Source organism: Sprattus sprattus, assembly GCF_963457725.1.
Source record: "Sprattus sprattus genome assembly, chromosome: 10".
Taxonomy (NCBI): Eukaryota; Metazoa; Chordata; class Actinopteri; order Clupeiformes; family Clupeidae; genus Sprattus; species Sprattus sprattus.
Genome location: NC_137908.1, coordinates 19106470 through 19177658, shown reverse-complemented (window position 1 = coordinate 19177658; position 71189 = coordinate 19106470). Strand labels below are relative to the sequence as shown.

The window sequence follows — 71189 nt, the reverse complement described above, 5'->3', positions numbered from 1 at the left end:
TTAAACCCTGCTGCAAATAAGAGGAAACCTTCTTCTTCTTCTTATAGGTTTTTAATGGCGGTTGGCAACCAACTGTAATGGTGCATTTATCGCCACCAACTGGACAGGAGTGTGGCTCAGGGGTACTTGATTACAAAATCAATAAAACAAACAAACAAAACAAACAAACAAAACCAAAATAACAAAACAAAATAAAGATGAAATAAAACCTAAATTCTTGTTATCAATCCTGTTCTCTTTAAGAACTTGACCAAATAATTGAAATTGATATGCCCCGAATTAATCTGCAAAATCTCCTTCAAACTCAGACCCACTTCATACTCCGTCAGCTTCAGCCTCAACCTCTCTCTGTCTTCCTGGTACTCAATACAATGGACAAGTACATGTTCCACAGACTCAACCCCTCCACAAAACATACATTTTCCATCCTCATGCTTTCCAATCAAGACCAATGAACTGTTAAGTCTTGTGTGCCCATACCTTAGTCTGGAGAACATATCTTCCTCTCCCTTACTTCTATTTGTACTGCGTGCTTTCCCCACTAGGTTTTGGATTTCATACAAATGCCTCCCAGTTTTCCCACTGCTCCACATGTTTTGCCACTTTTCTTTAACCAACACTTTCACCATACTTTTAATCTCTGCCTTGCTGTATTTGATTTCAAGGTCTATACTGGACCTTGTAGCTGCTTTTTTAGCATATCCATCTGCTAGTTCGTTACCTTCCACCCCCACATGTGCTGGTACCCATACAAAGGATACACATATCCCTGATTTTACCTGACTATTAACCAGTTGCACAATTTCCCAAATCAAGTCCTGTCTTGATTCGGACTGCGATGAATAAATACTATTCAGTGCTGAGCTGGAGTCCGATGCAACCACTGCTCTATTTGGCCTATTGCTTTCTACCCAAATTAACGCCAGCCATATGGCCACTAACTCGGCTGTATATACGGCTAAATCATCATTTATTCGCTTGTATTCCATTAATTTCAATTTTGGAATTACATACGCAACCCCTACCCTCCTGTCAGTACTCTTTGATGCATCAGTGTATAAAATTATGTCTTCTCCATATTTTGCCGTCATGTAGCTATGAACTCTGTTCCTATCAACTCCATTTCCCTGTTGTTTTTCTTCTAATAGTCCTAAGTCTACATACAATTCACTAACACTCCATGGTGGCATAGCTGGTAGAGGAACTGTAGGACTTACTGCTAATGACGCTAAACTTGCTTCACTCACCTTGTCCTTTATTGTCCATCCATAGCTTCTTATTTGACCCCTACCTCTCTCTTGGCATGGCTCCAATACTGGTTGACTCAAATGATTTTCTCTGTGTCCCCTCAAATTTGCCCAATATACAAGGGCCAATTGATCTCTCCTTAAGTGAAGAGGAATTTCCCCCATCTCTACCTGAACAGCAGACACCGGTGTGGTTTTGACTGCACCACTACATATTCTTAATGCCTGATTTTGAATTACATCTAATTTGTTTAATAAAGTTTTAGCTGCCGATCCATATATTATACTTCCATAATCAAACATTGATCTAATCAACCCTGTATATATTGCACTTAATGCACTAGCCCCCCATACCACACCACATAGACACCTCATTACATTTAACACCCTTTTACACTTGTCAATCATTTTCTGGATGTGTATTGACCAGGTTAGTCCTTTATCCAACCATATTCCCAGGTATTTAAAAGAATCCACTCTTTCCAATTCCTTTCCTGAAAGTTTGATCTTTACATCCATTCCTTTTTTCTTTCTAGAAAAAAACACTTTTTTAGTTTTATCAATTGAAATCCTAAAACCCCACTTAATTGCCCATATTCCTACTAAATCAATTGCTTGTTGGATCTTATTCGCAACAAATTTCAGATTCCTTCCCCTTTTCCACATTGCTCCGTCATCCGCAAATAACGCCACCTCAACAAAATGTTCCACATCCTTAAATATTTCATTTATCATAATTGAAAATAACAACGGACTAACAATGCTTCCTTGTGGGATGCCATTTTCCACTTGATACCTCTCACTTACCTCTCCATTTATTTTCACCATTATTATCCTTTCAGTTAGAAATTCTTTTACCCACCTGAACATTCTTCCGTTAATTCCCATTTGGTTTAACTTCATCAACAACCCTTCCCTCCACATCATGTCGTATGCCTTTTCTATGTCAAAAAATACTGCTATCACTGACTCTTTATTCACCTGAGCTAAGAGGAAACCTCCGTTGATGGAGAAAACATAAACTAAACGGACATGACGTAGAGATGACGTCTCCACACATCCTGAGTGTTGCAGCGCTGGCAGCTGAGAGCTAATGTGGAAATTGCTCAGAAGACAGTTTTGAACAATTTAAGTGTGATAGCAACACTTTTGTGGAATATATCAGTCTTGTTTGATAAAGGAGATATTGATTATTCATTGCTGGTAAGTGTCAATGGAGTACAGTCACGCTTCTGCGCATAAATTGAAAAAAAAATCCTGTTTAGTTGGCTAGATATCCTAGCTTCTGGTGGCTACTTCAGCTAACTACAGCTAGCATGACAACAACTAAATATGTTCATAACATCGCGGGGAAACCTGCCAGCTTAGTAGCATTGGGTTGTGTGCAGTTACACAAATGCCTATCAGAGGGGGTTGTAAGTGGCATGTAAGTTGAGGTTACATTAGTTCCATAGAAATTCAGTGGGCTTTGATTTTATGTTAAAAACGTTAGCTGTTTTCATGTATTCAATATTGCGACCGTCTCACCTTTCTGTCTGCTTTGTAATGCCAGCTAACGGCATGTTAGCCAGTTACCACTAGCTGCCTTGCCCATGGCAAGGTCCTTAGCTATAACATTATAATTGAGATAGACGAAGCCAAGCTTGTTAGTATTAGCTACTAAGCTAACTATAATTAAATAAATGCTATGGGAAATTGCCTACTTTCCTACTTAAAAGTTGACCTGAGAGCTAGGTAACTGGCCACAACTGGCTGTTAACTTAACTAAAAAAAGGCTGTCTTGTCATTGTCAGCCCGTCTTATCAATAAATTCGCTAGGAGCAACGTTAGCTAATTCTGCAATCTGTCAGACCTTAAACGTACTCCTAAAACAATTGTTGATGACAACAAATGCGTTGAAACGCTAATATGAAATATCCACCGCAGAATAAAAGAATTCAACTCCTGCTTCACTAGCGATGTGGCCATCGAGTGAGCAGAATTAGCAGTGTAACTAGTTTGCGAGTTAATTGGTCTGTAACCTTGTTGACTCAGAATGTAACGTTAGCATGAATGCAAAGTCAGCACGTCGTTAATGAAACGTAGCAGGAATTTAAAATAACGTTACAAAGCGAAACACGATAAGCCTTGTTTGACATTATTGTGTGAAATTTATGTCATGATGTATTGGAAATGTTTTTTATTTGATAAGACAAATCTATGTATCTATGTTTCCACTAATTTGAGTTTAACGTGTTTTTCAGATCAAGTTCCCGAGAAGAGACACAATTTCAACGGGTTTTTTGAATAACATTTTACCATTGAGTGCTCACTTGCCAAGAAAATAATGTCCCGGGGTTAAAAATGGGAGGCAGCGGCTCCAAATCCAAAGGCTATTGGCCCTTCTCTGGTCCTGGTGGCATCGATGAACAAGCCAAAGAGGGAAATGAAGTTGAACAGTCACTGTCACGTCCGCGAAGTTTCAGGAGTGCAACACCCTTCGTGTTTACCAGACGAAGGTAAATATAGCCACAGAGCTAGTAGAAGACGCCAAATGCTAAATAAAAACAAGACACATGGCTGCATTCAGTACCCCTGATTTAAACGTGCACAGTGGATCTTCACTGTCATGTGTTGCACAAACTTGTATTTGTAAAGGTCTTCTCTCATGGACAGCTTGATATAATTATTGTTTATGTGTCATTGATGGTTGATTGATTAATGGCTGTGTTTACCCAGCTCACTTTACTATGATGAGGATGGAGACTTGGCCCACGAGTTTTATGAGGAAACTGTGGTGACAAAAAATGGTCGGAAAAAGGCCAAGTTGAAGCGGATCCATAAGAACCTTATACCTCAGGTTTGGGACCATTCTGTTTGGCTTTATGAAGTGATGTTTTCAGGAAGGTCTGGGTTTTTGACCCCAACATTGAGACTGAAAATTAGTTCTTTTGAGCCCTATATCTAAAGTGCAAGGGTTCTATTTTTAAATCTACATACATGCTTTCTAGTGACCCTGTCGGTTTAGCACATGACCTCACTCTTCATTTATACCCCCTTATACTGTTTCTTTTTTATGATTATCTACTAACTGCTCTGTCCTCTTCTTATTTTTCAAAGGGATTAATCAAGCTGGATCACCCTTCCATCCATGTAGATTTTCCAGTAGTACTCTGTGAGGGTTGACAAAGGAGCAAACATGCTACAGACCATGTAGATTTCACCAATATCCCCTATCCTCTTTACTGAATCCCCACCCCCACTGTGCAGTGATCTTTCAGAGAAGAAGGACGACTCCTCTGCTTGATGTGGCTGGCTAACCTGGGGCATGCAGAACTCCCTGCATGTGGACTGACATGGGAGAAAGCTAAAGCTCTGGTATTCTGCTCATGGAGACCGAGGATCTGTGAACACTGATGGACTGGCTCCCCTCTCCCTGCCGTATCTTATATACATATTGTTAGGCGGTGCGATTGTGTGTGTGATTGTTAGACAAAAGAGAGGAAATTATGTTGCATTTATCCTCTTGGGAGGAACGCTGTGCTGAACACACTTTATCATTTTTGTCTTGCTCTATTGAATGTTCTGGAATGCAACATTTTTTGGGGGGAAAACCCTAAGAATGTATGGAAACTGTTTTCCCCCTGTGTCTAAGGTATGTATGGCCATTTCCATGGTAAGAGTTCTGTGCAAGGGATAGTTCCTGCCAAAGTTTCTAGTGTCAGCCTCTTAGGCGACTAGCTATGGAGTTTACTTTGGTCGGGGCTAAATAACTTTGGTCAGAATGCCTAAACTCTCAGCTGAATATCAGATGTCCTTCTAGTTATGCACTTTTTTAACTTTTTAAATCGTGCATGTTTTCTCCCATGAACTCCTGGTAACATCCTTTGGATTTTCTGGCAGAATAGACAATCAGTGGCAGGAGATGCTGTGCGCATGATAGCAGGAAGTCTTTTTTCCCTCTTCCCCTGGCAGCCACACACACACATGTGAACAGAAGTCACCATGAGACTACATGAGCAATGTCACTGCTCTGTTGATATCTATGTAATTTGGCAGAATTCACTGTTTTATTTATTGTACCAGTTTAATTTTGTGTTGCATTTAATTTGTAAAAAGAAAAAGAACCCTTAATTAATACATGTTTCAGTAAGTGTCCACATTTTTGCAGTAGGGGAGGGGGGGGGACGGGCCTCTAATTGCATGTTTCTTGGGTACAGGAAGGCATTAAAATCTGCAGGATCATTATATCAAGAAGTGTGATGTCATGCTGGCAATTTCCACCCATTATGGTCCGATATCAAGGTCCACAAGACCAGACCGAGAGCAATCTGGACCACACGTACTCCATTTCTATTTTATAAATGCAAGAACTTGTGTTGAGGAACAAACATCTTGTACACGTGCTATTTTAGGCCAGGCAAGAATATTCAGTTGAAATACATTAATTTGGAGGAACTGTATTTAAACAAGGGTTAAAAAGGTTAATTTTGTAACCCCTTGCAGTAACTTCTAAGACCACTAGGGGTCCCCATACCATCCTACCTTTTTTTTTGTGTATTATGGCCTCACAGATCACATAACGGTTGTCATCCACTTACCTGTGAAATTATTCTAAATACCAATATGGCATCTAAGTTCTGAAAACAAACTTTTGAAAACATACTATCCTCTCCCATTTTGACATTCAATTCTTATTTGTCTTTTTAACTGCCTTCACTGTAACCCCACTCCATATTTGCCAAGGGACTAAAGTGATTGGCCTATTTACTATTAGGCTGGCTCCTTTAACCCAATTTTGCTGGCTGACCAAGCAAAAAGAAGCAAGAATAGTGTGTCTGCAAATTTCAAAACACAAATCGGAACATTCAGGGAGCCCTAACCTTGGCCAGTTTTTTGAAGGTGAGAATTGTTGAAGCTCACAGTTGGTGATAGTCTGGGTGACCCAATGTCCATTTTTCTGCACTTCCATTTGTCTTTTACAAACTTGTTAACTGCCCATTCCCCCTTGGCTCCTACCCACTGGATTTCCTCTATTAAACGGCAGGGGTTAGGGGATATATGCTCCCTTGAGGCACGAAGAGGACGATGAGTGTTTCTAATCTACTAATCTCAACCAGATGGGTCTATGCTTATTTGTGTGGAATGTTTCGACACTCACACTGAATGCACTTGTAGCCCCTGAAAAAAAAGAGGTGGAATTGAGATAAAGTTGTAATCAAATGTGTTTATTGCACCTGGTGAAGAGACAGTATGGCTTTCACAATGCAATCACTTTTATGCTATCACAATACAGGAGTAAGAATATACAAGAGATTATTTTTGGGAACAGCAAGCTACAAGGATTTCAGATCAAGTTAACAAATGTAAATGTATTGAAAACCACACAACAGGCCAAAATAATTTCATCCCTAAAAAAGAACATCTTATGGAATATGGTAGCATATTGAGGAACTTATTCCATTCACATTTGGACATTCCATGAGAAGATGGCAGAGCTATGTGATGTATTGAAAAAACTATTGCATTGTTATGAAAGCAGCACACTGTGATAATTGGGTCTAATCAAAGGGTGTTTGTCTGATGACTTGCAGAGGGTCTGCTGTCATTTCTAGTACCCTACTATTTGTCTTTGAACTCTACGCAGACTAGGCACATTGTGGTCTTGTTTTTATTAAGGCAGAGAGCAGATGTAGCTGTAATATAGTGGTAGAACCATTAAGAAACTTGCAGCCATTAAATACCTTCACCTTAGTCATTTATAATATTAATTTGAAGCATTTCTGCCTGACTCATCACATAAAGACTCATACCAGAATACATGATAACAGGATTCCATAAATGTTGATAGACAGGGAAAGAAACAGTGAAGAGAGTTTGACCTTGGTCTTTCATGCCCTTGAACACAGAGCTATGTTGCTCCAGAGCCGATATGCTGCAGTCTGATGTTGACCTGTTCCAGCAGCCCTTGAAATGTTCCTGTTGTTGGTGGAGGATCTTCCTGTTCCCCCACTGATGTGATAGTCCGGATGTACATAGGGGGCATGAAGTGTTAGTGACCCCAAGAGAGGATGTCACTGACGTCCAGACTCTTGTGTAAAAAAACATCCCTCTCGTCATGGAACACTCTGTGTTGTCGTCTGAAGAGGTCTGTTAATTTTTGGTGTTTTTCTTTGTGTGCCTTTGTGTGTGTTTGCGCGCATGAACGTTGGGGACGTATTATCCATCATCCATGGGAAAGATTCTTTTTTTTCTAACTCTGTTATTGCCTGGCTCAAAGGATTGAGGTATACTGACACATAAGCCTCTCCTTTATTGCTTTCTCCTGGTGTTTGTTCTCTGGGCCGCTGAAAAACAACATGTTCCCCCCAGCCGCACAGCATTGTCTGCTTAGTCATGGAGAAAGGTGAAGCTGAGGGCGAAGGTCGTGTTCTATGTGCACAGCGCTCTCTCCCTCTGGGATGCTCTCGTACAGCATCATAGGGAGGGGCCGGGGGGTCAAATGAAAGGGTTGCAGTACAATTGCTGAGGATGGCATTTTGTGCAGTTATCATTCTCAGTGAGTGGACAGAGATTCCTTTATACTACAGATCATGTGGATACGAAATACAGTTTGTGTCCTATTTCTGTATTGTGGGCCAAAAAAAATCAAGAAGCATCGAGTCCTCTAGTCTTTCAGTGTCCCTATTGTGTACAAATTTAGGAAAGCAATTTAGATTTTAGTGTCCTGGGTAAAAAGTATTTTTTCCTTCACTTGGTCAGTCATGTTCCATGATGTAATTTTACATATCCTGTGCTTAAAGACGTCTGTCCTAAACAGCCCTCAACATAAGCTTGCTGGCCATAACAACACAATGTGTTTTAGTGTACCTTTAACTGAAGTTTCTGCTATAACATAAGCCATGACAAATGTATTCATTGGGTATAACTCACAGACATACAAACATAAATCGCATACACATAGGGAGAACATGTTCAAAACAAACCACTCCTTGTGAACATGTTCTCCCTATATGTATGTGATTAATGATGTCTGTCTGTGAGTTGCACAAGTGCATAAGTGTATTAGCTGCTGGATAACCTAAATTTCCCTCAGGATTAATAAAGTTACATCTATCTATTTATCTATCTATCTATCTATCTATCTATCTATCTATCTATCTATCTATCTATCTATCTAACATCTTTCAAAGAATGCCACCTTTTGAGCTGACAATGTTCCTGTGTTTGTCTGGAATCAGTGCAAGTGTTACTACTATCAGTGCCATTGGTACTAGTGATACACTTATACAAACCCTCATTCACCCTAAACTGAACCACGGATTGAACTGATGCCCGTGGTCCATACCAGTGGCCACCTCAGGCATGTTGCCAGCCTGGTGTGTGTGTTTTGTGCCGTACAATAGGAGCCTGGGAGGCCTTGGGGATGTTAAAGACACAAAGCATAGAGCTCTCTGTCCTCGTCAAGTCAATAAGGAAAACAACACTTTTCACTTAACCCCAGACAAACACAAGAGACCTCACAGCACACTCGTAGTCATACTCCTCAGACTGTTAAGTAGATGGGTGATCCCTGTCAGTCTGCTGTTTTAATGGCTTAGCGTCTGGTGTCTACAGTGTCCTAGGTTTTCCTTGTCAGCTCTTACATGGCTCAGCGTTTCCACAAAGAACAACCCACATGACTGAAAGTTAGCATGACAGGAAGGTTGTGCTGATGGGAGGTAACAGAGGTGTGGACTCTCTAAGGCACTGATAAGTGTGGACACATGGCTTTTACAGAGAGCAGTAGCGATAGGTGAGGGGGCTATGAGCAGAGCCTCCTGAGAGAAATCACCACTTTTACTTGCTGAAGACAATACCCCACAGGACAGGACAGGACAGGACAGGACACGTCCTTGTTTTGGTGAGTGTGTGGCATGTTATTATGTATTTATGAACCAGCTTATTCTGAAAACCATTTTCCTTATATATATGTTTTCCCAAAGTTCTCTTGTGGGCCAAATAACATTGACATTGTACTTTCTGTATGTGAGTATTAATGCAAAGGATGTTTCAGTATTTAACAGGCCATTTCTTGCCGTTTGCTGTTTAATGCTTTGTGGCTTTAATTGGTATAAACTGATATTATTAGAAACAACTCACTACAGTCACTGCTTTTGTTATATTTTTTACTTTCTGTTGGACATAATAATGCAGTGTACTTTTACAGAATGTTCACATGTCATCTGAAAACTACGGAGCCCCTTAGGTGACATTGGATAAAAAAATGATAATGCATGGCCACAAGATAATAATGCGTGGCCACAAGATAGTTAATGCGTGGCCACAAGTTAGTTAATGTGTGGCCACGAAATAATAATGCGTGGCCACGAGATAATTATTGCAGTCATTTACATCCAATTCAGTCATTTAGCAGAAGCTTTTCAAAGGAGAGAACTTCCAACAAAGGAGAGAACATTCATTTTCATGCAGAGACTGTTGATTGATAACATGGACAAGTTTGAATTGATTTCATTTTATTTTAATTTAAAATCACTATTATTGACATTGTAGTGGACACTATGGCCACAATTCACCATACCGTCTCTTTCTGTGTTTTAGGGACGCTGTCTCTTTAAGGACGCGCTGCTGGTTTGTTGTTATCATGTGCAGCGTTACATGGCATTAGTATCAGTTTGTTGGAGTATGATTAAATAAACGACACGCTGTTGCATAGTCAACGTGAAACTCTCTCTACTTCGTTTATTGCAATCTCCACAACATTACACTTGCCGTGACAATATGACAAAACTATTGGATAAAAAAGCAGACTATAATTTCCTTTATTCATTATAGCATCACTACATCACTGACAGCTCGATAACCATCCCGCTACTGAAACTGAATTATCTTGTGGCCACTCGTTATGATCTCGAGGCCACGCATTAACTAAGTCGAGGCCACGCATTAACTATCTTGTGGCATTAACTATCTTGTGGCCACGCATTATTTTCTCGTGGCCACGAGTTTGTATTGTGTGGCCACGCATTATATTTTTTTTTATATCTGATGTCACCTAAGGGGCTCCGTAGAAAATCTTAAAGAAACCACATATTCATTACAATGCAAACTAGGCACAAGTCTTTCAGTTATATTTTAAAGTAATTTTCTTCCAAACATTTCCTTGTTAAACAGCTGTTCCTACTTGCGAATTTGCACACAAACATGAAACACACATAATTGTCGCAACAAAAATACTTTCCAGAATATACAGAAATTACCGGTTTCCGCCTTCTCTAAAAACCTAAACACTTTGAAGTTTCATGATCATTTGTACCTTTGTCACCATCAAGTAAATACGCTGCTTTGAATTAGAAACAGGCCATGTGTTTTATAAAAGCGAATCTCATTTTCAAAGACTTCAAAGACGACCTCTGTTCCTTAAGCTGTGGGTGGCATGTTTGTCCTGGCATGTGGCCTCCCTCTCTACTGGCCATAAAGCCAATGATTGTCACCACAACAGTCACCTGAATGGCCTGTGGAATTTCACACTGGTGTTTCTGAACATTTCCATTAAAGGCACCCAGTGCAACTTTCAAGGCTTGAGACTCGAAAAATAAACAGTCAATTTCTAGTCTTTTTTACATGTAGTAGTTTCATTAACTCCATACCATTACATATCGACATTCAAGGAGCAAAGATGAGACGTCATTGTGTGGTGAGAACTGATAGAACATCGTAAACAACAACATTTGCCGGTGGGGAGAGGCCATTTTTCCATTGACTGGAATGCTGCTTTAATTATTGGTGGCACCAATAAATAAAGATTTGGGGAAAAAATGGCGGCGATTATTGTTGTTTACGATTGTCTATCAGTTCTCACCACACAACGACGTCTCATCTTTGCTCCTTGAATGTCGATATGTAATGGTATGGAGTTATTGAAACTTACTACGTGTAAAAAAGACTAGAAATTGAATGTTTATTTTTAAGCCTCGAAAGTTGCAATGGGTGCCTTTAGCACTCATAATAGTGAGGTGTATGGCGCAACCTCTCTCAGTGATGTCAAGGGCAGATACTCAAGAGCACATAAGGAGACTAAATTAATATTTATTGACTAAATTAATGTTTGAGTGTGTGTTCAGAGGGGGTGGGAGAGACCAGGTTTGGGGAAGCTACTGAAAGAATAGCTCTGCAAGCTACCAGTCACTTCACTCTGGAAGAAGTTGCAGAAATGCCCGCCCTTTTGTACGTGATAGAAAAAGATGGCATGGCTGGTCGAAGGGGGCTCAGTAACTGTACAGAAGCAATGATACATTAAAAAAATATTCCTTATATGGTCCAAAATTGTTTGTATTTTCAGTAGTTAACTTCACAAAAATGGCAACCAAAAAAGGCTATTTAACTACTTGAATCATTATGCAAGTATGAATGTAGTTGAACTACCAGCAAGCTACAGCAAATATACACTGGTAAAGACTTTTTCTCAAAGGAAGAAGCTCCCTCTTTTTTTGGCTGAGCTGACAGAAGTACCAGGTGCACTCATAACTAAGTCAACAATAGAGATGAAAGATTAATAAGGAAATGAGTAGCCAGAAATGTCAGCTGACCATTTGAGTCACAGCACTTTTGACACTTTCTTTTACAAATTAGTTACATCCTGTGTATAACGTGTGGACTAGCTTACGCAGGCTTTACTCAAATGTTTAAAATGTCATCTATGTTGATGTTCAGTTCTTCAGTCACACATAAAAATAATGCTCGGGCATTTCAGCATATTTACAGGCCTTTGGCCGGACATTTCACAAAAAACGTTCGTCTGTAAAACAGGAAATAAAACACAACATCGTGTTGGGAAATGACCAGGCACGCTATCCAAAATATGGTTAATGTTCCGCTCTACATTTGCCATAAATGAAATACGACCTCAGTAGTTGTAGTAGCAGAGTGGGCTCCGCTGAGTCCACGTTAGATGAGTACTCGCTCCTCCCGAGCAGTGAAATCGGTGGAAGATACAAACTCTGTGACAAATGGGGGAGATGACCACTGCGCGAAAAATAGTAAATCAATAAAGTATGTTGTAACGCACTACCGCCATTAGAAACGTTACCTTAACGTACGAAAACTTACCGCATCACTTCTAATACGTGCCAGTGAAAATCTATTTGTTTAGTAAAATTAGTAACAATACAAATACAAGACTCACCCCTTTTTCAAATGGGCCGCCCTAAGGGCAAGATTCTATCATATTGATACAGTGTAGAGAAGGTTCCCTTCAAATGTTTAGTCAGCTATTCAGTTCGCAATGGGTAAGGGACGATACGTGCGAAGAATCAACAGTCAAAATCGTAATTTGACGTTGAGGTGAACTTAGAAAAATGTCGATCCGCATCCAAGAGAGTTCATCACTTCAAAAGGACAAGTTTTTCGAGGAATGGAATATGGGTGTTATTTTGTGATCGATGTGGATCCACAGTGGAAGCCGGTGTCCGGAGTTGGACTATTTCCCAGGTCAGGTTTTTTTTGACGAAGAACTGAATTATGGATCATGAATTTGGCTTCGGAATTAAGTCTATTTTCCGACTTTAAAATCCTGAAGTAGCCAAAATGAAACAGTGCGGTGAATTCTGAGAAAGTTATTCGCGTGGTAACTTGGAGCGCATGGTGTCTGTTGCTTTCAGGCGACTAGCACACACCAGTGTTTACCTTTGTGTCCGCTGGACAGTTTCACTGAAACGCAGGCTTTGTTTGACCTCACCTGGGGGTGCATTTGTGCTAACTTTTTACACTTCTATCTGCTGTAGTAGACCTTTTTTTTAAAATCAAGAAATGATTGTAGGCCCATTCAGAGTTTCCTTTGTGTTGCAGAGGTTACCTCACTAGTGACGTTTCACAGCTAAATATGTTTTATGTGTCATAAGGTTTATGTGTCATGACCGATATTCTGAGGTGTTAACTATTTGTACCAGTAGGTTTTATACTTGCTTTACACAATGCCCCTTTCTCAAGACTTCAAATAGACGTTGTATGCTTTTTTGTAACAGTTTTACAGATTGCTGTATGCCATGCAAAGCTTTATTTGTTAAGATGTCATGTAATGAAGTAAAACAATCTAACAAGCATATATTTTCTTTGCAGGGCATAGATAGTGGCTTTCAGGGGAGGGGTGGTGGTCATGCCTCACTTACTTGGGTTCCTGTCTGGCCAGGAGCTGGGGCTCAAGCTTCTGGTCTTGATTTCTCTCTGGCATTTTCTGTGTTCAGAAGAACTGAAGGCAACAAGATGGCCTCTCTACTCCCAGAAGCCTTTGATCTTGGCCTGGAATGCCCCCACTGAGGACTGCACCCCTCGACATGGAGTCCGCTTCCAGCTAAACCAGTTTGACATTGTAGCATCGCCCAATGAGGCCTTCGTCCGACAGAACCTAACCATCTTCTACAAAGACCGCCTGGGTATGTATCCATACTATGAGCGTGATCGGGTGGCAATAAATGGTGGCGTCCCACAGAGTGCCAGTCTTACTCAGCACTTGGAGAAGATGCCGGATGATGTAGGCTACTACATTCGTGACCGCACGGCAAAGGGTCTTGCTGTCATTGACTGGGAGGAGTGGCGTCCTCTGTGGATCCGTAACTGGGATGCCAAGGATGTGTACCGGAACCACTCACGACGCCTGGTGGCCCGGAAGAACCCAACTTGGACACCGGACCGGGTGGCTAAAGTGGCACAGCAGGAATTTGAGTTGTCAGCCCAAAAGTTTATGCTGGAGACCTTGCGAACTGCCAAGAGCTTGCGGCCGGGGCAGCTGTGGGGCTTCTATCTCTTTCCTGACTGCTACAACCATGACTACCGCAGCGGACTGGAGAACTACATGGGCCGCTGTCCAGATGTGGAGATGGCACGCAATGAGCTGCTGCGCTGGCTGTGGACAGAGAGCACTGCACTCTTTCCCTCCATCTACATGGCTACAGCACTCAGCTCCACCCTTTCCGGACGCCAGTTTGTCCGCAACCGAGTGAAGGAAGGCATGCGGCTGGCGTCAACGGGTAATGGGACAGCAAGGCCTGTCTTTGTGTACACACGACCCACCTATGCCAATGAGCTGACGCTGCTAACAGAGGTGAGAAGGGAACACTTGCGGAAACAATAGGTTAAACACCATTACAGGATTTAATGTACTAGGAAGGTAAACTATTTAAAGAATGTCTCAAGGTTATTGTCTTTGGAGGTCAGGCTTAATAAGAAGTAACTTGTTTGGCTCTGTGGAGCTGATACAGACATTCCCGAGAAAAGCTCTTGCAAAAGAGAAGCCATCATTAAATCCTCTTCAGTATATCAATAACATATGTATATCAATAACTATGCAAGCCTTAAGGGATTTTTATACTCAAATGGATCCATAGGTTTTTGATTTGGCCTCCTGAAAATCTGCAGCTGTTTTACCAATTGCTTAACGCCTGTGCTGATTCATGGGACTGGTATGGCAGTGTACAGTCCATGAAGCCTCTCGTCGTCATTGTGGTCACTGTGGTCACTGTGGTCACTGTTCTTGTGGAACACCAGATTCAGTTGATGCCATTGCAAGTTGCTGGAGATAAAAGTGCAAAAGTGCACATGACCAAAATGATGTCACCATCTCTCACTAAGAAGGCCCATGAGATTCCTCCTCCCCGTCCTCTGTAAACCAGAAAGCATATGGGGTAATTTAGGGTTCACAAGTGAGATTTGTAGTGAAGACTAAGCTATTTTCTGTCCTGCAAATAACTCTGGAATTGTGCTCCTAAGCAGTGACCTTTCAGCCGTAAAACTGTGAGGGGCAAGATGCTGATGTTCTGGAATTATTCATATTTCAGAAGCTGGGTGTTGTGGCATATTTTTCCTGGCAGTGGTGAGAGGAAGTTCCCTATGGAACACCAAGAGCAAACAGCAAGGAACAGACTGACATGTCAGGGCTAAATATAGAATATATGCTCTCACACAGACATACCTTGCATGTTGCAGTAACAAAGAGACTGTGTTTTCAGTCTTAATCAGGAGTTGCTGGTTTTGAGAATAAATATCATGTCCATTGATGACTTCCTGTATTATTTGTATACACTTTCCTACTAAATCAAACATTTTGGTATGGTATAAAAGTTGTAAAGAACCAACCAGTTGCTTAGTTTAACCTTAATAGTTAATTGGAAATATAAAAGGTGAGGGGGCTGTTGTTGGTGGAAGTTAAGACTCCCTGCTGAGAACAATGTAGAATTCTGAGCACAGCAGTGAGGAGGAAGACCCCCCCCCCCCCCCCCCCCCCCTTTGTTCAGTTGTTTAAGTGTCCCTCCAGCTGGACCTCCATGGGTTTGGCATAAGTCTCTTAGGGAGGAAATGCAGAGTGAAATGGGGTGAAAAGAATGAGTGAAGCCGTAGGATGTGTAGATTGGGGAGGAAGGAAAAAGTGACTCCACATTTTCAGTGGTGAAATTTCAGAAAACAGCTGTGCCAATTTAGTGCACTGATCATGCAGAATGCTAACCCACAGACAGATTGGCCTTACTCAACAGATGCCTGATGTAATACAATATATCTTCTCCAACCCCCATACCACTTTTTAAAACACACCTTTTCTTATTTGTAAAAGGGGTGAGCTGGTATTAGATATAGGAAAACATTGCATAAATGTCAATGCCCAATGAATAACACATACATATAAGAAAAACATGTGGTTACCACAGTTATATTAGAGAGCTTAACAGACACCCATACACATCACGGTGTGAACCATAAGTGGTGACAGAAGACAAAGGTGAACAGAAAAAATCAACTTCAGTTCATTGCAAGGTTGAACTGGTGACAAACATCACTTTACCTAAACAAGACTAAATTAAACATGAACTCTGCATCCCTGCCTCCTGACACATCATAGAATCTGACAAAATGTTGATGAATTACTCCAGTAACTTCAACATATCGCATGATTATGAACAGTTGTGCTTTGCATGAAATATCGGCGTCTCGTCAATCAGGCAAGTGGAAAAACAATGCAGCGTCCATCACCTCTTTAATCTCTTAAATACATTAGTAGTAGCAACCTCCTTAATCAGATCAGTGTGAGTCGTCTTTGACATGATACAAAAAATTGGCAGTGGGTTTTGATAGTTTTTTCAGGACTCATTGATAAAATTTGTTTTACATGTAGCCTTACAGCTTTGAGCAAACATCGGCTGAAGTACTATGGATAATGCAGTTTTATGCAAGGCCCTGTTTGGCATGTTTACAGCCAAGATCACTCTCAGCAGACGAATGGAATCAGTTAGTGTAGCTTAGAGGGCTTCTCCAGATATGAGTGTCTGTAAGAGTTACTCGTGTGAAATGTGAAAGTGTAAATAAGATAGGAAATAATGATGGAGCTAGAGAAAGGCCCAGAAGAGGGGTTGAGGAGACGAATCTGCTCAGCTGTGAAGATAAATTAGATATTGCCAAGCAACTAGTACGTCACTGTTGACACTCCCATCTGACAGCCCCTCACACTGTGGGTTTGAGTTGTATGTGAGTGTAAAAAGGGAAATGCCTTGTGGTGACTTGCTGTGAAATGCATGCTGTGTGTGAGAGTTATGTATTATATATGTGTAAAATCAACAGGTAATTACTGTGTTCTTTTCAGTGTGTGTGTGTGCTCTAAATTTGAGTCTCTAAGATTAATTTCAATGCATGAGTGTAACATCCCAAGGTTTGGCTCAGTGAGTAATTCATAAATTATGTGTAATCTGCTATCCAAAATGCAGAATGGGATGTTCAGACAATGATGGAGAGAATGATACGATGAGGACATTTTTTCCATATCCGCTATGAGAGGATGAGGTGTGTCACTGGTCTGGTTCAGAATTACTGGGGTGTGAACAAGAATGTTGACTCTTTCCTGGGTGAGTCAAAATTCTTAGAAGATCTGGATTACATTTTGTGTGTGTGTGTGTGTGTCTTTGTTTCAGAATGACCTGGTCTCCACTGTTGGGGAGAGTGTATCTTTGGGGGCAGCAGGAGTTATCCTCTGGGGTGATGCTACCTACGCCAGCAGCAACGTAAGAGTCTTAAGGGTGGGAAGGGGGTGTTGGGGGTTAAAAATGTTCTATAAACCACAAGGCTACTTTCAATAAAGATAGTGTGTGTGTGGGTGTGTGGTGTGTGGTGTGTGTGTGTGTGGTTGCATCATGCCGTTTCTTAGTAGCCTTTAGGCCTCCTCTAGGTGTGGTACTACTGTGGCGCTTCCACGTCCTCCTTCAATGCTCACAAGCATCTCTCAGCTCTCACACGCATCTCTCAGCTCTCACACGCATCTCTCAGCTCTCAAACGCATCTCTCAGCTTTCACACGCATCTCTCAGCTCTCACACGCATCTCTCAGCTCTCACACGCATCTCTCAGCTCTCACACGCATCTCTCAGCTTTCACACGCATCTCTCAGCTCTCACACGCATCTCTCACACGCATCTCTCAGCTGTCACACGCATCTCTCAGCTTTCACACGTTCTCTCTCAGCTCTCACACGCATCTCTAAGCTCTCACACACATCACTCAGCTTTCACACGTTCTCTCTCAGCTCTCACACGCATCTCTAAGCTCTCACACACATCACTCAGCTTTCACACGTTCTCTCTCAGCTCTCACACGTTCTCTCTCAGCTCTCACACGTTCTCTCTCAGCTCTCATACGTTCTCTCTCAGCTCTCCCACGCATCTCTCAGCTCTCACACGTGTGTGTGTGTGTGTGTGTGTGTGTGTGTGTGTGTGTGTGTGTGTGTGTGTGTGTGTGTGTGTGTGTGTGTGTGTGTGTGTGTGTGTGTGTGTGTGTGTGTGTGTGTGTGTGTGTGTGTGTGTGTGTGTGGTTGCATCATGCCGTTTCTTAGTAGCCTTTAGGCCTCCTCTAGGTGTGGTACTACTGTGGCGCTTCCACGTCCTCCTTCAACGCTCACAAGCATCTCTCAGCTCTCACACGCATCTCTCAGCTCTCACACGCATCTCTCAGCTTTCACACGCATCTCTCAGCTCTCACACGCATCTCTCAGCTTTCACACGCATCTCTCAGCTCTCACACGCATCTCTCACACGCATCTCTCAGCTTTCACATGCATCTCTCAGCTCTCACACGTTCTCTCTCAGCTCTCACACGCATCTGTCATCTCTCACACGCATCTGTCATCTCTCACACGCATCTCTAAGCTCTCACACGCATCTCTCAGCTCTCACACGCATCTCTAAGCTCTCACACGCATCTCTCAGCTCTCACACGCATCACTCAGCACATTCTCTCTCAGCTCTCACACGCATCTCTCAGCTCTTACACGCATCTCTCACACATTCTCTCTCAGCTCTCACACGCATCTCTCAGCTCTTACACGCATCTCTCACACGCATCTCTCAGCTCTTACACGCATCTCTCACACGCATCTCTCAACTCTCACACGCATCACTCAGCACATTCTCTCTCAGCTCTCACACGCATCTCTCAGCTCTCACACGCATCACTCAGCTCTCACACGCATCACTCAGCTTTCACACGCATCTCTCAGCTCTCACACGCATCTCTCAACTCTCACACGCATCTCTCAGCTCTCACACGCATCTCTCAACTCTCACACGCATCTCTCAGCTCTTACACGCATCTCTCAGCTCTCACACGCATCTCTCAACTCTCACACGCATCTCTCAGCTCTCACACGCATCTCTCAGCTCTCACACGCATCTCTCAGCTCTTACATGCATCTCTCACACGCATCTCTCAACTCTCACACGCATCTCTCAGCTCTTACACGCATCTCTCACACATTCTCTCTCAGCTCTCACACGCATCTCTCAACTCTCACACGCATCTCTCAGCTCTTACACGCATCTCTCACACATTCTCTCTCAGCTCTCACACGCATCTCTCAGCTCTCACACGCATCTCTCAGCTCTTACACGCATCTCTCACACGCATCTCTCAACTCTCACACGCATCTCTCAGCTCTTACACGCATCTCTCACACATTCTCTCTCAGCTCTCACACGCATCTCTCAACTCTCACACGCATCTCTCAACTCTCACACGCATCTCTCAGCTCTCACACGCATCTCTCAGCTCTTACACGCATCTCTCACACGCATCTCTCAACTCTCACACGCATCTCTCAGCTCTTACACGCATCTCTCACACGTTCTCTCTCAGCTCTCACACGCATCTCTCAGCTCTCACACGCATCACTCAGCTTTCACACGCATCTCTCAGCTCTCACACGCATCTCTCAGCTCTCACACGCATCTCTCAGCTCTCACACGTTCTCTCTCAGCTCTCACACGCATCACTCAGCTCTCACACGCATCACTCAGCACATTCTCTCTCAGCTCTCACACGCATCTCTAAGCTCTCACACGCATCTCTAAGCTCTCACACGCATCTCTCAGCTCTTACACGCATCACTCAGCACGTTCTCTCTCAGCTCTCACACGCATCACTCAGCTCTCACACGCATCACTCAGCTCTCACACGCATCACTCAGCTCTCACACGCATCACTCAGCACATTCTCTCTCAGCTCTCACACGCATCACTCAGCTCTCACACGCATCACTCAGCTCTCACACGCATCACTCAGCTCTCACACGCATCACTCAGCTCTCACACGCATCACTCAGCTCTCACATGCATCTCTCAGCTCTCACACGCATCTCTCAACTCTCACACGCATCTCTCAGCTCTCACACGTTCTCTCTCACACGCATCTCTCAGCTCTCACACGTTCTCTCTCACACGCATCTCTCAGCTCTTACACGCATCTCTCAGCTCTCACACGTTCTCTCTCACACGCATCTCTCAGCTCTCACACGTTCTCTCTCACACGCATCTCTCAGCTCTCACACGTTCTCTCTCACACGCATCACTCAGCTCTCACACGCATCACTCAGCTCTCACATGCATCTCTCAGCTCTCACACGCATCACTCAGCTCTCACACGCATCTCTCAGCTCTCACACGCATCTCTCAGCTCTCACGCGCATCTCTCAGCTCTCACACGCATCTCTCAGCTCTCACACGCATCTCTTGGATGAGACACTCTCATCCTGTGATTTTTTTTTATTCAGTTTTATTGAGCTTCAAAAAAAAATTTGAATCTTAAAAATGTAGAGGCCTGTCACTTCATAGCTGGTAACTGGCATGCCCCAAACTGTTAATTACGCATGTTACTGAAGTGAGGCAATGTTCTCTGAATGTCATCACTCCACTTATGCCTGGAGTCAAGGGCGTGTGCAAGTCTCGCAACTCTTCACTTTGACAGCAAAGACGTCATAGCCCTCAGAATTACTACAACTTCTCTTAAATCTTACAGGATTTGCAGATAGTCTTGATAATGTATTGGCAATCATGAAAAAAATAGTTCTGTTTCATTTAAATTTAAGTGGTTGGGATTTTCACATAATATGTTGTTGATTTTGAGCAAATCAATCTTCCTCCCTCTCTCTCTCTCTCTCTCTCTGTAGGCCAGCTGTTCCAAGCTGAATGCATACTTGCGTGGGCCATTAGGCCGCTACCTGCTGAACGTTTCCACGGCAGCAGAGCAGTGCAGCAGGGCGTTGTGTGGCTGGCGTGGCCGCTGCCTGCGCAGGAATGCAGAGACGGACACCTACCTGCATCTCAGCCCACTGACCCACAGCATCCAGGAGCAGGGTGGCCGGCTGGTCGTGCGGGGCCAGCTCGGAGCGCAGGACCTGCAGAGGCTGCGAGAGGACTTCCAGTGCCAGTGCTACACTGGGCACCGAGGAGAGGACTGCTCTCATAAGGAGCCCGGGCGTAACAGAGCCTCCTCAGTCTGGCGTGTCTGGCTTCCCAGTCTCATACTCCCACTCTTACTGCTGGCACTGCTGCATTAAGGCCTGGAGCTAAGTTTGGGTGGAAATGTGAAGAAAGACAGTCCTTCTAACTCTCTGTGATCGGGAGGAAAATTAATTTCACTCAGGCCAGGACAAGTGGGTCCCTTTTATGAAGTCCGAGGGAGAAAGCCATAGTGCGCCCAACAACACCTGTGACTGGCGAGTCATTCAGAACCAAAGAATGCCAGATCCTCCAGAAGATGGATATACCTTGAGAAAATTCTCTGCTGTTTGTTTGTGTGTGTGTGTGTGTGTGTTAGAAATGATTAAGAGTACTTTATAGTCACCTTAGTACCTTTACACACTTTGGTGAATTAATTGTGTGTGTTTGTTTCAGGATGTTTTTCTTAAGGTAAAAAAAAAATCCTTTTTTGGAGGATATTCATCATTCCCCTCATTTTCCTCTTTGGGGGATCTTTAACTTTTCCCTGAATTCCCTGTTAAAGGGATCTTCATATTTTACCTCATTTGCCTCATATTCAGATGAGCTACACAGTGAGCCAAATTCAGCCATGTACCCATGAAACCTCTTCACAGAGGCAGCCAAGTGCGCAGGAGCCAAAACCTCAACATAACCCAAAGGACCTACGCAAGAGTGCGGCTTCCATCCAAAGGTGGCAGAGTTCAGTTTCCTACTTTTTGTTCTCTGAATGAAATGTTTGGCTAATAGTTTAGACTGTGCAGTGCACAGTAGACTGTTGAGGGGACAATGCTATATGTTGTTTTTTTGTGTTAATAAATAATAATGTTTAAACTCTGAAACTACTTCTGAGCAGAGCAGAACTCTTTGTGCAACTTTCCATGTTTATCTCTCAGTGGAGAGCATCTGCAGCAGGAATACACTTTTAATTCGTCCTCAGATCACTCATCTTTACAGCATCGCAGTGTCTTTATTATGAAAGACTTTGATCAAAAGGTGATACATTTGGAAAACAAACACAGATGTGGTCCAATGCAGGATAAATCTGTGTATGCTGAATACTGTGTTTCATTATAGTAGTTGATATAAAATTCACATCTACAATTACAGATATCTAATATATATGTTCAGTGCTGTGTTAACTTGCCTTCAGGTTCATCATAATTTAGTTTGGTGCCTCGATAATCACAATAACACGTACCTTGATTACACAGAGATAACTCTGATAAGTGCGTTTAAACTAAAAAGGTTATGCCGGTATCCTGCATTTATATTTTGCAGCTTTGAGAAACACCTCAAATATTTTCCAGATTTAAGATCATTGACATAGTAAAACAAAATTGTATGTCACACCAGTGACTGCTTAGCTGTAGTACAGGATGAGGAATATCGCCCAGACATAAATATGCATACACCTTGAATTTAAGATAACATTTTTACTTAACATTCCATTTAAACACGGTTAAGTCCATGTGCAATTACAACTTTCTGTACAAGTTCAACACAAGTCATAACCTCTGTTTCAATTGGTCATGAACACAGAATATTAATTTTGTGTTTTTTTTTATTAATAAACTTGAAATGTACAGGGCTTCAGCACACTTTTCTTTTTCTTTTTAATTATACTAATCATGCTGCTTGGTTTTTATTACCTTCCAATGGAAGAGTTATTTTTTTGTAGACTTGGCTTTGTTGAATTGATCAGATATGATTGTGTTGATATTTTACTACCAGCATTGCTTTTGTGTCGTTGCCAAGCAGCAAAATGTATTCTGTTTTCACCTTGGAGCCTTCTCTAATGTGTTGGAATAGAACAAAATAAATGTTTATCTTGATGGTATTTACAGTTAGGTCTACTTTCCATCCTTGGGGGGCAGGTAAAAATGAGTTGATGTATATTTCAGTGATAAGTGTTAGTCAAGTTAGCAGTCAGATTTACATTTTGAAGTATTTGCATTAATTCATAACCTTGGATCAAAGTGACTCGTATTTCAGCAATCTACATGGACTTCCTCCTATAATACGGCAAGTCACAAGTGCCTACCTCACCTGAGCTGACCTCAACCTAATTTGTTTCATGCCATCCAGTAGTAGGTGTCTCATAGTTATATAGTTTCCCTCCATTATCCAGGCAGGAGCAAGAGAGAATGTCTAAATCCAAGGCAAATTAGTGAAAGTGAATACAATCTGTGGCGTCAGACACTATGGAATGGCATGCAAAGTATTTATTTGTAAATAAATGTCTTGTCATTAGGCATAAACTCAGGATAGTTGCATGCCGTTTTTCTGACTCAGAGGGTCATACAAATCCTGTATGGGGGGGGGGAGCGATCAGAGTGTGCCAAAAGCAATATTCTTGTGTTTCAAGTACAGAGAAAGCCTTGTTTCATAACTCAAACCAGACTCTGAGTCTCTCTAAGATTCTTGGATCTCTTCAGCTCACCCCCCTCTGATAACGACCCCCCAGTAGTGGACAACCGTTTCCCCTACTGACAGCAAATGGCTGATAACTATACACAAAGAAACACTAGTATGAACAAATGCACTGTACTATGTTTTTAAAATGTACATGTTTCTTTGAGGGTCACTGGGGTTTTCTAAGTAGCCAGATTAAATTAACTTTTGTGGTAAAATCACCTCTTGGCCGATTACTACTGTCCTGTTTACATGAAGCTTATAGCTAGGCTTTTTAAAACCACACCATTGTATAAAAGTGTATAGTTACCATACAACAGCTAGGCATATGAGTCTGTACAAAAAAGTTACCTGAATATTAATAGCAAGTCATATTGTTTATTGTATACAACTGTATCTTATCCAACGCAGGCAGTGTTGTTGCCTTCCGGAACCATTTGAATGACAACGTTTTCAACACGGCGTCTTTATACTGTAGTCGAACATTAGCCTTGGAATGTTTTGATGCTAGCCATCAAGCAGAGGATAACGTAGGCTCACAGAAGCCAAATGGACGTCCTCTTCAGATGAGATACTGTTTGCTTTTGATGGATTGACGTCTGAATCCTCATAACAGGATTGTAAGATCATGTTTTGCAGATCATTTCTGTTGCATTACAATAGGTTGACAAACCTGCGCAATTGTAACTGTAAACGAGAAATGACCAGACATATTCTGCTGTTCCCTCAAGTCTGCATAGCTAGCTAGTTAGCGAGTGACGATTGTCAAAGATAATACACTTTACTGTTACAGCCCTACAACCTGAGGCAAACAAAATAACATATGTTACGTTAATCAGTTGGTATCTAGTAGTCCTCATTCTTTGTACATAGCACTAACGTTAATACTTATAATGGCGTAAACGGCATCACTGCATACAGTTGGCGAGGAGCGAAGATGCTTTGAGGGTAACGTTAGTCAATTTGATGTGAAATTATTTACGTTAAAGAACTAAAAAATGAAGCATAACTTAATCTCTCAGAGTCACTTAACTAACTTTGTTGTGTCACAGTTCATATGCAAAGATAATGTTTGTTGTCAAATTTGTCTTTCAGGTCAGCATCTGTCACGATGAGTTTTTTACGCAACCGCCTTGTCATATTGGGGCTAGTATTATTGGCTACTGTTCTGCTGTATCTTCTTCTGCCGGCCATACGCCAGGGAAGCATGGAACCGTCTCTGGACGTCCAAAGGATGGGTCTGTCAGTAGCCACTCCGCCTCCGTCATCACCCATCAATATTACTATACGGACTAGGCAGCTACCAGGGGACCCTCCGTTATTTTTCCGAGAAGCTCTACCAGTCGATGCAGCTGGAAGACAAATCTTACCCAAGTGAGATTAATTCAGGCTTGTCAGTACATGAACTACTGAGAGATGCAAAACAGTCAGTCTCACACAATCTAACTTAGTCAAGAGACTATGTAAGTATGTACAGCTGAGCCTACTAATAAGAACTGTCTGCCATTTCAGGCTTCAGATTGTGTTGCTGCATGGTCAGGCCTTCACCTCAAAAACCTGGGAGGAGTTGGGGACTCTGAGTCTCCTTGCTACTAATGGATACCACACCTTGGCTTTGGACCTGCCAGGTACAATGAGCTTTTAAGTTGTGGTGCTTAAGATAGTGAACATAACAGATGATAATGGCAAAAAATTGAAAGCTTGTCTAAAAATATAGCCCCTTGGCATATCCTCGTTTTACAACATACATGTATACAGTGCTGTTTTACTTCAGTGCTTATGCTAATATGTAAGTACAAAAAGAATGTTTACCCTTGTCTCTTTTACACTTACTTTGTAACATGGTTTAACACGGTAGTGCCATGTTCTCCTGGACATGGTCAGTATTTAGTTGCAGGTTGTAACCCTAATCTGAATAGTATAGCAGTGTTGTAACTGACCTCTTGAGGAATCTAACATTTGTTTCTGTTGTTTCTTCAGGATTTGGAAATTCTCCAGACTCGGAGACAGTGAAGACAGACCAAAGCCGCGTTGAGCTACTGCGAATGTTCTTGGAGTCACTTGGGGTGCGCACTCCAGTTCTGATCAGCCCCTCTATGAGTGGGCACTACTCAATGCCCTTTCTCATGAAGCACAGCACACAGTTGCATGGGTTTGTGCCCATTGCTCCAGTTGGCACTCGCAGCTATACCCCGCAACAGTATCAAGCCATCCAGGTGAGCTCTGTAGGTGGTGGGGATTGTTGGTTTGGGTTTTGCCTTTATTTGAATTTGTGAGGCCCTCAAGTATTCTGAAAAACGGATCCAGAATGCCAATCATAGGGGTGTGGGGGACAACACATTATTTCAGCTCATAGCCTCAAATGTTCTTTTAAAAGGAATGTTTATTTATTTGTCCACATTAATGTGTTCATGGTGCAATAAGTAGAATTAATGTCAGTGATGATTGCAATGCTACTATATCAATGATAACGGTGACCTTGTACTTCACTGTGTATTTCACTAGACATCAACGCTGATCGTTTTTGGGGAGCTGGACACTAACCTGGGGGCTCAGTCCCATAAGAACCTGCTGCAGTTGCCCAACCACACAGTGGCCAAGCTGCAAGGGGCAAGGCACGCCTGCTACATGGACAAGCCCCACGAGTTTCACCTGGCCTTGCTTGATTTCCTTAACAAACTAGACTGAGATGGTGATAGAGCAATGTTTGAAAGCAGAAGAGTAACAGGTGGAGAGACTGAAGAAGAAAAATGGGTGGGGGTGATCCCATGGGCCTTGGAGGATGAAGAAGGGGGGGGATTTTCATTTAGATTTGACACCCTGAACACTTCTCTCGGTGTTGTGGGGGACATATTTATGCTCTAATGTTCCATCATTCTAGAATCACTGTGCTCCACTGAAGCAGCAGTCATAAATCCTGTTGTGTTACATAGATTAGTCCCATGTTGCAATATTTTATTCATTTATTGAACAGTTTAGTGTAATTTCAGAATGCTGGAATGTGAAGTTAATTCTGAAACTTTTATCATCCTCATCAATATTAAGGGGGTGTAGTATTTAAGAAGAATTGACCATCAGAGGTTGTTCTGCTTAATGCAGTGATGTCTTTCATCAAACAGAGAATGCAGAACTGTAAAGAATGTTAAAGAATGTGTCACAGCGAGACCAAGTTTTGCGTTTGAAGCACAATAGTGTTTAATAGTGTCCTCAAACAAGTTGTCTAGCAGTATTGACAGAGATGGGAGGGTACCCCATACTGTTCTGCAATATATTTTAACAGAATATTTATTGAAACAATGCAAGCTGCACTGGACATCTGTTACTAACTGTACTTAGATCTTAATTGACCATATTATTGCCTGGTTTATTTAAAAGCTTTATTTATTATCCACAACACTTACCACATTACAGGAGAAGTGTATTTTTTGAGGGTGCAGCTTTTTGTAATTGCAAATATGACGTTCAATGGTGGAAAAAACAATGTTGAAAAAATGTACAGATGTACAAATGTTATTGTAAAATGTGTTTTCATTACCATCGCTTGTCATCCGAGTTTTGAAAGACTAAAGGTAAGGGAGTCGATCAAATAAAACCCTCCTAATTTAGTCTTGCATCGTACTTGTGATTGTACTAGTGCAATAATATATATTTGGCCTACCTAGGATGTCATGTAGTGCTAAGGCCTCTGGTGTTGTTGGATTTTCATACACACTACATATTTACAGAGTCGACAATGATTAACATCGATGAGTCGTACATCGACTACATGCCCTGTTATATTCATCGGGTTAAGTAAAATCGAAGTTTGTACAGTGTCAGTCTGGTTCGGTAAGTAACGTTAAAACTGCTGCGGGGGCGGTATTTTCTTTTAACATCACTGCCATTGAGTCGTGTAATAGTTTATAACGGTGATGAGTTAAGAGTAGTATAATTTCAATTTCTTTGCCAAACGACCCCCACATGGAGAGTGGGGAAGTTGGTTAATTTAGCTGTTGTTAGCTATGTGCGCTAGGATAGCTCGCTAATGTTATGAGCTACACGTAGATAGACTAGTCTAATTGAGTCCACACAGAAACTTAACTGCATTATCCTAAATACATGTCAGTTAGCTAGCTCTTATTGGCCTTGTGGCGCCAGTTTCCTGACAACATTTAAGATGTGTGCAAGTGCAATTTTACCTTTGTAGAGAGATAACGTTAGGTTAATCGGATCAGGAAGCTAATCACAGTTTTTATATCAGTGCGAATACAAGACATCTGTCACAGGCATGTACCATACCTGGCACATACAACGATTGTATCTTTTAAGGTGGTGGAGTGAGTATGTTACCCGATAAAGATGGGCCAAGCAACATGGGCGGTGGGACCCAGGGCACTGAAGGAAGAGAAGACCCTTCTGTGACACTCTTTCGGGAATACCTGCGACTTAGGACAGTCCATCCGAATCCCGACTATGGTAGTTAATTAACCTGCCCATATTTCTCCTATTTTGAAAGAAACATTGAAATGGCATTGAAATCAGCATCCGTCTTGTAGATTTCAGAACCCAGATAAATGCTTCTGGAATGAATTAATGAAATGATATCCAAGTGATAAACAGAATTGGTGCCCAAATAATTGTGGCATTGTCTCTAGCAGAGGACTTCAAATTAAATATTTAACGAGGTTGTTAACTGGATGTTAAAAAAGATTTCGTAAGCTACAATCTGCTTGTGAAAGTGAACTCTGATCTTGCACTCATGACTCCTGACTGTTTATTATCTTTGAAGGATTGCGGTAATGATTATGGACTTGGCTAGCAGGCAGGCAGACTATCTAGGCTGTCAGAATAAGCAGCCTGCTATTGTTGTATCTGCAGTGACCATTCAAATATGTCAACATACTTCTTTGTCAATTGCCTGCTTGCAGATGGAGCCTTAAGATTTCTTGATCGCATAGCCAATGAGCTTGGCGTTCCCATGAAAAAAGTAGAGGTATTACTTATCTACAATACATCTGTAATACTGCATGCATTTCCCCCCGACACTTTTCATACACAACAGTGCCTTTTAAGTATTCTCTTTCCTTTCACATCTCTTACTTTGTCCATCTCTGCATGCCTCTCACTACCCTTCCATGGTCTGTTATCTCTTAATCTGTTATCTGTCTGACATGGCTTATTCAGGTGTGTCCTGGCAGAGTGGTTGCCATCATGACATGGGTGGGCACCAATCCTGCCCTGAGGTCCATCCTGCTGAACTCTCACACAGATGTTGTCCCCGTTTATCAGGTATCACATTTTGGCCTTTTTTTCTCTCCTCTGGTATTAAAGATGGATCCCTACCACCTACCCCAGCCCCCCTAAAGTCTGTGATTTCTACACCACAATTTTCAGGAGCATTGGAAATATGACGCGTTTGCTGCTGTCAAGGACACAGAGGGCAACATATATGCAAGAGGGACACAGGATATGAAGTCTGTCACTATACAGTGAGTTACAAACTTTGCTCTCCCAGTGGGAATTCCATAAATATCTGGGATTCTGCTCTGAATCTTTTTTTAGAACCATACTTCTTCTTACGAAGATGAAGTGAGCCATCTGCTGGTTCAGCAGACATGTATGGCTTCATTTCTGTCCTTCTGTCTGAAATTTCACCAGTTACTGTTGGTACACTGTCTCAGGTACATTGAAGCCATCCGGAGACTGAAAGCTGAAGGGAAGAGGTTTGCTCGTACCATTCATTTGATGTTTGTCCCAGGTGAGCAAGAGAGTCATTCTGGTTCCATCCTTGTTGGACTGCACCTCCATATTCATACAGTGACAAACTTGTGCAGTCATTTATACAGCAACAGCTTATGCAGTAATGCAGCATAGGCTATAATGCTGGGTAAATATTCTGTAACCCTATGGATATGATGTGCCTACTTGCATGATTGTATTAGCAGCTGTGCTGTAATTCGTTACCAAATCTACTGAATTTCAGACGAGGAGGTAGGAGGCCACAAAGGAATGGAGACTTTCGTGAAGCACCCAGAGTTTCAGCAGCTGAACATTGGCTTTGCACTTGATGAAGGTATAACTCAAAGTTCTCATTCAGTTGCAGCACTCAGACACCCAACGCATGGTAATGATTGTTTTATTGGTATACGATTGAGCGTGCAGCAGTGACATTTCTGATGCAAGACCCATTTCTAAATAACTACTACTTTAAAGTCTTGGTCCTTCATGGAAACTTCTGATTCAGGTATTTTAATCATTAACAGTCCAGTGGTTAGTAGCTATTCTGACACATTTAGCATGTTTACAATCAGGATAAAATAGATACTAAAAATAGATCCTGCACATCAGATTAACAGATCTATTCTTCAAGGAAACCTGTGTTGAGTTGTGTCTATAGGCTAATATCTGTCCTGCCTTTTCTTGATCCTAGCTCATTTTGTTGCATGTTTGCATGACTGTTTATGTACTTGCAGGTCTGGCTAACCCTGAAGAAGCCTTTACTGTATTTTATGGGGAAAGGAGCCCATGGTGTATGTACAGTATTGGATTTAACACTGTTTTTTTTAACACTATTGCCTTACACTATTACCCTTTTCTGGGACTACATTTATATGCCTCTCTAACTTTGTTTGTTTGTGGACTGTTACATTTGTTTTTATGTCTTGCTTGGTCAGGGATCACTGTTAACTGCCCGGGCAGTCCTGGCCACGGTTCCAGATTTGTGGAGAACACTGCCGCAGAGAAGCTGGTGAGTCTGCATTCTGGACTTCATAGACTGTAGCTATAGGTGAAACTGAAGTCTGAATCTAGGTAAGATGTAGACAGCTAAGGACTTATGTGCTCTTTCCTCCATAGAAAAGTTGGAATATTTTGAATGATGTGTTATGGGCAAATAAAGTTAGTCTTGTAGTTGGTCTTTGTGTGCAAAATCAGTGGGAGGAACATTAACATCTGTTTTATCTTCCAATAGAACAGCAGTAACACCAAGTCTAATCCAAATGACCAAATCTTTGACTGAACAATGGTTACATGTTATCTTTGAATTACCAATGGTTACATGTAGTTGTTTTTCGACATTAAACAACTAAGATAAAAACACTGGAACTATTGTTGTACTCTTGACACGTGTATTGAATATTTGTGCACTATTCTCAGCGCAAGATCATCAACTCCTTCCTGGACTTCAGAGAGCAGGAGAAGCAAAGGTAAGACACCAGGCTTACATCATGATCATGCATTTATTCACAAGCATGATTTGTATATGTATATAAAATATATATTATTATTTGTTTAAAATTAGTTGTGGATTTTCTTTAATACCATTTAGTGTAATGAGTGCCATCTAACTTGACCTGAAGAATGTGACTGTGTGCGATGGGTGTAACAGGTTGGACATCAGTGAGTGCTTCACATTGGGAGATGTTACCACGGTTAACATGACCATGGTGAATGGAGGAGTTGCCTACAATGTGATACCTGCTGAGATGGACGTCAGCTTTGACATGAGGATTCCACCAACAGTCAACCTTCAGGTATGTGTGTACACAACAGAAAGATCTTTTGTAACAATGATCTCTGATCTAACGTAAAGCTTGCCCACACCTTAACTGTATAGTGAAATGCTAATATAGGGTTAAAATGTAGATCACTTCTTAAAATGCAAATATATTGATATGTCTTTTATGTAGATCAGATGTAACTGTTCAGAAGACATTGTCTGTGTAGTTCACACAAATAATTGCTCCAAAATATTGCTATATGGTCTTCCACAGGAATTTGAAGAAAAGATTAAACAGTGGTGTCAGGATGCTGGTGAAGGGATCACATATAAATTTGCCCAGGTTAGTAAACTGACCTAACTGTCTTGCACATGTGTGCTATATCCTGTTGGCAATTTGCCAGGCTGGTATACTCAATGGAAAAAGGTTGTAGCCACATTGATTTAACAGAAGAATCTGTACATTCATTTTAGGTGCAAACTAGTTATTTTGATTCAGAGTTTTCTGCCCCCTCTTTTGTTGTCATTTGATTGTGCCATGACTTGTTCAGAGTAGGGATTTAGTAATGGAAAAAGTCGAAAAAGCAATCTGACCACCAATCAAATTGTAAGGGCGGGCTTTATACGATGATGGACAGATGATCAACCAACGCTTGAGTTGAATTAACCGGTAGATTCGAACTCCGACCAAGATGGCCGCGTCTCGGGTGCTTAGTGGGGAATATTTTATGTGAATTAAGCTATCTACACGACTTTTTAATGTCTACATTGACTCGGTTAGTTGTGTATGTGCAACGCGAATGTTGCAGAGTATTGTTTGTCTTAACTAAAGCTCTCTAGACCATTATTGTTAGGTCATTGCTAACGCGTACACCAAAAACCCATTGAAACAACCTGTAGCTTCTAGCCTTGCTGCTAATTAAGAAACGTGACCAGGCATATCTCAACAGATATTGACAGCGCATACATTTTGAAAGAGGAACAGAGAAACGCGATCAAGGCATTTGTAGATTGAAAAGATGTTTTTGCCGTCCTTCCTACGGGATCAGGTAAAAGATTAATCTATCAGATGGTAATACTACGTTGCTCTGATTGGTTCTAGGTATCCAATTCAGCGAAGAGGCATTTTCTTTCCTGGTTCGTTGAAACACGCCCCATAATCACAGCCCAATGGTTCAGTATCGGACTCATATTCTGACTAGAATTATGAGTATGACATCGTCAGGCTACAGTTTAACGGTAGCAGAACTGTGAGTTGTTAGAGTTGCTAGTCAGTGGACATATGTGCACCTGAAATTAAACTTTGGAAGCCAAGAATAAAGATGGAAAGAGCCAGCTGGGGTAATGTTATGGACATTGTAATGTTCCTGGCTCTCAGGGTATTTTGTGCTATTTTCCTCCACAGAAACACATGAACCAGAACACAACGTCCACTGAGGACAGTGACCCCTGGTGGAACACCTTCAGCTCCATCTGCAAAAACATGTGAGAGAAAAACACACACACACACACACACACACACACAGTCTGTTATAATTAATTTGGAGACACTGTTCATGACTTTGAGATGTATTAATTATAGTACCTTATATTAATTATTACCTTGTATGAATCATGTGCTTATGTAAGCAGGAACATGGCTTTTCTGTGTGATTATTACTTAGATTATTAGGTGTTAACGCATCATCTGCATGTAAGAGCTATATGCGTAAGATAAGGAACCTTCTGTCCATGTCGACCCTGTGTGACATCCTTTTGCATGGCAGAAAGCACAGCCAGTATGACACAAAAGGATTTTTTGTCAAGCGTGGTTATTCTTACTGACATTCGAAACATTTATGGCGTCAGAAATAGATAAATCTTAAGTATAGAAACCCTGTGCGATGTTCGTGAAATTGCTTCACTTTCATCTTTGTGCTGTAAGTGAGCCCAGCTGTGAGTGCTGCTGAATAAATAAACTGATTTACTGAGATAACTTGAGTGAATTTTCACCTAACACAGTCTCTATCTCATTTCACACACAAACATACAGTCTCCATCTCATTTTTTGACTCAACTTTGTCAAGGATGTCTAATGCTCTAGTGGAATTAAGTGTAGTTGCTTTTGTGTCTTTGACAGGAACATGACTTTGAAGAAGGAGATCTTTCCTGCTGCCACAGACAGCCGTTTTATCCGAGCAGTATGTATCTCAGATTTTTTGGAGGTTGTGTCTACCATTTACCATTTGTCTGTAGTTGCTAATTAAATTGAATTTTCAGACAAAAGAAATCAAACAACTGGGCCGAACACTCACCTGTGCCCCATTGGTAATGACTGTGTGCCTGTGTCCATAGGTGGGTCTCCCAGCAATTGGCTTCTCGCCAATGAACCGCACACCCATTCTTCTGCATGACCACAACGAGCACCTGAATGAGCAGGTCTTCCTGAAGGGCATCCAGGTGTATGAAAGACTGATACCTGCCCTGGCCAGTGTGCCTGCTGTAGCTGGGGAAGCTTGAAAAGCTGTCCTGAGATTGTCCACGCTGCTACCCCCACCCCTCCTTTCCCACATACTCTTTCTCTCTCTCCCTCCCTCCCTCCCTGGTGTTGGTCCCCCTCCCTCCCTGGTGTTGGTCCCCCTCCCTCCCTGGTGTTTGTTTAGTCTCCTGTTCAGGTCTGTAGAAGTACCAGCACCATCAGACCAGTGTTATTGAGAGACAGGTTGCATAGTCATCATGTGTGATGTGGTGTGGAGGCCATCATAAACACCGGTACTCACGTCACCTGTACTTACATCTGCTAGACTTCATGGTAGATGTTTTCATGGTGCTGCAGGCCTATATTGCCTCTCTTTCTCTTTCTTCCCTTCCTCTTTTTCTTTCCCTCTGTCCTCCTTTCTACCCTCGGTCTCTCTCTATCCCTCTTCCTTCTCCCATTTTCCACTTCTACCGATCTGGCTGTCACGGCCCTGACAGTGATGTTGCACATATCAAAATCTTTAATGCTAATTTTCAACAATTCTCAGATTACACCAAAGGCTAACTTCTTAAGTGAAAAAAAGAAATCATATATGGCATTGCATTAAATACTTTATTCAGTTGCTTTAAGAAATTATCTCAGGAGTCCTTTTGGCACTAAAGTTTTCACTGAGCAATTAGAAGTGTGGGTGTCTTATCTGCAAAAATGGTAGAGGAAAGAATCATATGGATGCTTAATAAACAAACAAGGTTTAATCAAGGTGCTCATTAAATGCTGCTAGACTCCATTTCTATCTCATATCACCCCTCATTTCAATCCTCCATAACACCCATCTTTAGTTTAAAGATCTACTAGATACACACTTTTTTTAATGAACACATTTCAGCGGACATTTCAGGCCCATATCTATTATAACACATTTGGAGGTTGATGGAAGTTGAAGGACCTCTGTCAAGAGTGATTTTTGAACTGTCTGCTGTGCTGACTGCATAACAATACTGTGAGCTGATTTTGTTTTAGCACTGTTGAAATTAAGAAATAAAATAATGACATTTTGATCAAAATGTGTTAAAAAAAAACAACTCTTTGTCATCTGTATACTTCAGATAGGTGTCATAGTAACAGGGGCAAGTCAACAACAACCACAAGAGGGCAGGGCAGCTCAGTGTATGTATGTGATGGCACAATCATATAATAGCAGGTCAACCACCTTCCATGAACTTTGTCCCAAATCTAACACTTGAGAGTTGATTTCCAAAGTGCAGGAACTGGGCTGCATTAGACGGATTGTTTTGGAAAAGAGAAAGACAATGTAATCCCAGAGGTAGATAGAAAAAGCGGTTAACTTTGGATTTGGGGGTGGGTGTGTCGGTAATACCAGTAATTTGTTGGTACGGACAGGTAGAAGGGTCTGAATGGCAAGAAGATTATGAATGAATTGATCAAGCTGCTCCATTATGAGATGATTGTTATCACAGGGTCTCTTGTGCGTGCTCTTGTTTTAATTGACACTGTCAGGATGCAGCCCTCTGCCCTCCCTCTTCCGGAAGGCTTGTAGAATCTCTGTGGGGTGTTACAGCGAAGGTCAGGGTAATTAAACCTGTGATTCATATTCAGATGGGGGACGAGAATTGGACTCTCATGCAGAGTAGGGATTACACCAGAATAAGGACAGAAGGATGGGGAGGGGGCAGCGTTCAAAAGCGACACTGCCTCAACACATTTTGTTAAAGCCTACTCGTCATCAGCTGCACCAATATCCACAAAGTGAAAGATTGTACCAGTAGCTAAAAAGTGACTGATTCAACTCTTGCCTTTCTTCCAGTGGTGTAGTAATTACTACACTGCATGACTTAGTTGCCTACACTCTATAGTGTCTTCATACGCCCCTTGCCCTTGGCACTCAAATTTCCTGATTTGCCATTGACACTTTAACTGAATTACATCTGTTTTTGCCGTTACATAACTGAATCTTTCCTGCTTGTCACCGAGACCCCAACTCTCTCTGAAACAGTTCAATAACCCCTAGAGATCTACTCCAATTAGGAAAGGATTTCTCTCCCAGAGGAACCCAGCAGGAAAAGAGTGGTCAGTAATTATAGTCTGTTAGCAGAGGGGATGGAAGAACGCAGAGAACCTGCTGGGCTGACAAGGAGGGCGCTCACTCGGAGGAAGCATGAGACTGACCTTTTATAGGTCAACAAGCTGCCTCTTTGTGGTGTCAGTGTCCAAGCAGTGGGACACCACTTAAATGCTTATATTTCTTCACAATGTCTTCAAAAGTACTCAATGTAAGAAATGTCAAAACTGTGATCTGTCTTTTCTGCCTTTGATTGGCCCTCTGGCTGAAATGTACTATACAGCTTATATGGGTAAATCCTGTCATGACAGGCAGTGTGTGTGTGTCTGTGTGTGTGTGTGTGGTGTGTGTGCATGGCCGGATTTACCATATGGGCAACTGGGCAACTGCCCAGGGGCCCCAAGCAACCGATGTAGTAATGATAATAATAATAACAATAAAACATGTAATTGCAATTATACAGTACAAAAATCGCTTTTGTTAACGTCCCACTATGTGTCTCAGTTTGTCTGTGGTGCCTCCTGCGTTGTGTCTGTGCAAGCAGGGCACCCAAGTATTGTGATTTCTAATAACATAAGTTCACATTAAACATAATTTACAGCATATGCATTAATTACTTTTGCAAGTAAGCTATGATATAAGCGAGAAAATGCAATAAAGTACTGTATGTATAAAAAAACAATCAAGTAAAGTACAGATACTCAGAAAAAATACTTGAGTAAAGTAAGAAAGTATTTTTCTACTCAAGGACTAAAACGCCCCTTTGGATAGGTATGGTTTGTGTTCTGCGGGGTGGGGGTAGGTGGGCACCAGAGTCACTGTTGCCCAGGGGCACCATGAAGTCTTAATAAGGGCCTGTGTTTGTGTGTGTGTCTGTCTGTCAGTCTGTTTGACTGTCTGTCTTTCAGTGGTGTGTTTATGTCTGTGTGCTCCCTATGGGCTGGGGGAACCAGGTGTAAATGCAATCTGTGTTGTGTCATATGTCATAGACCCTTTACTTAACACCTGAGTCCCTTCCAGCAGCCTTTTATTATTTAATCTCTCTAGAGGTTTCCTCTGAGCTGTGTAAATACTCCACTGTCCGCCCCCTGCCTCACATCAGTGTGGCCTTATTTCAGTGGTGATCAAATGACGAGAATCATGTCTAAGGTGGCACTAAAAAGAAGGTATTGAGACCACATACTAGCTGTCTTGTGGTATACCACCAATACATATATCACCTTTTGTGTGAGTGAAGACAACTGGAAAAAAAAGTTAAAGAAAGGGAATGAGGGAGGGAAGCTCATGTAAAGAACATCAGGCTATAATGTTCTGTGGACAGTTAGAGTTGGTCAGCAGTGTTGAATCATGTCTGGCATTATAAACAAATGCTTGTGGAGATGAAGTGCGAGCTTAGAAGATTTTTCAACGAAGCGTGTGCAATGCTAATGCCATTCTAGTCTGTGTATTGTATCGACGTTGGTGGTGTATAGTACACATGAATTGGGTCCACTGAAAAGTATATGACATTCAAAAAATACATTCAGTTTACGTGACAGCATTTCTGCGTTGGACTGAATAGGCTACACTGGAGCAGAATATACCTAATTTTCCTGGATCTCCTTGGCAAAAACCAAAGCATTAGAGCCTGAAGTTGGCAGTGATACAGATAGCTACCGCCCACGCAGTGTTGCTGATAGAGATAAACCATACCATGCTAACAAGCACAGATGGATTTTGTGTATATTCCGTGATCCTAATTACAATCAGGAGGAAGACTGCAAATAATTGAATAGCTCTCACCTCATTCTGCTAGTTAAGAGAGGAGCCTATTGATTGTGCTCACCCCAGCGTGGTGACAAAATATGTCTAGGGTGTCTATTGACTGTATAAACTATGTGTAAACTACAACTAGGCACTCAATGAGACTAAAAAGGCCCACCTACGGTCACAGAGTAAATCACAGGCCATTGATCTCATTGAATAGTGCTCACAGCTGGTGTCTAATAGATTGTAGGCTACATATAGCGACCATTTAAGGCAGAGTGTTTTAACATGTGAGATAAACAAATTTCAAAGCTCAAATGTTGCGTTGACCATTTTAAAATATGCACTACCTACGTCAGAGCACGAGTATATGTGCCCTGCTGTGTCTCGAATGATTTGTGGGCACCTAGATATTCGTACCCGCTCCCTGTCTTGCTCAATGCGAGCGAGCGCGCGTGCGACTCCGCAGCATCAAGGCAGCAGCAGCAGCTTCAAATGTTCGCCCAGTATGGAACGCGACATTCCCTTCTCCTACCATCGCCTTTACTTTAACCGTTAGCATGTCCTCAAGAATATACGATTCCTAACGACCACTTGCCTTACCTCGTTTCTCGAGAATTGGTCTTGCATGTTTTTTTTATTTTTGCTTTTTGGCTTTTTAATGGAAAATGGCGATATGTTCACAGTCTTGCAGCATCGCCTGCCTGGTATCCGTCCAGATTATTCTGATTTTTTGCGTACCGTGGCTTGGAGTAGAGGGTCACAGGTTTCCCCAACAGTACACGTAAGTCCCTTTATTGAGAAGGCTTATTTTTCTGTTCATTGACGGCAAGCGACCATATCACGGATTATCACGGATCGCAATATATCTTTTGCTGTGGTGCAGCAGGACCATGCCTGCAATCCACCCAGTTACTCCATGGGATGTTTTGAAAATATAATGTTGTCCACTTAATACGGTTCGATGTTCAAAATACCTTTAAAAATACAAGCTCCGATTGATTTGCCTAACTATTAGCTTTGACTAATAGTTTTCCATCGGTAGGGTTCGTGTGGTTTACGGCTGCTTTTGATTTCATGCTAAAATCCTAAAACAGATGAGGAATAATGATGTCAACTGTTAATATGTCGAAAATGTATATGATCTTGCATGATCTTCATGTATCTGATGTGTGTTCTAACTAACTGATGGTCTAGTCTCCCTTGTGGTAGTCCACCTTTCGCAGTGTTCGTGCTGATATATCAGCTGTTTCTATCCATGAACAGAATACGTTTTGTTGCTTTTGTTTCAAACGTGGCATTTTTTGTTGTTGCAAGTGCAAGAGATGTATCTTGATGGCGTGATGTAAATTCTTGGCTGGAGACGTGAAGATGGCTTATCATCCAGCCCCGTGTGCGCAAGGGCGATGTTAAGGGCTCAAGCATGATATTACTTAATGCCTTTCATAGACATGAATGACCAGATCACATCTGCCGTGGCTGGTAATCGTTAGCCTTGAGAGAAATTACATATTTCCTCATGGTTTAAAAAACAGTGGAGTTGTGGTTTTAGTACAGCTGAGTAAGGCACAGTTTGTGCAACTGCCGGTTTCAAGGATGTTTAGATCCAGCTGCAGTATTTGTGTAATCATGGACCTGGTGCAGAGGTTCAGGATTGGAAGCCTTGGAGCAAGGTCTGCTTGTAGTTGTAATCCTTTGCTGAACTCCTGCATTTAATCCCTCTCTGTTCATATTTTCTTCAACCTCTCAGATCTGTGTAGCAAGCACAGCTGGTGCCTGCCATAGGACCCCCCCCCCCAAGGACAATCTCCAGTCTTGCCCTATATGGGAGTTACAGAGATTTACCAGATGCAACAGTAGTCCCTGGGACAGAAAACGAAAAAGCCCCCTCCAATCAGGGTTAGAATTACTGAAATGGGCAACTGGTGGTCCAATGAGCGGAGGAAGTAGGGGATTGCTGTAACAGGGAAGTGTGGGGTGCAAGGGGAGGGGTAGGGGGTGATAAATTGTTGTAGTGGAGAAGACAGCAGCCCACTCCCCTCACCACGCAGTTTTCTGCTGAGTGCGATGAAACAACGACTGTTCCTCAGTCAGTCTGGCTCTTCCATACAGGCGAGTAGAAACAGGCATTCATGCCAAGGAGCAGAAGCAGCAGCAGTAGCAGCTCTGTCCAATTAAGAATTAATGCTGCAGCCAGATTTTATTCTGTCTTCCGCTCTCTTGGCTGCGCCTTCCCTCCTTCTGTCAACCCCTCCCTCCATCTCCAGCTCCAGCCTTTTGCTCTGCCTGCCCTTCTCTTTCTTTTTCTCTCTCCTCCCCCTTCTTTTTTCTCACCCACTCATAGCACTTTCCATGTCAACCTCATGCCTCCCTTATCAAAGTCCACTTCTCCTGCTCTCCCCTCTGGTATCAGTTCTTTCGCTGCATGTCACTTTATCATGCCCCTCTCCATAGTTTGTTGTTTCCCATCTCAGCCACACCTTTTTTTATCATCTTACCCACTCTGAGAAGCTGAATATGGGTCACAGCATCTGCTACGCAGTTCCCTTATGTTTTTTTTACTCACATTTTCCCTTGCTTTCTCACATTCTCATTTTTAATTGTGGTGTATGTGCGTGTGTTTGTCAGGTTAGAGTGTGTGCGAGGGCATGTGTGTGAGGGGGTGGGGGTGGGGGCGGAAGCGAGTGTGCTATCTGTTCAATCAGCTCTCTGCCAGACTGAGGCGCACTATGGTCGTCCCAGTGGAATAGGTGGAGTGTGTAGGAAATGGAGCACACTCTCTAAGGTCCAAGAGTGCTTTAGCTGCCTTAGGATGATGCATACACTCACACGAATACTCATACCAGCATTCCTGAGCTGAGCCGTGCTGCTTTTATCATGCTGCTTGATCCCATTGTACTGTGGCACACAATACAACACATAGGCCTGTATGCTAAATACGTTCACGCACACTTGTGAAACACAATCCAAATCATTAACTTACTGTTTTTACACATAGTTGACCTCAAATTATTTTGACATGACCCTTTAACATAAAACAGATCTTTCTGAGATTTTTAAAGGAAATGTCCCTTTAATCTTAAAGTATGATAAATATATGTTTATTTCTATTTCTAGTTCGCTGTATATGCATCCATCTAAGCTTAGGTTATTCGGAAGTAGAGCACAAAACAGAGTAAAGGAACAGGAACAAACACCCCAGTGCTTCTGCAAGAATGGGTTCCCACAGGGACAGATGAATGAACAGACTTTGGAGCAAATCTCCATCAGGCAGTCAGTGTGCTGACAGCGTGGTGTTCTTTTATCCTTATTTACAGTACATACCACAGCAGATACCAAGAGAAATACAATTTAGTCGTAAGAAAGATTAGAATAAATTAAATGATAAAATAATACTAATAACAATAATTATAAAGCTGTTTAAATACATTCATAAAGACATAAAGACAATGGTACAATGCTGTCATTTTGGCCCTCCAGTTTCCGGTTACCATATCTGACATCTAAAACCAAATTAAAAGAGTTGTTTTTCAGAAACTGCTGACATGATATAGCACTAAAACTTCATCACCTCTTATTTTGATAACCAAAACCACCATCATATTATTGAAACTGTTATTCACAGAAAACCATCCTCTGAAATATGCTATTGCAACTAGAGTACGCATTTGTAGACTACTTACACACTGTGTAAGGGCAGCATCGAAAGCTTCACAGCATTGAAGTTACTGTACTATACTCCGTAGGTGTAAATTAGAAGAGGCTAGTATTTTATAAACCAGTTATTACTGCCTGGGAAAACAGGAAGGTGAGTTGTGGTTCCAGTAGCTATACATGAGCTTTAAGAATTGTTTTAATTTGTGTTGTCTATGAACTCAATTGAGGTGGCACAGATCCAGCTCTGTCCTGTCCTGGTAGTCTGAAGTGTAGCATGGTTTCTGGGTTGTGGGAGAGTGGGTTTGGGTAATAACTGGTCGTCTGTGAACCCGATCGGGGAAAAGCACATTGTGTCCCAGCAGTGTCCCGGTTCATTTATTTTCAGAATTCTTATTTGCATGTTCTCTGGTAGGCTGAGGTAATTGGTCGGAGCTGGTGTATGTAATGGATTGACAGCAATGCTGCATGAGCCTGCCTGATGTGTCTGTCTGTCTGTCTGTCTGTCTGTAGAACCTGAGGACATGACAATATCAGAGGTGCCAGGGCTGTATACTCTGGTTATGTTTGGCTTTCCTTACTGGTTGTGCATATATGAGTTTAAAAATCTGTACCCATTGTGATGATGTCAATCAGTGACATAGCTTGCAGCAAAGAGTTCAAAATAATACCGTTTTCTATAAATACCACAATCAAACACAAACACAACATAGGTGTCAGTCACTGGTGGTGTGTTGGTGTTGCTGCTGTCACTTCAATACTGTCATACTACTGGTGTGGTGCATCTTAACTGGAGTGTAATTAGTACTGATGTTTCTAAATTTGACAGAGAAGGCGGTGTTTGTCTTTACAAAAAGAGTTACAGCTTTTATGAACATGCTTAAAATGAACTGGAGTATAACACCCTTGTTTGATTTTTAGTTTAGTTCAGATGTCAAGACAAATCATTGTTTCATGTAAACATGGCCTTCTCCTTTCAGTTGAAAAGTTGTGGGTAACATAATCCACAACATGGGTTCATTGGACTATCAATCTTTTTTTATATTTGCTTGGATTGACTGCATGTTGTAGAATAACTTTCTTTGGGGTTGCGTACTCAGAGAAATGGCAGAAGAAAATATAACCATTAAGAGTCAATCAGTACCATGAATACTACATTGTTAGGAATAAACATGTTTTTGGTGTAGATTACAATTTCACAGTGGTATGATCATCATGATCAGATAAATTAACCTGTTAACCAGTGCTCTTTCGGACTGATCCATATCATGGAACGGTCAAGGCTGTTCTAAGATATTACATATTCTACATGATTTTGTTCAGAGCTTAAGGTTGCTGTTTTTGTGCGTGTTTGTTTGTGCTCAACCTTGTTAGACTCCAAGGAAAAGACAGTACCGTATCACTCCTTTCTCTGTATTTGGTGTGTGTTTGTGTGCATAGGATTCCTGCTTGTTTTTCTCCCTGCACTTTCTTACCGATCGTGTACTGTGTGTGTCCTTAGGATAATGCACTGGGCAAGGCGCATCGAGCAGGAGATTGACAGAGTACTGCAGCATATCAGTGGAGCCCAGCAGCTTAAGGGGGTGAGTGTGCCTATCTGATTGCAAGCTTTTCTTGGCTCTTGCCTCTTCTTTGTGTCTATAGTCTATATTTGCAGCTCTGGAAGAGGAGCAAATGTGAAACACCTGTAGCTGACAACTCGCATAGATCAGCTTTCCAGTGCATTCTGCCCAGTCCCATTAGCATATAGAAATATACATTTCTGCAAAGGAGGATGCAATGCTTTTGACTGCCACACATATTGTGTCTACTCTAACTTGTACTCAGCTGAGAGAGATTGACTATGAAAAGGGAACCCTTGAAGTTCACAAGATCTGGTGCCTTGGTGTTGCTAGATCATCACTGCTACTCCACCCTTGTGCAGACAGCTGAAGTGTGAATAATTGAATGGAGACAGGAGGATGGGTGTGGTCTTCTCCCTAGGAGAGTATCAGCTGTTAATTTTCCTCCTTCTTCCTGTCTGAAGCTGGCTTTTCTGTTGGACTCCATCTTTCATCTACAAATATGAGCAGACTGGTGTCTGGCGACGTCAGGTTTCTTTGTAGAAGTAAACAGCGAATCAGGGTAGACAGTTACAGATGTGCTTAGAAATAATACATGAAATCTTCATTCTGAGGTATAACTCATATATATAACCTTATGTTCTCTTTGTGTTGTGCTAGTCCTAACCTTGGGCTTATGAGCAGCTTCTGTGACAGAATAGTATGTGTGTTCAGTGTTCTGTGATGCACAGTATGCGGAGGAAGTGCTGTAGGTTATACAGGGGGGGTTCACATCTCTTTTTTTGCTGGTTGATCCATTGATGCAGTGCTTTAAGTCATTTCTAAGCATATGACCACATTTTGGCCAATCTTTGCCACTGTTTTTGATCTTTTTTTTTTTCCTGCAGTATAATTCAATGTCAAACATGCACACCATGGCGGTCTTAATGTTTTGATTAGTATTTTTACAGAAAAAAACTGTTGCTGTGAATAGAAAATGCCCTTTCTGTGCAATTCCATTCCCGTGGGATGAACTTTCTTTGGTCCGTAAAAAAACTGTGTTCTCCTGCTTGTGGTCAGGAATGGGGTGGGGTGGGGTTGTCATTCACACTGTAACGGGCTGAGTGAGTGTATTTAGCTTGTAGCGACAGACTTCTGGAGGTGTGTCCTGTTTTCCGTGGCAGATGCCAGGGAAGGCATGACATCGGGCCGGTCGCCGGAGCGCGTGCCTCTGCTCCTATGTGAGAGCTGAACAGATGGTTTGGCCGCCTCCGGTAAAGCCATGATGAGAGCCTTTGTGTTTTGTTTTTTTCATTAATTTACCCATAATCCTACAGAGTGTCTTGTATAGGATGGTGGACGGTGCTGCAGAGCGAGGGCCTCTTTAGTTTCAACCATCAGCCCCTACCCAACCCTTAAATCTCACTCTCAGTCCAAATGCACCGTAAAATACTTATATCATTTGTGGATCTCATATCACCAGGGATTATGACTCATTCTGGAGAGCTTTCTTTAATCTGTTTGCCTTTTCATCTTTTTTCCATAATTTATTTGGATACAGCAGAACATTTGAACAGTAAAGTAGTATATAAATAAATAAAGCATTAGCAGCCAGAGTCTAAATATATATCATGACGGTAATAAGTATTTATTCTCCGACCCTTCCATTTATAGTTGCAGAACAAAAGAGCAGAATAGAAGAAGAAGGCGTACCTAGTGTGCACCTATGTTGGTTAAGAATAAGAAAGGATGACTTAATTCTTCTGAGACAGAATGAATGGATTGGTAATACATGTTACCAGCTTTTCCTCCCCCAGGGTTGTGACCTAGAGTGAACACTCCTCGTTCTCTTTTTTTATTGGCCTCATCTCTGAACTCTGACCTGGGCTGGTAAAACTGAGTTGGTGTATAGGCATGATTCTGCCAGCTGGGTGTCTCCGCCTACAGCTGTTTATATCACTCAGCCAGGGAGAGAGCAAAAGTACAGATAATTGAATTTCTCTATTGAAGATTTGAAAACATTCAGATGTCAATGTTCTGTTATTTAATTGTCCACGGATGGTGGCCTGTTTCTTTTGGAAGAATGTTTTGGTCTTTTAATGAAAACACTGCACAAAATCCAAGGGAAGCTTTTATAGCTCCATCAGCAAATATATCCAAAATAGATAAGTTAGACAGTTAGTAGTTAGTTAGCAAGCTAGCTGTGCTGTGCTGTTGGTGGTGTTTCAACGCAAGTCTGTTGGCTGCTAGCTAACTGGTTAGTTTTAAACAAAGACTTCATAATGCCTCTTTAACTGGTTTTCCCTTTCTATACCACCAAAGTTGTGTGGTTTGATACTGTGTTTGCTAATGTGATTTTTTTTTTTTTTAAGTTGTGACATGTTGTTGGTGGAATGTGCTACTGGTATGTTTGATTTAGAAATTCACATTAGGTCTTTTTATACGGGACAAATTCCCTCCAATTCAGCTTCTACGCTCATTTTCACATGGCTTTGTACATCAATAAATGTCTGTTTAGCAATTATTGATCTGATCTGTTTAAATTGAGTATGTATGCTCTGAGTTGAGCATGCCTTATTGTGTTATATTAACTATCAGCTTACATAAATAATTGTCTTATAAGAATATGTAATGTGTAATAGATATAAAGAGCATATAATGGTGGATAGATACACTTATTTTTTTTTTACATATATCGGGACATCCTAAAATATATGTCATTAAATGTTTTGTCTTTTTTAGAATTTGAGCAATTCAGGATAATTGTCACACCATTAGTGTATTATCACTACATTGTCACACCATTAGTGTAGTATAACTACATTGTCTTCAAAGGCCCATGTGTGTTGTGCTTCTGCTGCTGCACAGTTATATAAGTAAATTAACGCCCTCAAGTGTCCCATTATACAGAAATAATGGACTAGATGGGAAAACTCCACAGAACTAAACCAATAATGAACATCAAAGACATGTGCTGGTTTATACCTTGGCTTATGAACATCACATACATGTGCTGTTACCAGATCCTGGCTTATGAACATCAAATACATGTGCTGGTACCAGACCCTGGCCTAATGAACATCAAATACATGTGCTGGTACCAGACCCTGGCCTAATGAACATCAAATACATGTGCTGGTACCAGACCCTGGCCTAATGAACATCAAATACATGTGCTGGTACCAGACCCTGGCCTAATGAACATCAAATACATGTGCTGGTACCAGACCCTGGCAAATGCAGTAGACTCTAGCCCTGGATACTCTAGCCCTTCTCCGATCTTTATGTATGTTAGGCAGATCTTCAATATTGACAATGTTCATGCAAACTCATTTCAGTGTGCCAAAATAAGAGTAACCCAAGACTCAAATGGACCACTGTTGCCTCAAGTCTAGTTAAAAACCGCATAATACCACTTTGGCATAAGTTCATGCCTGCACATAAAAAATACCTGTTTTCTTCTGATCTTGGCTAAATTATCACATGGCAAAATGTAGTTATGCATGCAGTGGTGGAGGAAGTACTGACGTTTACTTGTTAGGTAAAAGTACAAGTACCCAGGAAAATGAAAGTAAAAGTAAAAGTAAAAGTACTACATCAACAATCCTACTTAAGTAAAAAGTAAAAAGTACTTACTTTTAAATTTACTTTAAAAGCAAAAGTACTCATGCAATGGGCTGTCTCTCAATGTCTAGGCTGTGCCATTTTGATAAAGAAATAGCTACTGGTAATAAATGCCTCTACAGATGTCACTACTAGTAATAATTATAAGTAACAACATTTGTTAATTGGAAAGGTTGGTGTACTCTATTTTACAATTCTGCGGATGACAAGTTATCTACCAGGAATTATTATAAGATAATACCATTAAGCCAAACCAATAAAGACACAATGTTATGTCTTTTAATCTTTTATTTAATTGCAAACAAACGTGTAAAAAAATGGAAATATGAAACATGAAAAACAAATGGAGTTGTTAAACTTGTCAATGCAGAGTTTTATGCAGAAAAAAAAAAAAAAACATATTGAGTAACCCAAGACTAGGCATTAAGTTTGCATGCCAGGCAATAACCAGTCAATAAAAAAGGGAAATCTTCACGTTAGCTTGACATTGCTAAACTACCAGCTTTATCTTACCACTACATTAAATACATAATCAAGGTACATTCGTGTTATTTTGATGTTATTGCTGTATGTCAACGTGTATTTTGCTAGCCTGACAATGTCATACTCATAATTCTAGTCAGAATATGACAGAGAGAGTCTGATACTGGTCCATTGAGCTGTGATTATGGGGCGTGTTTCAAGAAAATGCCTCTTCGCTCAATTGGATACCTAGAACCAATCAGAGCAACGTAGTATGACCATCTGATACATTAAACTTTTACCGGATCCCGTAGGAAGGACGGCAAAAACATCTTTTCAATCGACAAATGCCATAATCACGTTTCTCTGTTCCTCTTTCAAAATGAATGCACTGTCAATATCTGTGAGGTATGCATGCTCACGTTATACTTATTAGCAGCGAGGCTAGCTAGCTACTATGTGTTTCAATGGATTTTTGGTCTAAGCGTTAGCAATAACCTAACAATAATGGGCTAGAGAGCTTCAGTTAAGACCTACAATACTCAGCAACATTCGTGTTGCACATACACAACTGACCGAGTCAATGTAGACATAAAAAAGTCATGTAGATAGCTTGATTCACATAAAATATTTCCCACTAACAGGCTCCCGAGACGCCGCCATCTTGGTACGATTTCAAATCTACCGTTACTTCAACTCAAGCCATCTGTCCATCATTGTATAAAGCCCGTCCTGACAATTTGATTGGCTAGATCCGTTTCGGATCTGTGATAATTTCTCCCCAACGGAGCAGTGCCAAACCGAAATTCCAGACCAAAAATGTTGTGGGCGGGGTTCGGTCTGGTATCCAGGCTAGTATTTTGCTAGATAACAGTATAAAATCATGTCAGTAACTGCATACGATATGCAAAAGTCATAGACATTAACTTAGAATAGCAAGAACTCTGCATAACGCGACCTGTTTCTCCAAATTTGAAGGCGAATTTCTGAAGGCTAGCAACTCCTTTTTTGAGGTAGACAGGAAACGAACTGAAAACTCCACGAGTCATTCTTGGGGCCTCTGAACTTGAACATGTCTTAAATAAGGCCAAGGGTGGCTCATATCAGAGGGCTCAGTCGAGGCTACCTCTGGATCCATGTTGAATGATTAGACCAGTTGTTCTTAACCTGGGATCGATCGAACCCCAGGGGTTCGTTGAGTCACTCTCAGGGGTTCGGCAGGGGTCAAAACACACACAGTAGGCTATAGCCCGGTTCACACTAGCAATGTCGGGCCGTTTTTGTCGGCAGTTTAAAAATTGGCTGCCGACAATTTGGCAACACTCAATTTTTCTCCGCTGTGTTAAATTACAAATATTTAGTTGCTTAGTCAAATTGTGCATTTCTGAACTTGTATCTGGAAGGCAACACCAAAAGACACATTGATTTGCAGTTGATATTCATTGAGTTATGTTTTTGTGTGAAATTCATGTTTTGTTGGTGTTGTTTTTTGAACACGGTGATTTAGTGTGCAACTGATGCATGGTTCATTTTGTGCACTAGTAAAACATTTACCTATGTTTTAAAGAAATCATATTTAATTTTTTCAATTACGAAGGGTTCGGTGAATGCACTGATGAAGCTTGCAGGGTTCAGTACCTCCAATAAGGTTAAGACCCACTGGATTAGACCGTTTGTCAGGCTGTCTGTTGAATGTCAAGTCTACCACTCGCGCTGCTGTCAGACGCGTACTCTGCTATCATTGGAGCTGATAGAGACACCTGATTGGTTTAAAATTTCAACAGCAACGCTTCCATGTTTTTGTGTAGGCAACATTTTGGCGAAACTGTGTTCATAAAATGAACGAGCAACAACATATATTGTAAAAATGTAGCGGAGTAAAAGTATAGATAATAGCTCCAAAATGTAACGGAGTAAAAGTAAAAAGTATGCACTTATTTTGACTTAAAGGTGCATTAAGGATTAATAGCTATTCGCTAAAGGTATGCTAGCAGCTAAAACTAACGAAATCTCTTGAAATGTGCTGACTTTGACATTATGACAAACTAATTACTCAACGACTGTCCTTACACAGTCAAACATCAATCATGTGCAACACAAGACTAAGCAAGACGGCAAATAAGCTACTTACTAGATCGGCAGAAGGTAATCAAAGTCAGGTCGGCGGGCATCGGCAGGCAAAACTACTGAACGCAGTTATATGCCTATCGACCCTGCTATGCCATTGGCACGGACGCAATTCTCCATATTAAAAGTCATTGTAGCGCCCCAATTTTTTTTAAGCTGTTATTTTAAGGTTAAACTGCTTATCCTAACCCTAATCCTGAAGCATAATTGTTGCATATTGTGTCTTTAAGTAAAGTACTGATACGTACAAACTTTGTTACATTCCACCACTGTATACATGTAGTCACTGAGACGAGTCAAGGATGTGAGTTGATGTTGATATGTCTGTTATTTATTATTCCTCTCTCAGCTTTGACCTGGAGGTATCATTGCTTGCTGCTATGAATATATAAACAGCATAAAATAGGTCATTGTGAAAGGGCAGGGCAGTCATGAATTTTGTATTCATCGTAGTACGTGAGAGTTAGGTAGTACGTTTGAGTCACACACACCCACACACACACACACACGCACACACAATATAACCAGGATTGCTATATACGTAATTGTAGGATTGCTATTTATTTACTGAATACAACCAGGATTGCTATATATTAAAGTAAAAACAGGCATTGCAGATGATAGGAAAAAGGAGATATAGGTAATAAAGTTATCCCTCTTTTAGATCAGTGTCTAATTATTAGACCCTGTCATATGTGTGCTTTTTAAGGGCTGGCTTTTCAGAGGTTTTGATTGAGCGGGGAATTCTTAGTTCTTTGGTTTCAGTTTCAGTTTCAGGTTCAGTTTCAGTTTATTTGTTGAAGAGGGACAGTGTACATTAATAAACATTAAAATGTAAATGCACCCAATTGTAGCCAAAAGGCTAGTTTCCATTGGCAGTCCCCCTGCCAGAGTGTTAATGGCTAAACAACTTAAAAAAGGCATTAACTATATATATACACATATACATATATATATATACAAACATAACAATGACAAAAAAATAAAAAATAAAATGAAATACCAGTTCTAGTGACCAATATATACGTTCTAGTGACCCACTAATGCTCACATTTTTGGTTATTTATTAACCATTTTTTAAGGTTTATTTTAAAGCTGTTAAATGAGGTTGATTCTCTAATGTTCTGTGGGAGATGGTTCCATTCCTGGGCTGACCTAACTGAGAAAACCGACTGTCCAAATACACTTTTTTTTAAAGGAATATCACAGTCTCCTCTTGCTGCCCCTCGAGTAGCACTGGTTGCTGATGTTCTAAACTTGACTAGGCGGCATAGTGGTGGGGGGGCCAGGTTCAACCGGATTTTGAACATTAAACAGCAGTTCTTAAATGTGATCAGATTGTCCCAACTTAAAAGTCTGTATTTTTGGAGGACAGAACAGTGATGGTGTGAATTAGGTTTTTTATCAAGTATTTTGAGAGCCTGTTTGTAAAGAGACATGACTGGTTTAAGAGTAGTGGAGTTTGCAGTAGACCAGGTTATTTTACCAGTTTGGTAAAGGTTGTCAAGGGGCAAAACAATCACTCCTTGTCATCAAGCAGTTATATTATTTCCGAATTAATTATAAATTAATAATTGAGTCAGAATTGAGTGTTGGCTCTTGGATCACTTGGCAAGATCATGTTCATGTGCTCTTGTAATGGCGGTCTCTCTCCCCAATTTTCAGTGTCAGACCAATAATTAGTTTCTTTCCCTTGAATGACATATGTGGCTGTTAGTGCTATAAAGGTTGCTGATAGACACAAGTGTCTATAGCCAGATATGTTACAGAGTTATTCATGCACTGTCCTTTGCATCAACCTTTTTATGACCTAGATCTACAGTGAGAAAAGGAGACAGTACAGTCTGATGAAGAATGACCCCAAAGCTATGGTGGAGAGGGTGGCATCTGACATTGAGAATCTTTTGGCAAAGAAACGCAAGGCCCTCCGTGTAAGTGATTTATCTTTTTTCTCTTGAAAGTCTGAACAATCCTTTCCACTAAACCTGTCTCAGTGTTGTCATAATTACACTACGTACATATTACGTATACGTGATATTTTCCTTTCAACTCCCTAGTTGACTTGACTTGTCCATTAATCCATTGCACATGTATTTTTGATCGAATTGAACTGTTTAACTCAACGGCATGACTCACAGCATTGCTGATATAGGCTTGCTGTGTATCAGTATTGCTTTAAATAACTGTGAGTCACACTTTAAGCTTCTTATTAATGGCTGTGAGATGATAGCAACAGGGCCAAATCCTCAATAAACTCATGTCAGTAAGCTCTCTTCGGAGTGATTGGTCTTTCAGTACTAACCCTGATGTTTGAACTTTGACCCACAGAAGCTGGCCAGTGAGGCAGAGCGCCTGCAGAAGGAGCATCTCTGGCAGGACAGCATTAAGGTCAGCTGCTCTGGAATATGTGCCCACTCACCCAGAACTCTGTGTCATATCCCACTCACTGTTGCCCTAAATGGCCATCTTGACTCACTGCCCACCCACCTCATGCCCAAAATGGACAGCTGAAGATTTATTTACAGAAAGGGAGAACACCCAGCCTGACGATGTCATACTCATAATTCTAGTCAGAATATGAGTCTGATACTGCTCCATTGGGCTGTGATTATGGGGCGTGTTTCAACTAACCAGGGGGAAAAAATGCCTCTTCGGTCAATTGGATATACCTGGAACCAATCACAGCAACGTAGTATGTGACCAGGGCCAGCTGATGAATTAAACTTTTACCGAATCCCGTAGGAAGGACGGCAAAAACATATTATTGATCGACAAATGCATTGATCACCTTTCTCCGTCCTCTTTCGGAATTAATGCGCTGTCGATGTCTTCTAAAACAGATTTGATGGCAGAATCAAGCCTACACATCTCAGCTCTCCAGCGGCAGCCATCTTTGTTGAAAACGAATTCAAACCAAGCGGTGTTTGGTGATGTGGTTGATTACGTTACTGTTACTCATCTGTCGATCATCGTATAAAGCCCGCCCTGACAATTTGATTGGTTAGGTCAGTTTTCTGAGATCTGATAGTTTCTCCCCAATGGAGCAGTGCCAGTCTGAACTTCCAACCTCAAATGTTGTGGGCGGGGCTAAGTTCGTTCTGGTATCCAGGCTAGAGAACGCCTAAAACTCTGTTTACAATCTAAACTTAAAGAACAATACAGTGGGTTAGAAGAGCATTTAGAGCAACATCCCCCTTTCATTAACGGTCCACCCTCATCTCTGCCTCGGTTATTCAACTTCCTAACATCCCCTGAAATGGAACAGCCTCTTGTCATTGGTGCTACACCTGCAAAATATAGTTTGGATTCTGCAGAGCAAAGCGTAGACTTCAAGAGCCTATGCATCTCACACTAAGTAGCATGAATCCCACCACTATGATTCAGTCCACTGTGCACTGTGGTGTTTTTAGCAGAGGGCTTGGGGTCGCTTTGAGTCCTACAGATAGTGGCAGTCCACTTTTCTGGTTGATTCAGTCCATTAGGCCTGAGAGCATAGAGTGCAGGCCCCTTGACTCAGTCTCGCCCCATCCTCTCTGCTGGGGGTTTGTGCAGGCAGCCGTCAGGTGAAAGTGTTGGGTTAAACAAGCAGCTAGAGCTACCATGTTCTCTCTGTCTCAAGAATCCACTTAATATGTTTTTGTAGGAGATGGATATGAAGTATTATGATTCCAAGGCAGACCTGGACTATGTAAGTTATGACTCTTTGGTTTTCTTCTAGAACTCTAACTGTTGTAATAGTTCAGGTTTATACTAATAGCTTGGCATTTTTACATTACATCCCTAAGTCATTACTTTTTGCATGAACTCTGAGTCCCTGAGGCACAGATGGTTCACAGATGACAACTTTTAAATCTCTCTCACTTCCTCTCTCTCTCTGTCTCTGTCTCTCGACCTTTGTAGTACTCCATTGAGGGTGATAGTGAGCCGACAAACTCGTTGGAGTTAGAATTTGTTTACGATCCAAACTTCAAGAACAACGTCAATTATTCGTTCACTGCAGTACAGATCCCCACAGACATCTATAAGGGTGGTAAGGACTTAATATGCAATGCTCTGATTCACCACACATACAATTAAACAAATATCAATGTGTAACAAAAAATTCGGAATAAGGTAAATTAGTGCTTTGCCCATGCTTCATTTGGGCTTTGTAAATATAGGATAAAGCTTTCTAACTCACCCAGACTGTGCAAAAAAGACATTCATTCAACGAGGATAATTCCAATGTTCAACTGCAATATGGTTCGAGTTTGTTGGACAAAATTGTATATTGTAGTATGTCGTTGATCCAAAACAGTTTTGGAAAATAAGGGCACAAAATAAGGGCCCAGAATAAGGGAACAAAACAAGTTATACAAACATGGAACACCACCACCACCAGAAATGAAACTCCACCAATGTCCCTGCTCTTGTAGCGCCAATAATTCTGAATGAGCTGAACTGGACGCAGGCCCTAGAGAAGGTATTCATGGAGAACAGTCGCGAGGACCCCTCCCTCCTCTGGCAGGCTTTTGGTAGTGCCACAGGCGTCACCAGGTACTACCCAGGTATGTCCACCAAACCCATCCATGTGGCTTTATGCGAGAAGTTGATTAATTAGCCCATTTTGTCAGACATTTTTCAATGCAATAATTTTCTTTACAGTTGTACTTTTTAAAAACCTTTTTTTTAACAATATTTAGCACCATCAACTGATTTCCAGCCTTTGTCCTCAGACAGTTGTACATTGAGACAAGAATAAATTATTCACATGTATGTGCCCTAAATAATTCATGGAGATGTTTTCATTTCCATATCTGCAAATAATAGAAGAAACACCACTGATGAATATTACCAAATGAACATATGTGCATTGATGTAATATAAAGTATATAATGTATAGAAAGTTATTTGTATGCATGTGCATTGATCGTATGCATATGAGTATATATACAGTATTATTAACTGTATGCATGGTTGTTTGCCTGATTCACATGGTTGTGCTGCTTCCTTCCCCAGCTACACCATGGAGGGTGCCTGATAAGATTGACCTTTATGATGTCAGAAGGAGACCCTGGTGAGCATGCCAGATGCCCTGGATGACTGTCTCATGACTAAAAAGATGAAGAAAAAAAAAACTTTCACAGAAACCTTTACCTGAAACAGAAATTATGAGGTTTATTCTTTTTCTCATACCACTCGTAAATGTGTAACGGGCTGCAAGAACCAAATGCAACTGTCGTGTTGCCCCAATATTACCTAATAGTGACTGAAATGCCTTTGTATCAAAATATAGTCTGATATTAGGATATGGACAGCTTGTTGCAGCTATTCATCCCTCAACTGAATTTCATGGCTGTCAAATTGCGGTTGAAATAATTATAAATCGAAACAGTGGGTTTACCTGTGCCTGGGCTCATCATGGGAGCCTGGAACAACCCACTTGGTCCATTAAATGTTAGGTGTATCAATTTGGTGGCACTGACATGCAGTATTTATAATGCTTGGATGTCTGCTGTCCTCTTATGCAGTGCACTTTCCCCATGGAATGAATGTGAGCGCAGGTAGACTGTATGCACATCGTCTCTTTATACATGCCTAAGGCTTTTTTTTTTTTTTTTTTTTTTACAGTTATTCTGTGTAATGTATGCACAGCTGTGGAACATCATTTTTTATTTTGCCTTTCATTACTCTTCTCAGGTACATTCAGGGGGCCTCATCACCAAAAGACATGGTCATCCTGGTAGATGTGTGAGTATGATTTACAACTGTTTTCACAGAGCAATGTGTCTGGGTCACTCTGGTAATGTGCTTTAACAAGAACATGACCTGTGACTGGACACCTTTAGGCCCAGTTGTTAAGCAGTTACCCTTCATTTGACAACAGGAGTGGCAGTGTGAGCGGGCTTACCTTAAAGCTGATCAAGGCATCAGTGATGGAAATGTTGGACACGCTTTCAGATGATGATTATGTCAATGTGGCAAGAGTGAGTATGTTTTTTTTGTTGGAAACTGAAGTATGGAAACAGAACTATGGCTATGCTAAGAAAACCAGTAACACAGACAGCTCTGTTTTTCCCCAGTTCAATGAAAAGGCAGAGCCCGTTATCCCTTGCTTTGAGCACCTGGTGCAGGCTAATGTACGCAACAAGAAGATCTTTAAGGACGCTGTAATGCAAATGCAGGCCAAGGGCACCACGGAGTACAAGTCCGGCTTTCACTTTGCCTTTGACCAGCTACTGAACGTGAGTCATTGCTCTGGAGTGCTAGAGCTTTAGCTTTGGCCAAATAGCCAAAATATAGCCTATTCCAGAGATGAGTGTCTCCTGCTCTGGACCGAAATAGTGCTAAATATAATCTCCTGTTGTAGCTTCCACTTCTGCCGTCTCAATTGAGCCTGTTTTCCCTTTCCTTATATTTTCCTACTTCATCCCCCTCCCATTTCTGTCTCTTTCATTTGCAGAAAACAAATGTGCCACGAGCCAACTGCAACAAGATCATCATGTTGTTTACGGATGGTGGTGAAGATCGAGCTCAGGACATTTTTGAGCAGTACAATTGGCCTAACAAGACAGTAAGTGTCTTAATAAATTAGAGGTTTATCAACCTTGGGGCTGTATTAAATCGACTGTCATTGGCTGTATTATGATGAAACTCCAGTGTTTGTAATCATGCTGGAAAGTAGAAATTTACACTGAAAGGGCATGCTAACATTCCCATCCCTCGTGCAAGTAATGATTAAGTTCTTGTGCTTTTGTTGTTAGTTTTTTTCTCTTTTTTTCCACTGTCTAAAAGTGTCCATGTGGACCATGACTACTTATATGAAGCCTGGCCTGCCCTACTTTGCTATAACACACTCTGGGCTTTCATAATTAATGGATGCATAAGCTGTTATTGCTGAGATACTTTTCACAAAATAAATGTGTCCATCTCAATTTTTTTTCAAGGTCCGAGTATTCACATTCTCTGTGGGGCAGCACAATTATGATGTCACCCCTTTACAGTGGATTGCTTGTGCTAATAAAGGTGAGAATGTATTCTGGAATAGAGTTTTATGTATAATATATATAAATATATAATATAAGTAACAGTAAAGCATCGTTAAAGAAGTAGAGGCTGATATAATGTGTTGCTAGCATCCTATTGCCTAGTTTGTCCCCTTTTAATGTGCCACATTTTCTTTTGTCTTTCTCTCTCTCTCACTCTCTCTCTCTTTTTCTCTCACTCCCTGCAGGATACTATTTTGAGATCCGGTCCATCTGTGCCATAAGGATTAACACACAGGTCAGTGTCTCTATTTCTCATTATGCTGCTGTTCACAGGGAAGCATGTGTTCATATTTGAATCAGAGATGGGACTGCGCTCCTGCCGTATGCACTCTCATCTACCTGTGGGCCTAGCCCTGCATATGCCACCTGCTCTCTCTGTACGTTTGCATGCTGTGTCCTCACATACTGTACATCCACAGATGTGCCCCTGGAGGCTGTATCCTCTGAGTACTTAATGACAATTTCTTCCATGACAACAGCATCCTTTGGGATCTCAGCTCTCTTCAAATATTTCACAGTTCATCTAGATAGATAGATGGATACTTTATTAATCCCAAGGGAAATTTTAGATCTCAGCATGCGTTCCCTCAGTTTCCATGGATGTATACTTAAACTGGTCCCATGGCATGTCTACATACTTAGTATTCCTATTGAGTTATTTGCATACCCTAATTTATTGTCGAATGTCTTGTTGATTGTGGTTTTTGTGAGTAAAATTGCAACCTTTTGTTCCTGCTCTGATAGGAGTATTTGGATGTTCTTGGACGACCCATGGTCTTGGCTGGGGATGATGCCAAGCAAGTGCAATGGACAAATGTCTATCAGGATGCATTGGTGAGTGAGCTCACTACCATATTGGAAGAAGGTTATGTAACCTTAGGATTTGTATTTGTCTTTGCCTGTGCGTTTGTGAGTATGCACGCTTGCATACTTGTGTATGCTGATATTTGTTAAAGGAACAATGTGTAGTTTTTAGTGGCATCTAGGGGCACGGTTGCTGGATTGCAACCAGGTGAATATCCTTCCTATACAAGTATGCGCAAGTACCTACAGTGGCTGTCAAATAAACAACAACAACAACGTGAAAAGCCCTACCTCAAGCCAGTGTTTTGTAGAAACATTGCAGTACAACATGGCAAACTATACACTAATGAAATCATAATTATGAATACTAAACTCCTCAAAAAAAGTTCGGAAACATTTCTTCAGTCGGTTATCCCTCACCTTTAATAATACCAATTGGTATTGTATTGTATATCTTAGGAAAGCCTGATTAGTCACCTTTACAACGAGGTACAACTTGTAAGGATCGTGCATTCGTGGAATGAGCAACACAGCTAATCGTGCGGGTAGCGGCCCACATTTTTTTGCCAAAATCCTAAAAAAAAGTTCGGAAACGTTTCTTCAGTCGATTATCCCTCCCCTTTAATAATACAAATTGGTATTGTATTGCATATCGTTGGAAAGCCTGATTAGTCATCTTTACAACGATGTACAACTTGTAAGGATCGTGCATTCGTGGAATGAGCAACAGAGCTAACTGTGTGGGTAGTGGCCCAAAAAAATGTGCCAAAACCCCCTGCAATATTCTTCTGTTGGTATTCACTCTTGTTTTGAGTTGCTTGGTGGATTTGATGATTCTCCCACAGTATTAAGACAAAAACAACACATATTGACCATGTTTACACTTTATTCATTTTACACTGTCAGGGACCTCAGTAGGATGTGGATCGTGCATTCGTGGAATGAGCAACACAGCTAACCGTGTGGGTAGCAGCCCAAAAATGTTTGCCAAAATCCACTGCAATATTTTTTCCTTAATACTGTGGGAGAATCATCCAATCCACCAAACAACTCAAAACAAGAGTGAATACCAACAGAAGAATATTGCAGGGGATTTTGGCAAAAAAATGTGCGCCGCTACCCACACGGTTAGCTGTGTTGCTCATTCCACGAATGAACGATCCTTACAAGTTGTACCTCGTTGTAAAGGTGACTAATCAGGCTTTCCAACGATATACAATACAATACCAATTGGTATTATTAAAGGGGAGGGAAAATCGACTGAAGAAATGTTTCCGAACTTTTTTTGAGGAGTTTATATTCCATTTCAACTAATAAATAGCAGTAAAAACTGCACACTGTGCCTTTGATAGATGTATGTTTGGAGAGCAGAGAAGTGTTATTTCACTCAGTGAGGAAAACACGATCTGTGATTTGCCTCATATTGTTGTATTGCTGTTTACAGGGCCTAGGACTGGTGGTGACTGGGACCATGCCTGTATTTAACCTGACAGTGGAGGGCAACTCGCAGGTACTGGCATGTCAGCGCAGACTCTTGTAATCATGCCTGCTAACTATTTGTTCTCTGACTGAAGCGAATCAGTAATTGATTTGGGGATTGCATCAGAAATTTCATAGAGAAATTTAAGAGAGCATTAGAGACCTCTAGAATATACCATAAGTAGAAAAGAATAATGGTCTGTTTTTTTTTACTATTCTTTCTTTTTGTGTTTATAGTCAAGTACTTGTTCAAATATCAGATCAATATTGGCAAATGTATATAACCTTGTAGAGAATAAGCACTACAACATAATAATAGTTTCTCACTTTTTGAAAGCTGTCAACTTTTTGTTTTTTTCAAGTGAATATAATCGTCTACTTTTCCATCTTAGAACCAACTTATACTGGGGGTAATGGGCATAGATGTTCATCTGGATGAAATCAAGAAGCTTACTCCTCGCTACAATGTGAGTTTATTACTGTACATGTTCTCTCTATATCACAGTGATACACAAACCCTCATCATTTAACATATTAAAGGGGAACACAACAGCCTCACATTTATCTCTTAAATCTCTGTGATATGATCCCTTTATGGTTCAGTCCTTTACTGGTATTGTAAATTACACTGGTATTGTAAATTGAATGAAAATAGCTTTAAAATAATAGGAAAATAATAGGAATAAACAGTCTAAATATTCCTCTCTCTATCCTCGCAGCTAGGAGCCAATGGATATGTGTTTGCCATTGATCAAAATGGCTACCTCCTCCTCCATCCCAACCTGCAGGCGAAGGTCTGTGACTGTTTTCTCTGCTGATCTATCATTACAGTAATGCTTCTGCAACATGTTTACAATGTCTCACAAGAAACTGTTTCCAGATCACAGGTTGTTCATGAGAACTGCACTGCAGTGTTCTTTTAACAGTGTATTGTGATATCAATTGTGAATGTGGTATATGACATTCACTGTTTCTAATCTGATGCATGTTGTCAGAATATTAAAGCATAAGGTCTCAGATGCACTTTTTCACCATCATTTTTTATAGAAAAAATGAAATAATTAACAGTATAATTCCTTGGTTATCACTGAATTCAGTGCTGCCTAGTGTAATGTTGCAATGCTACTCCCAAACGCATGCGTAGCATGCGTAGCTGTGCACAGATGCTGACTTGCTTCGTGTCCCCAGGCTGTAGACCTCCCAGAGCCAGTGACGCTGGACTTTTTGGATGCAGAAGTAGAAGATTCCAAAAAGCAGGAGGTAATACTCGGACTCCATCTTCTGTGTAGCTTCATCCTGTCATATGTGACAGGTCCTGGGCACTGTCATGGTGAGTGAAATGAAAGTGTCTGAATTTAAGAATCGTTATGTTTACCAATCCAGATTCGGCGGCAGATGATCGATGGCAAACTTGGGGAAATGACAATTAGGACACTGGTCAAATCCATTGATGAGGTTAGTTTCTTGTCTGTTTTATTTGTACTTTTTGGTAGCTTTCTGGTGATACTGTATTTTGTAGACTTAAACATCTGAATGAAAAAAAGTAAAGACAAGTATTTTTGCCCTTAACATAGAAATACATCGATGAGGCTGAGCGAATGTATACCTGGACTCACATCAAAGACACAGACTACAGGTTGGTTCACATGGGTCGAGGGAATCAACTCTTGTTGATGTGAAGCTCATATATTCATGGCCTAGTTTGGGTCTTTTATCTGCAGAGGAAGCTGTGAACAATGCAGGGGTGTTTCACTGAAGTTGTCTATTGTTTTTTCCTGCTTACTCTTTTCATGCTTCAATTGTGCCCACTGCAGTTTGGGTCTGGTACTTCCACCCTACAGTGAATACTACCTTCAGGCAGACTTGAGCGATGTGATATTACAGCTGCAGTGTGAGTATCTGACATAAGGTTCCCTAAACCACAAAAGGCATCTGACCACAGCATGTGTTCTCCACCGTAGCCTACAGCATATAATCTTCTGGCAGTGTTTAAGTGCTGCTTCCATTAGCAAAACTAGGTTTTAGGATTGCGTTTCCATTTTCCTGCTCAGTGTGCAAAAATAATCCACATTGTCCCATGAGGGGTTTATTTTGAACTTCATCTGCTGTGCTGCTTTGCATATCACGAACAAGCTGAAACTGAATTTATGCCTGGAGCATTTGACATCTTTAGTTGGATTAGAGACACTGGGTTATTTTTCAGTTCATATTTAGGAATGTAGATACATAGGCTACATAGATTTAACAACAGCATATAAGACACAGTAAAGATAAAAGTTAAGAGCCTTTTTGAGGGGACTTAGGGCCCCTGTACCACACTGACTCGACCTAAGCTGACACAAACTATCTCTGTTTATCGTAGATTTGCAGTCTTTGCTCCCAAACTCGTTTGAGTCGGGTGGGCATATTTTCCTGGCACCGAGGTATGACGGCCTGTCTAACATGTTTATTCAGACACAGAAAGTCTGTATAGTGCCGTGTGGCAATGTGTATGTATGAGCAAACCTATTCAGTGGGGCTGGGCTCATTAAGTTGTTCCAGTGTTCTGTATGAGTGGAGTGTTTCTCTCCATGCTAATCCATCCCTCTCTCCCCAGAGAGTACTGCCAGCGTCTCCCCATTGCGGAGAACAACACCCAGTTTCTGGCAGACTTCATCTCCTCTCTGGTGAATCTGAGACCAGACTCAGAGGACTGTGAGTCCCCTTCTCATTCTTCTCTTTACCCCCTTTACCCCCTGGTGTGCCCTTGGTCTCGGGTGGATACTGAGCTGGCTGAGCTATAAGGTCATAGGTCACTAGACTGATACTTGTGCTTGATTCTGCATTATTGGTCAGTGGCAGCCTTTCAACTTTCTTGTTAAAAGGAGCAGGATAAACCAGGGCTTAAAGATACATGCCAGTAAAATTTCTATGTTAAGAGGCACAAAAAGTAGTTCAGCAATAATGTGAGCAAAATGTTTTGCCCAAAGAGCCTCGTCTTATTATATGAAGCTATAACTATATGGTAAGCATACATAAAACTATATGGTTAGCACATTCTGAGTGATATTCAGGATGAAAATGCATATCAATAAACTTGTGTAAACTCAAATAACTTAAAAAATTGATAATTGATGTGTGTGTGTGTGTGTGTGTGTGTGTGTGTGTGTGTGTGTGTGTGTGTGTGTGTATAGGTAATCAAGACCTCATTCACAACCTCCTTTTGGACTCAGAAATCATGTTTCAGTTGGCTACAAGGGTGTGGAAGAGCAAAGACCTCAACACGTAAGAGGCAAACTCATGCCACAAATATATATTTACATATGGATGCATACATTTTACATGTAGGACTGACTCTTGGATTGAACCCCCTTTTTGTAGGTATGGCTTCCTGGCATTGTTTGCAGCTACAGAAAGTGGGATAACACGTGTTTACCCCAAAATGTGAGTTTTACTGACTTAATGCAAGACTTAATCTTAACATTTTTAGTATATTAAATTGATTGTATAATTTCCAATACAAACTCCTCACAAAAAGTTCGGAAACGGTATTTCGGTCAATTATTTCTCCCCTTTATTGTATATTATAGCGTTGGAAAGCCTGATTAGTCACCTTTACAACGAGGTACAACTTGTAAGGATCGTGCATTCGTGGAATGAGCAACACAGCTAACCGTGTGGGTAGCTGCCCAGTAGCTCCCTGCAATATTCTTCTGTTGGTATTCACTCTTGTTTTGAGTTGCTTGGTGGATTGGATGATTGCACTCTCCCACGGTAATAAGGAAAAAAACAACACATATCGGCCATTTTTACACTTTATTAATTTTACACTGTCAGGGACCTCAGTAGTGTGTGGAAGTTCCACACGCAGCCACAACAGCTTGGCACCTCCTCCTCATGCTGGTCACCAGCCTAGTCACACACTGCTGTGGGATGGCATCCCATTACTCAACCAGGATTTACCGCAAGTCAGCAAACATGGTTGCGTTGGTCACTCTGGCACGTACAGCACACCCAACCTGATCCCACAAGTATTCAATTGGGTTGAGGTCTGTAGTCACGGCAGGGCATTCCATCCTCTCCACTCCCAAATTTAGGAGGTACTCTGTGATGATCCTGCCTCTGTGGGGGCAAGCGTTGTCATCCTGGAGGATGGAGTTAGGTCCCAAATTTTGGAGATATGAGATCGCCACTGGCTCCAGAATCTCATTCTGATATCTCACTGAATACCAACAGTATGGCAAATGTAGCTGTGTTGCTCATTCCACGAATGCACAATCTTTACAAATTGTACCTCATTCTAAAGGTGACTAATCAGGCTTTCCAACGATATGAAGTACAATACCAATTGGTATTATTAAAAGGGAGGAATAATCGAAATAACGTTTCCAAACTTCTTTTGAGGATTTTATATTCAAGATATTCTCTTCTGTATTACCACCTAGTGAGTATTCATTTTAGTTTTCCTCATTTTCTTGGACATCTTTTCTCTCTTCCTGACTGGATGGTCTTTGTGGTCAATATAAACGTATTGATTATTGGAAAGCACTGCTTCACAAAGGGCATGTATAGTTACTGGCAAGAACATGTGTTTCTAGGGCCGCTGATTCATGGGATGAAGACCCAGAGCCCTTCAACACCAACTTCTACCGCCGGAGCTTGGACAATAAGGGCTACATGTTCAAGGCTCCCTCTCGTGTTTGTGAGTTAGACCACACTTCGGCTCATTACCCTCTGAACATAGTGCTGTCCTTAAGCAGTCCCGGGTCAAGACACAGTCATTGATTCAGTTTGATGGCCTGGCACTGAATGCCTTTGTCCTGCAAGCTCAGTTGGAGGCATGAGATCTTATGCAATTAAGCTGATCCAATTGCTTTTAAAGTAGTGCCGGGTCATTATCAATACAGTGAACAGCTTGAGACAATTGTCAGTTTTGTCAGTTATATTTATTGTGTACAAATGTTGCTTTATTTTACTTGTATGTATTATTTTGAACACTTAACTCTGCTTCTTAGAGAGTGAGCAGGGCATCCATTTTGCCTAAGCACAGTGACATGTGTAGAACTCTGAACCTGGTCTTCCATTCACTCCACAGCCATGGATGACCCCCTGACCTCTGAGAATGGCAGTGTGGGTATTCTGGTCAGCACTGCTGTGGAGGTGTCAGTCGGGGGAAGGACTTTGAAGCCGGCAGGTGGGTGGGGTCGAGAACCTGCCAAATGGTTCAGTCCTTGGTGTTACGGATTGACGGGTGCTGTGTGAACTCAAATGCACGACTCAGACAACAGCAGTAGATAAAGAATAAACGTTTTACTTTCCAGGGTTCGGTACACGGTAAGGCAGTCCATAAGCAGGCAAACAATCCAAAGGGGCAAAGGGAAAAGAGAAGTCGTAACACGGCCCATGGTTGGCAACACGAGAAAACCTAATTAAATACTGTGAACACGGAGAAACACAAAGGCACCACGGAAGAGACACAGAGATACAAACACGTAACAATAATGACGAGAACGCCACGACAGACAAGAATGCATTGACTATATATACACACACACACACACACACACAACAGATAACGAGGGACAGGTGAGAACAATCAAGGCGGGGCAGACAATGAGACACAGGTGGACTTAACAAGGGGAATTAACAGGACACAGGAGAAACCAATAAGACAAACAACCCGGGTGATGATTGGGAACAGGTGAGGGCACATGGCATACACAAACAAACACAGGAAAGCACATGATGGGAACACGGAAACACAAGAACTAGACAAAGGAACAAAGATCACATGACAACACAAGGGAGACAAACTAATAAACAGAACAAGAACAGATCAAAGACCTTACGCTTGTTGTCGTCTGTGTACATCAATTTCATTCAATACAGTTCTGTTTTTCAGTGCTCATCTAAATTCAAAGTTGCTTTGAGCAGTTTAATCACATTATTAATCAGAAAACAGGTTCATTTATGTTCTCTAAAGCTTACTCATGTTGTTCCATTTTCACCTATCTAAACACTTTCATGTTCATCCTTCTAACAACATGTGTATAAGATGATACTATGCGGTGATGGAACCAACATTATCTGAACTTACCAATTCAGCCCTAATTTTGATCTTAGTTTTACCATGTCTCTTTTTTTTCTTCTTTATATCTGTGGTTGTACTAACTGGTGTTCTGTATTTCTGGCATGCCCTGCTTGTTGGGCTTCTCCTGACCAGTGGTGGGAGTGAAGCTAGACCTGGAGGCTTGGGTGGACAAGTTCAAGATCTTGGCCAGCAATGTCTCTGACAATCGCCAGGGCTCTCATAAGGTGACTGAAACCAGCTTTGCATTTTCTTCACGCTAGCCACTTCATTTATGTAATAAACTTGTATGTTCCATTTTCACAAGTTCCTTAATATTGTATAAAGGTGGCACAGAGGTGGGGGCTACTGTATCATTGTACATCCTCCTTAAAACAGTGTATATGGGCCCTGGTGAGTTTGGTTCTGATGGTTGCCTTTGCTTTGCCATATCTGTTTGATTCTGTGCAGTGTGGACCTTCAAGAAGCTGTGAAATGGACTGTGAAGTAAACAGTGATGTAAGATACATAAATATAAATATATATATACACACACAAAACTCACACGGGTGATATTTTCATTATGTGACAATTAAATCCTTTGTCCACAGTAGCTGCATAAATCTGTCCACAGTAGCTGCATGTATTAATATAGAATATATTACATTTGATTTAAACCTACATTAGTCGAATAACTGTTAGCACCTGTACTATTTTTAGTGATGCCAAGCTGTGCTTCTTACTGTCCCTAGGATCTACTCTGCTACCTGATTGATGATGGGGGTTTCTTGGTTATGTCCAATCAAAGAGATCATTGGAAAAAGGCAAGTTGCCCCAGATGATGAAGCTAATGCTGATGGTGTAGTGGCAATAGAATTGGTAGTAGCAGCAGTGTTACTCTATAGTTACTCTTCTAGTTGATCTATCTCTTCCTCAGGTGGGGCTGTTTTTTGGCGATGTGGAACCATACCTGATGCATGCACTGTATGAGAGCTCCATCTTTGGTCGTCACCAGACCTTCCAGTACCAGTCTGTGTGCGAGCCCCTTACCAGCAGCCACACAGGAGCAGCCCCCAGAGGCATCTTTGTGGTGAGATATCGCTTTCTGACGGCATGCCAATTTTACTGGATACAGAACAAAGGAAAATGCATTTCACAGAGTGATTTAATTGTGTTGGATGTATCAGGAATGAGACCAACACAATGTTAAGTACTTGTGTTTAGTTTTGCAAGTATGGTACACAAGTTATATGTTCTTAATGATAAAGTTGATTGAGTTGGATTGGTTTTGCTGATTCATAAGAAGTATAGTGCTATGAGATGACATCTGCACAACACCCTAGTTAAGGTGAGCAGCATTCATTGTGAGTTGATTGTAAATTAAAATGTACTTCTCTCTCCTCCTTTCTCTTTGGTCTTGGTCTTTGTATCTCTCCCTTTTTTTGTCCCCCAGCCCTCCATCGCTGACCTTCTCCGACTGGCTTGGTGGTCTTCAGCGGCTGCATGGTAAGACCCTACACATGAGCACTGTCCACGCACATCATTAGTTTCACCATAGAGGTTGACAAATAAACATGTAGAAATGGAAGTAAGCTGTGACTTTACTCAACTGAATTAAACTCTGTCACATTCATAGGACTCTACTCCAGCAGATGCTCCATGGACTTGCCTATAACAGCTGGTTCAATGTTGGTATGTATAGGCACATAACATAATGTAATTGTCCTGGTCATAGCACGTATTTCTGTCCAGATACCCTGGTATTTGGGTGTGTGTCTGTACAATAACCCTCCAAATAGTAGAAACGGGGTGAATGTAAATGCATGTGTTGGCATTTTGTGAGCAAGTGTGTTTTGTTTAGATGATGCCATGGCTGACAGCTTCGACTCAAGAGGGGGCAGTAGCTGTGTGACCATCCAGAGCCAGTTCTATTTCACTAACACTACCAATACCTATGACATGCTACAGGACTGCGGAAACTGTTCAAGGTGTGTGTGTGTGTGTGTGTGTGTGTGTGTGTGTGTGGGCGTGCAGTTTTATGTCTTACATAACTCATACTCTCTTATAGACATGTGCTTAATTCTGACCTTAGCTTTGAGGAGAAACTGATACACCTTTCTTTAAGGTTGTTCCACTCCAAACGTATCGAGAACACCAACTTGCTTTTTGTGGTGGCCGAGACTCTGCCCTGCGGCAGCTGTGAAGTGGAGCGGCTGACTCTCCTGAAGACTGACTGTATCCTTCCATTGTCTCAGAAACACCTGTGTGCCTGCTAGCTCATACTGGCACACCTCGTGTCAGTGCTAGGTGGATCATTGTATTGATGTTGATGACTGTTTATTATGGAACGCTCACATAGTGAAACAGACACACACACACACACACACACACACACACACACACAAACACATACACACACATACTCACGGCCTGCAGATAGTCACTGATACAGATAGATATCTTGACTAGTTAAATCATAATGTGTCTGTATAACTGAATTTTGACCTCTAGTGCAGGCCACTGTGCTGTCTATTTTGGTGTGCTTCCTCAGCCTCTCCACTCTAGTTCAGGAGGAGAACCCTTGTGAAGTCCTGAACTCATCCCGCTATCGCAAAAATTCAGCCAAGTGCTTTGACTACAACACACTGGTAAGGCATCAAACATCACATGGTATTGTCATTATCAGAACTATCAATTTAATCCACAATATCCAATGTATTAGCCCTGCAAATCCCAGAACAATAGTCCCAGAACACTAGTGAACACAAGTGTGTAACCCGCACAGTGACTGACAGTGCCATATGACGTGTCTTGCTGGTAACAGGTGCAAATGTTTCTCTTTCTCCCTTCTTTCCTTGCTCTCTCTCTCCCAAAGGAGAACACAACGGAGTGTGGAGGAGGCTACTCTCTCCATGCCTCATTTGGCGTCCTCATATGGGTGAAGATCATTTCATATTACCTCACGGGCAGTTCTTGAATGGAGGCCAGTCAGAGAGAACTGCCATTTGTTTTCTTTCTGCTGTTACATTTCCCAAGTCCTCCTCCCCCGCTTTTTGTCATCTTTCAAGTATTTGCTAGACCCTGCCTCTTCCTCTCAAGTCCAGTATTATCCACATTATCTTATCCGAGAGAACTTTTACAGGAAATTTAAGTTTTGATGGGAAAAAAATGTGTTGCCATATGTGTTAGATATACTCTGAACTTTGCTTGCCAAATTGAAAACGTTCAAGGGGAAATGGGAAACCTCTTTACATTCTCATTAGCAAGTCTGACTGGGTTATGAATACGCATTATAAATAATGATAATATATTGTGCATTATGCATTTTGTGCAGTTATTTAAATTGTTCTTTTTGGTTGTAGTTCTAGAATGTGTGTTTTTTCTTCCAGAAGGTTGTCAAAATCAGGCTTCTGTACACTTTCTTTTGGCGTTTGTCAGTTTGTATGTTTTGAGGAGTGGGGGTGTGTGGAAACAGTATTTTAAGCATCTTACCACTTTTTCTCTGGCTCAGATCCTTGACTGGTGGCTCTAACCATCAAACCAATCATTTCTGGTTTTCAAAAAGAATTTGTGAAGATGCTGAAAATATTTTTGTGTCATAGTTTTTGCAGAAATGTTTTTAGAATGTTTCATAGGACGTGTATATAACGTCTGCCTGGTGTGCCACCCAAACGTGCCTTGGTGCACTGCTCTCCCGTTGGATGGATGTGGATATTGGCTGTGGTAATTTGGCTTCCAGAGTATTCTGAGGACCTTGTTCACCATGAAAGCTCTTTGTAGGAACTCTTGACACAACTGTACCTTGTGACAAGATCAATCCTGGACCATGTGCAAAATGTGCCCAGGACACCAAGCGCTTGGATATATATGTATTGCCTCCCTTCAACAAGATACACAACTGTGTTTTCATACATATGAACAAAACAAGACCTGGTGGACTTTTGGCAGTCATGTAAATCTATGCCTCAGATGTCATGCTGAGGGGAATGTGTTCAAGATTGGAATGATGGCTGGAAATGGACAATAGTGGCTGGTGTAGCCCTCTTGCATGTCCATGGTGGAGACCATAGATGGTTGTTTAAAGGTCTGTTTCCCAGTAGAAGCACAGTGCCCTTCCTCTCGGACAGCAAGATGGACTTTTTCTTTTGAAGTAATGTTTGTTTGGATGGTGAACACATGAATATATTTGCTGCATGATTAAAGGGAGGAGGTCTGGAATGTTTAGATTTTGAGAAGCACGTTTTGAAGTTACCTTATCAACTGTTTCCATACAGATAAATAAGTGATACGTTTTTCAGAATTTGTTTTTTGAAGGAAGATCCTAATTTTTATCGTGCACACAGTGTTGGTCAACTTCATAATTTGTGTTAAAGGGTGATGTGTAAGGGACACAGTTTAAACCTTTTGACCTAGGGCACTATATTTTAACCCAGGTGTCAGGTTTTTACTGCATTTTGATTGACTACAAGTGTTCCACACCGATCAAGATGGCTGTATTGCATGTTGTGAATACAGAGACAGTGAAATGCAAATGGTAATGACCAAATCAGCTTTACTGTTTCTAAGCACAGTCTAGCTTTATTTAAATGTTACTCTATTAACTTGATATTTTTGCCATTTTAATGAGGGAGGCCTGATTTTTCTGAACCTAAAGGATGGATGTGATCGAATGCCCTGTGCATTCCGGTGTATTATGAGAATATAGTATAAAAATGTCAAAGGTGAGAAGTTGTAAAAGGCTAGTTGTACATAGTGGTACAATTTTATGGGATTATTTATTTTAAATTATTCTTTGCTCTTTAACCTTGGCTGAGCGTTTGTGTGTGAAATGTGAATATTCAAACTGTGACAGTGCGTTTACGCTTGCTCTCTTTCGCTGAATCCTTATCTCTCTTTGCATCATGCATAAGGAAGATACATTTTTCTATAAAAGTTTTCATTAGTGTTGTATGCAACTGAAGATTTGATGGGGCTCTTTGTCCCTCTTTGTTTATTGTCATGTTTTTAATGATGTGTTGTTTGTAAAGAGGCACAGCACCTCTTTTCAGTCTTCCGTCTCACTTCATTTTTTTGTACAGAGGCACAAAACCATTGAGGAAAAAGGCTAACTTTGTAACATAATGTGTAGGTCACAACAATGTTTATAAGAGAAACTGGTGATTTAAAGATGTCATATTTTTCACTTCAACCCAAGATTAAGTGTGTCTGCTCTGTTTGGTCTGCATTTCTTTGCTATACACACAAACTCAACAACATACAGTAGGCATACACTTTACAGTCATAACCAACTGAAGTATATAATCATTATCAGGATGCTTGTGGCTTGTACAGGTTATTTTACTCTAGAACTCTTTCCATTGAACCTTCATAGACAGGTTCTCAACCTCTTCCAGATGACCTTGACTGAGATCTCCAGCTTCTTCTTCGTAATCTCAAGGTGAGAACTGGTGCCTTGCTCCCTCTTCAGGTCCTTAGCTTTCATAACAATCAACCAGAAGAGTATACAGATTATCTCGTTTTAATTGGAAAGCTCAAAGCTAATTATAATTGTAATTGCTGTAAAATGACAATCTAGACAGGAAATTAGTATTTTATTAGTGAAAGTGTGTACAAACTGTTCAGAATGTAAAGGAGAAACTTTTGTGGCTCCATCAAAGGGTCTTAGAGGTGATCTTGCCCTGATTGTTCTGTGTGTTTAGTTTAATGCTCTAAAGATTTACACTGACATTTGATCTTGAAATCAAGTATACAGTATGACAAATATATGGTTTGTATGGGTAATGACAAAGATAATGCCCAAGAGACTGGCAGGTATTTTTGGGCATCTTGATGTCTGGCTTATCTAGCCAACGATTTATAAATAATAATAATAAAACTGATCAATGCCTGGGATAATACACAGAGCATATTACTTATCAATGAAGGGTGCAGATGCCAACCTACTAGCCAGTAGATGGCAGTGTTTAGACATTGAAACCCAGTTGCTTTTAAAGTGGCCGCTCATTACCGCAGAGATCATATCCAAACAGTCCAAACGATATAAATATAATCAATTCCGTATTTTCAAACAGTAGCTTTTACCTGTAATGTATCCAATCAGCATTTTGCTCCATCATGCAGTGTTTTATGGTGTATTACAAATTGTACACAAGTTTGTTTTTACGTAGATATTCCACATCATTAATGTACTAAAACAGAACTCGGTTTCGTTAGGTAGCCAACTGCACACCTAATTATTCATTAATTATTACAAAATTAACAAGATTAAGCAGTAGGTGACTGTGGTGTTATTTAGTACTCCAGTTCCCAGCATGCAGTAGAGTTAGGCATGCACTGTTAGATGTTGAACACTACGGGCCCTATCTTGCACCCAGCGCAATTGACATTGTCACCGACGCATGTATAATTCCTATCTTGCACCCGGCGCACAGCGCGATTTTCACTCCAGAGGCGCGCTTCGAAATTAACTTGCGTCGACATGGGCGGGGGTGGAACAGAGAAGGCGTTTCTCTGGCGCAAGTGGTATTTTGCAGTTTCAAAACAACGCCGTGCGCCGTGCGCCATTGACCAAAAAAAAGCTGGTCTAATGTGAGGCGCAATGTCTAAAGTCTGTGTAACCTTTTGGGTTCGTTCAGGTGAAACTTATTTAACAGACGAACTGGAGGGAGACAAGGATGCTCTTGAACAGCTTTAATGGCTCACTTCTCAGTCTTCACTTTCACAACTCCAAACTCACTTCCCTGATCCTCCCAAAATCATAATATGTAAACATCCGTTTATATATAATAACTTAACTAAAATAAAGCTGCAAAATAGAAGTCCTAAATGAACTAGGTGAAATGTTGTTTATAACATCCAACAATAAAATATAACTCCTAATTTAATTAACAAAGAATGCTCCAGCTTACATTTATTCCCCCTCCCCGGAAAAGAAACGTCCCCGTTTCCAATTACAGTAAATGGACAAACATAATGGTTGGAAGAGAACACGTGTGGGAATATCTCCTGTGGCATATGCACACTGAAACAAAACATTAAATAAAAAAAAAACAATGTTCAGCATGGGTGTGAGCAATAAGAACAGTCCTACTTCCGTATGTAGTCCGACAAGTAGCTGGGCGGTTTGACTGCCCGTCGCCCTCGGGTTGCAGTAGGGGCAGTGACAGGAACAGGGGGGGGAGACGCCGGCTCCTGGGTCATAGCAGGGTTGGTGACAGGAACAGTCAGAGCAGATTTAGCGAC

The 71189-nt window shown here is 41.3% G+C and overlaps 5 protein-coding genes across 6 annotated transcripts; all 5 read left to right on the top strand.

The window, feature by feature from the left end:
- The first annotated feature begins 2313 nt into the window (after window positions 1–2313).
- tusc2b (tumor suppressor 2, mitochondrial calcium regulator b) lies at window positions 2314–5368 on the top strand. Of its 2 annotated transcripts, none has more exons than XM_080845686.1 (4): window positions 2314–2450; window positions 3491–3745; window positions 3966–4086; window positions 4347–5368. In XM_080845686.1, exons 2-4 carry the CDS (start codon window positions 3591–3593, stop codon window positions 4410–4412), a joined length of 342 nt encoding a protein of 113 aa, XP_080701812.1. In that variant the 5' UTR covers window positions 2314–2450; window positions 3491–3590; the 3' UTR covers window positions 4413–5368. The 2 variants fall into 2 exon arrangements, with proteins under 2 accessions (XP_080701812.1, XP_080701813.1); XM_080845687.1 differs by lacking the exon at window positions 2314–2450 and adding an exon at window positions 2598–2673.
- A 7131-nt stretch (window positions 5369–12499) lies between these two features.
- hyal2b (hyaluronidase 2b) lies at window positions 12500–21086 on the top strand (the record flags this gene model as incomplete). Its single annotated transcript, XM_080845772.1, has 4 exons — window positions 12500–12716; window positions 13344–14325; window positions 17177–17266; window positions 20697–21086. Exons 2-4 carry the CDS (start codon window positions 13381–13383, stop codon window positions 21084–21086), a joined length of 1425 nt encoding a protein of 474 aa, XP_080701898.1. The 5' UTR covers window positions 12500–12716; window positions 13344–13380.
- A 2858-nt stretch (window positions 21087–23944) lies between these two features.
- Window positions 23945–26966, top strand: abhd14a (abhydrolase domain containing 14A). The gene is made up of 5 exons (XM_080845447.1): window positions 23945–24041; window positions 24517–24795; window positions 24934–25049; window positions 25402–25637; window positions 25927–26966. Exons 2-5 carry the CDS (start codon window positions 24533–24535, stop codon window positions 26107–26109), a joined length of 798 nt encoding a protein of 265 aa, XP_080701573.1. The 5' UTR covers window positions 23945–24041; window positions 24517–24532; the 3' UTR covers window positions 26110–26966.
- A 234-nt stretch (window positions 26967–27200) lies between these two features.
- On the top strand, window positions 27201–34119 carry LOC308370898 (aminoacylase-1A-like). Its single transcript, XM_080845631.1, has 15 exons — window positions 27201–27249; window positions 27730–27876; window positions 28329–28393; window positions 28585–28689; window positions 28795–28889; window positions 29082–29158; window positions 29384–29473; window positions 29874–29930; window positions 30075–30148; window positions 30556–30605; window positions 30788–30932; window positions 31173–31241; window positions 32304–32383; window positions 33018–33078; window positions 33233–34119. The coding sequence occupies exons 2-15, from the start codon at window positions 27744–27746 to the stop codon at window positions 33395–33397; spliced, it is 1266 nt and encodes a 421-aa protein (XP_080701757.1). The 5' UTR covers window positions 27201–27249; window positions 27730–27743; the 3' UTR covers window positions 33398–34119.
- Window positions 34120–37850: 3731 nt separating this feature from the next.
- On the top strand, window positions 37851–66924 carry cacna2d2b (calcium channel, voltage-dependent, alpha 2/delta subunit 2b; the record flags this gene model as incomplete). The annotated part of the gene is made up of 38 exons (XM_080846286.1): window positions 37851–37966; window positions 42338–42419; window positions 50405–50521; window positions 50919–50978; window positions 52234–52278; window positions 52491–52620; window positions 53006–53137; window positions 53589–53646; window positions 54270–54320; window positions 54457–54556; window positions 54653–54814; window positions 55033–55143; window positions 55517–55595; window positions 55804–55853; window positions 56363–56452; window positions 57867–57932; window positions 58294–58368; window positions 58621–58695; window positions 59090–59161; window positions 59285–59356; window positions 59476–59537; window positions 59716–59792; window positions 60264–60324; window positions 60498–60595; window positions 61075–61165; window positions 61262–61324; window positions 62479–62582; window positions 62976–63074; window positions 64104–64195; window positions 64419–64466; window positions 64700–64771; window positions 64885–65037; window positions 65401–65453; window positions 65584–65639; window positions 65809–65935; window positions 66073–66182; window positions 66513–66595; window positions 66823–66924. The coding sequence occupies 38 exons, from the start codon at window positions 37851–37853 to the stop codon at window positions 66922–66924; spliced, it is 3294 nt and encodes a 1097-aa protein (XP_080702412.1).
- Between the last annotated feature and the right edge of the window lie 4265 nt (window positions 66925–71189).

Bases quoted from the DNA above. Each gene is read 5' to 3' on its own strand.
- tusc2b (XM_080845686.1), top strand. From the start codon at position 3,591: ATGGGAGGCAGCGGCTCCAAATCCAAAGGCTATTGGCCCTTCTCTGGT. The intron at 3,746-3,965 runs GTAAATATAGCC...GTGTTTACCCAG, and splicing joins TTCGTGTTTACCAGACGAAG to CTCACTTTACTATGATGAGG. The intron at 4,087-4,346 runs GTTTGGGACCAT...TATTTTTCAAAG, and splicing joins ATAAGAACCTTATACCTCAG to GGATTAATCAAGCTGGATCA.
- abhd14a (XM_080845447.1), top strand. From the start codon at position 24,533: ATGAGTTTTTTACGCAACCGCCTTGTCATATTGGGGCTAGTATTATTG. The intron at 24,796-24,933 runs GTGAGATTAATT...CTGCCATTTCAG, and splicing joins GGAAGACAAATCTTACCCAA to GCTTCAGATTGTGTTGCTGC. The intron at 25,050-25,401 runs GTACAATGAGCT...TTGTTTCTTCAG, and splicing joins CTTGGCTTTGGACCTGCCAG to GATTTGGAAATTCTCCAGAC.
- LOC308370898 (XM_080845631.1), top strand. From the start codon at position 27,744: ATGTTACCCGATAAAGATGGGCCAAGCAACATGGGCGGTGGGACCCAG. The intron at 27,877-28,328 runs GTAGTTAATTAA...GCCTGCTTGCAG, and splicing joins CCATCCGAATCCCGACTATG to ATGGAGCCTTAAGATTTCTT. The intron at 28,890-29,081 runs GTGAGTTACAAA...ACACTGTCTCAG, and splicing joins ATGAAGTCTGTCACTATACA to GTACATTGAAGCCATCCGGA.